This window comes from Diabrotica undecimpunctata, chromosome 9, assembly GCF_040954645.1.
Source record: "Diabrotica undecimpunctata isolate CICGRU chromosome 9, icDiaUnde3, whole genome shotgun sequence".
In the NCBI taxonomy this organism is placed as follows: Eukaryota; Metazoa; Arthropoda; class Insecta; order Coleoptera; family Chrysomelidae; genus Diabrotica; species Diabrotica undecimpunctata.
The window spans coordinates 53,386,587-53,452,488 of NC_092811.1; the positions used below are offsets into that span (position 1 = coordinate 53,386,587).

General features: G+C 33.6%; 6 protein-coding genes across 7 annotated transcripts; 1 reads left to right on the top strand and 5 right to left on the bottom strand.

The window, feature by feature from the left end:
* Positions 1-2,856: 2,856 nt before the first annotated feature.
* LOC140450755 (uncharacterized) lies at positions 2,857-3,546 on the bottom strand. The gene has a single exon (XM_072544425.1). The coding sequence runs from the start codon at positions 3,544-3,546 to the stop codon at positions 2,857-2,859; it is 690 nt and encodes a 229-aa protein (XP_072400526.1).
* A 28,490-nt stretch (positions 3,547-32,036) lies between these two features.
* LOC140450756 (uncharacterized) lies at positions 32,037-32,905 on the bottom strand. The gene is made up of 2 exons (XM_072544427.1): positions 32,512-32,905; positions 32,037-32,448 (listed from the first exon to the last, which is right to left on the bottom strand). The coding sequence occupies exons 1-2, from the start codon at positions 32,903-32,905 to the stop codon at positions 32,132-32,134; spliced, it is 711 nt and encodes a 236-aa protein (XP_072400528.1). The 3' UTR covers positions 32,037-32,131.
* A 9,521-nt stretch (positions 32,906-42,426) lies between these two features.
* LOC140449559 (uncharacterized) lies at positions 42,427-42,956 on the bottom strand. 2 transcript variants are annotated; one of them, XM_072542761.1, is made up of 3 exons: positions 42,920-42,956; positions 42,797-42,868; positions 42,427-42,739 (listed from the first exon to the last, which is right to left on the bottom strand). In XM_072542761.1, the coding sequence occupies exons 1-3, from the start codon at positions 42,930-42,932 to the stop codon at positions 42,489-42,491; spliced, it is 336 nt and encodes a 111-aa protein (XP_072398862.1). In that variant the 5' UTR covers positions 42,933-42,956; the 3' UTR covers positions 42,427-42,488. The 2 variants fall into 2 exon arrangements, with proteins under 2 accessions (XP_072398862.1, XP_072398861.1); XM_072542760.1 differs by having other exon boundaries at positions 42,797-42,949.
* A 3,121-nt stretch (positions 42,957-46,077) lies between these two features.
* LOC140450757 (uncharacterized) lies at positions 46,078-48,294 on the top strand. Its single transcript, XM_072544428.1, has 2 exons — positions 46,078-46,528; positions 46,730-48,294. Exons 1-2 carry the CDS (start codon positions 46,141-46,143, stop codon positions 48,292-48,294), a joined length of 1,953 nt encoding a protein of 650 aa, XP_072400529.1. The 5' UTR covers positions 46,078-46,140.
* A 503-nt stretch (positions 48,295-48,797) lies between these two features.
* On the bottom strand, positions 48,798-49,295 carry LOC140450758 (uncharacterized). The gene has a single exon (XM_072544429.1). It carries the CDS (start codon positions 49,293-49,295, stop codon positions 48,798-48,800), a length of 498 nt encoding a protein of 165 aa, XP_072400530.1.
* A 47-nt stretch (positions 49,296-49,342) lies between these two features.
* On the bottom strand, positions 49,343-49,882 carry LOC140450759 (uncharacterized). Its single transcript, XM_072544430.1, has one exon. It carries the CDS (start codon positions 49,880-49,882, stop codon positions 49,343-49,345), a length of 540 nt encoding a protein of 179 aa, XP_072400531.1.
* Positions 49,883-65,902: the final 16,020 nt, after the last annotated feature.

A 65,902-nucleotide genomic window follows, 5' to 3' on the forward strand; every position in this document is an offset into this window, starting at 1 on the left:
ATATATATATGTATATATATATATATATATATATATATATATATATATATATATATATATATTATAATACATACAATGTATTAATTACCATTTGAATGTTTATACTGTAATAACCTTTCCTATGAGATGGTACAGTAACTCGTTGTAGCTACAAAAAGTGTAGGTTTAAATATAAATATCTCGAAAACAAAAATCATGACCAATTTGGTACCCAACCAGAACATCAATATTGGTGGGAAAGAAATAGAACTCGTAGATAGATATAAATACCTGGGACATGAAATTATGATTGGCAGGGATAACCAGACTCATGAACTGAAGAGAAGAATCGGCCTTGGGTGGGCAGCATTTGGAAAACTGAGAGAAACTTTTAAAAGTGAGCTGCCCACATGCCTAAAGAGAAAGGTATTTGATCAGTGCGTCCTCCCAGTCTTGATGTACGGAGCAGAAACACTTACCTTAACAAAAGCAGCAGCTACCAAACTGAGAGTCACGCAGAGAAGAATGGAGCGGTCCATGTTAGGAATAACTCTGCGAGACAGAATAACCAACGAAGACATCAGGAGAAGAACCGGAGTGACTGACATAATCGAGAAGATAGCCAGACTAAAATGGAGATGGGCAGGACACATAGCCAGAATGACAGATAGGCGATGGACAAAGAGGTTATTGGAATGGAGGCCAAGGGAAGACAAGAGAAGCGTCGGTCTACCACCTACAAGATGGATTGACGATTTAAGAAGACTCAATAAAAACTGGATGAGAGCGGCGCAAGATAGACGGGGTTGGAAACATGAGGAAGAGGCCTATGTTCAGCAGTGGACTCTTGAGGCTGGATGATGAACCTTTCCTATTATAGTACGCCAGACCTGGTCTTACAGGATCATTTGTATTTGGTGCAACTATAGCAATATGGGTACAATCTATTGCACCAATGACTCCAGGAAAATTAAACTTTTCATAGAATCTAAAAAGTTAATTAAATATACTTATATGATGAAATACATGATTATATATATATATATATATATATATATATATATATATATATATATATATATATATATATACAAAAAGCAAGTTTCTTGGAGTTGCAGTCAGAAAGTTCGCCAGGATATCAAAGAAACACTCTTTTGACTTTGTCTAGCTTTTGGGATTGTTTAATCTCTTCGTCAAGACTCTGTAATGTAAACCACAATTTTAAATATTGCTAATTCTGTGTCTATTTTATATAATCTCACACGTTGTAAGTATATTGTATATTAATATAATGTAATTTTTGTAAAATATTTACAATTGTGTTTACATTACAGCATCTTGACAATGGGATTAAATAATCCCAAAAGCTAGGCAAAACAAACTCAAAAGAGCGTTTTGTTTATATCCTAGCAAACTTTCTGACTCCACCTCCAAGACGCTTGTTTTTTGTGAATATTGACAGTCACTAATATCCTGTATTTCTTATAATATATATATATATGTATATATATATATATATATATATGTATATATATATATATGTATATATATATATACATATATATATATATACATATATATATATATATATATATATATATATATATATATATATATATATATATATATATTACTTACATATGTTTTACCTTTCTTTTACTGCTTGGCATTCTGCAGGGGTGTCAGGGAATTTAACATATCTTGGCAACAGATGTTCTACCATCGCATCAGTTACTTCTGTTAATACTTTACTAAAAGTGGACCTTTCCATGGTAAAAAAACACTTTGTGCCACACTGCGCTGGTAGGACCCTGTTGCAAAAAATGCAAGAGCACTTAGCACCTACAAAATATAATATATTGGAATATATTCACTCAATTCTTAATATAAACAACATACCTTGGTTTCATGTGCTAAAGCATTTGATCTTTGCACTTGTCTTAGATGGGGCCGTAGACTTTCGACCAAATGCCAAGACAATTCCCTCGATAACCTAAACATCTTTTGAAATGCGGCTTCCACTAATTCAAAAGGATTTACCAAATCCCGCAAAACTCTTCTCTGAATGTTTTCTTCATCCCTACAAATAAAATAGTTTTGTTTACAAATAACATAACCTAAATAAATAATATACTATAACTAAAAATAACTTTAACAAACCTTCTAATAGCATCATCTAATTCTTCTAACAACTCATCGTTTAGAATCCGGCCAAAATTCTGGACTAAATTATTCATTTTATATTGTTATTAACTACACGTTATCCCTATCTACAAATAGCATGAGGTTAAATCGTCTCGTTAAATTGAACCTGTTATGTTAGCAAGATAACGTAAAACGTTACCAGATAACGTTTTTGAGAAACGTTAACTGTGATACATCACATCAATTTTTAGAATTTAACGTAAATGGAGGTTAACGTGCACGTTATTTATAACGTTTTTGATACATCACAGGGCCCATTATCTCAATATCCGGTTCGCCATTGTCAACCATCTAGAGTGAACTAGTTTACCAGGATTTTTTTTTCGCAAAGTTTTCATCACAATGTCCACTATTGATATACTGACATATTTGTAGTAGATACAGTTGATCGATGCTTAATTCTTGTGTCGATTTGGTAATATCGGGTAACGCACATTTAATTGCATCAAACTGAACAACTGTTAACACTTCACAGTTAGTAACTGCCTTGCCAATGGGACCTGTGATACCTTTTGGTCCACTTGTAGTGCCATCTAAATGTTGAAAAAGGTGACGCAATGGCAGTTCATTAGCGTGTAGTTGGCATACGAGCCATTGGAGGGGACGTTGAAACTTGATTTCCAATAAACGAATAACTCCACCTTTGATTCCTGTGTTCACGGCAGTCCCATCTCAACCAATAGCCATTATTTGATTTGCATCGATGGACTTGGAGGAAAGGAATGTCAGAATAGAGTTGCAAATAGTTTTGGCGTTACCAGTTTTAAAAGAAATATGGCCTAGGTATTCAGAGTCCGGTTCTTTCAATATGGTACTATGCTCCTCCTGAATCACTCTTCTACGACCATCTTCGTGTATTAACGTTTTATCACGATCTAAACTACCAATAATCATTTTACGGCCAGTTCGTTGGTCGATTAAGAAATTTCGTTCTGGTATTGGAATTTTTCGGTTTCTAGGACAGCTGCAATCTGTGAACTCTAAACATTTGCAAGTAGCAATATCAAACAATTTCTTGCTATCCTCACCAAACTTAAACAGCTTCTCTTTGTAACCAACTTCGTCCTTCCTGCCTTTATATGGTTTCAATAATGTTCTATACTTATCGTGGTAAGCTATAACTCTGGCTAATATTGTTTTGTGTTCTACGATGGGTATTGAAGCTCTGCGCCACATCTCCTCTACTCTTTCCGTCACAATTTCACTGGTTTTCAGCACACAGTTGTTATACTGTTTTTTATAGCTTTGAGATACGAATATAAACAGCTTCATCATATCTTTATACTTAGGTAACACATTTTTAGGAAGCTCACTACCAGAACCAAATATTGGACAAATTACATCACTCCGGAGTAATGCCATAGTTGTAATCTAATTATAGTAACTGAATTCACACAAAATTTGTCGCAACACTAAACTTTGACGATTGAGCTTGATGCTATAGAAAACGATACTAAACCAACCGATTATCGAAACAGTACTGAATAATGAATACAAAAGATGTACCTACTACCTACTTAGAATTGAAATAGAGTGGGAGAGTAAAGGTCGACTTCTGTGACAGGTAATAACTGGTTAGTGGACAAGATCGTGCGCTCGGCGGGCTCTGTCCACAACCTGCAATATCCGTATACCAGGTTGATCTTTGAGGGCCACTTTGCTTCAGTTCCCAGAGGTCATTTCTGCATCGGATTCACGTCTTTTGAGAACGTTAAAAACCATCAAAACTAAAATAAATAAATAAGTTCATATAAATAAAATAAATAAATACGGTATATGGATAAAATGTGTATAAATAAAAAAATTTAATAAATAAAAATAGTTCGGTAGAATTGGAGTAATTAACATAAATAAAATAAATTTTGTAGATATAAACTAACACCTAGGTGGGCTGTATATGGGCCCACCTTCGTTTTCCAAAAAGTCTATTTTATATTTTTTGGCGTGTTTTAGGAGTTCCCTTCTCTACCCCTGCCGTATACAAGGGCTCGGTAGGACGGACAAGCCATCCTGTCCATACTATGCCCTTCTTCTTGGCACACTGAGCAGTACGGTTTGCTGGTGCCGTTTGCCACTGTATGCCCCGTTTTTAAACAATTATAGCAGCACGCCGCCTTGCTCTCTTCTTTGCATTCGTATTTATTGTGTCCGAACTTTAGGCACTTATAGCATCTAACTGAGTTGTGTCTCTCCATTATTGGACACCCAACCCATCCTATTTTTATTGAGCTGTACCTTCTCAGCTCTTCTGCTCTGGAGGGGCGTACGGCTATCGTAGCCAGTTGTTCCCCATATCTGTTGGCTCTTAGGGCCTTAACTTCTATCTCTCCCTCAGCAACGCCTGTATAGCTTTATTGCTTTTTTTAAACTTTCTTCACCCACCCCAGGGTCCAAACTCGTGATCGTGAAGAAAGTCTCCTTTCATCGGATTGCCGTGTCCATCCCGTTCATTTTACTGTCCAGTTCAGCCCTCAACTTCGCCACAGCCCCTCTCCCATTTAACTTTACAAGTAGATCAAGATCAAGATTTTTCACAAATTCGACAACTTTTGCGATAACTTGAAATAACAAAATTAAATATTATATGGTATATAACCATTCTACAGAGCCAAAAAGTACAAAACTACCAAGAGTGCTTTTTTTACAATTTTTGGTACCAAATAAGCATTAATAATTTGAATAATACTTTTTTATTTTGTACATTGTTTGCTTTAGAACAGTTCATCGTACCATCATCATTATTGAAATATGCTGAGAAAAAATTGGTTTTAACAAAAAAAAAATATAATAATACATGGTTCGTAAACGAACCGCTAGGACCAAATGGGTTTTAAAGATGTAAATTGACAAATTCTTTATTCTCTGCAAGTTATATAAAAAATTTTTCACTACTGTCTTAAGACACAGATTTTATTTGTAGTACCTATTGTTCCCAGAAGTTTGATGGGTTTATGATATTTCCAAAATAACATAATCTTTCATATTCCTTCCAGTTTTCCCCGTAATGTTTTTTTAACAAATTATCGACATCCCTTTAATTTTAAAGGATTCGGTGCCACTAATCGAGGTTGAATTGTTAGATTAATATTAGCAGGTGTTACTCTTTTTTTTTAGAACTCCTTTGGGTGTACCGACTTCTGCTCTGTAAGCAAGTTCTTCTTGGACTAATATATTTCCTACTGAGATTTAGTAAATATGAAACGTTTTGCTGGATTAAATTGAAAATGCCGTGCACTAGGTGTTTGGTGTTTCCGTGACATTTTTCCAGTCGTACACAAGCACATCTTTTTCAACATCAATTGAGGCAGTCTACGTGAGAAGGGCACATAGGACAAAAGTGGATTTTGAGAAAAACCACTTTGAAATTTTAACTTGCTGCTATAGATACTAATTTGTTGTTTAAAAATTGAGAAGCTTACTGCGCAATAAAACTATTTATCTAGAAAGCCATATTTTAAGTATGACATCGATAAAAATAAAGCTTACGGTTAAAAATGAGGAAATACAAAAAGCTGTTATGTGCCCTTTTTAGATAGATCAGGGGATTTTTGATTAAAATTAATTTGCATATAAAGAAAAAGAAGCATTATAAAATTATATACTTTTTTTAATACATTACATATTACATTTTTAATACATTATTAAATTCAACATTTCATATTTAATGAAATTTACATCTTCTTCATTTAGGAATCTGAAAAGGCTTGTAACATCTTCAACTTTCTTCTGGTTCACCTCTGGTCTGGGACATTTAGTTGTATTGACAGTGTGAAACTGTTGTACTCCTTGTTTCCAAAATCTGTACAGTTCAAAATTTTTTTTATAACTTCGGGAAGTTGAAATGCCACCGCTACGATCATATTTTATAATAACGTACTTCATAATTTTGAAGGGAACTTTGTTTCTGGACACAGGTTTAGACAAGAAAAATGGTTTAAGGAAAGAGTCCCAATCTTGAAGAAGGTCACTGTTCATTTTTACTTCAAATGGCGCACGATTTTTCCTGCATGTCACCATAGCAGTAAGGTATGGCTTAGGACTTCCTATTACTTCAGCTTTGTTAATAGTCTTGTTGATCAAAACAAAAATTTCTGTCACATTGGGAAAAGCTGTGGCCTCTAACCGGAGTTGTATGGCAGTTAGATTAGATTATGTGAGGTCGTTAAGACCATGCGGCCTCACCGCACTTCGACCTATAGAGATCTTTTGTGCATACCTTAATCTAGTTAAACTCTAGAATGCCAATACTTCTGATGAAGTTGATTAGCTTCCTAGGTGACTTGTTTCCTATGTCAGAGGACGCCAGACTGACCTCTCCTAGGAATTTTAGTCTTTTGCAGAACAGTGCTACGCAGTTGCATAGTATATGTTCTGCCGTTTCTTTTTCATTGTGACAGAAACGACAGTTCTCACTATCTGATTTGCCCATCTTTTTGAGATGATATCTCAGAGGGCAGTGACCAGTGAGAAGGCCAGTGACTATTTTGATATCTTTTTTACTCATTTCGAGAAGGCGGTTTGTTGTAGTAGGCGACACTTTTATGAGCCTTTTTGCTTGCCTTTGTCCTGGTGTGTTAGACCAATATGATCTTAGTTGATTGAGTTCCCAGGTACGGAGTTCCTCTCTGATGTGGCTTTTCGATAGTCCACAGAAGGGTTCCGGACCCTGGAATGGGGTATTAGCTCCTTCTTTTGCGAAGCTGTCAGCTTCCTCATTTCCTGCAATTCCCTTGTGACCTGGTACCCACATCACAGTTACATTGTTGCGTTCCGCCAGCTTCTTGAGAGATTGTTTACAGTCCTAAACCAACTTCGACTCACATGTAAATGACTTTATTGCCTTTAAGGCAGCTTGGCTGTCTGATAAAATAAGGACTTTTGCCCTACGGGTGTCTCGGTTGAGACATTCTTGGGCACTTATGTCTATAGCATGTATTTCTGCCTGGAAGATAGTTGGGGCGTTTCCAAGAGATTTAGATAGCCTGAAATTGGGCCCAGTAACTCCCACTCCTGCCCTTTCATCTATCTTAGATCCATCCGTATACCATACGAGTGAACCTTCTTCCACTTTTGGTTCAATTTCTTCACCCATTTGGTGGTTTTTTATGACCACTTCAAAGGGTGTTTTAAAGTCGAATTTGAGTGGCATAGCATCTGTCGGCATGTCCTTAGAATCCAATGGAATTTCTTCTAAGATTTTCAGGTGGCCAACTAGATCTCCAGGTTTCATTATTTGTGTCTGTCGCAGTTTTAAGGCGGTAGTTACTGCCTCCCTCCTTATGCAGAACTGCAAGGGAAAGGTTCAGCATCGCCTCTAGAGCTGCAGTGGGACATGTTGACATTGCCCCTGTGATTCCCAGACAAGCTAGCCGCTGCAATTTTTGCAGCTTGGCATTAGCTGTTGTTTGTTGTGTTTTTGGCCACCATACGAATGATGCGTATGTGACCATGGGCCTAATTATTGTTTTACATGACCAGAGAGTCATTTTCGGTTGTAGGCCCCAAGTTTTTCCAAACGTCTTGCGGCAGGTCCAACTTGCCACCAAAGCTCTGGATAAAATTTTTTCAGTATGACTATTCCAGGTGAGTTTTTGATCTAGGGTTACCCCCAGATATTTTACTTCCTTGGAATAGTCGTGATGCCATTCATAGTTGAAAGGTATTAAAGTCGTTTTACTGGGGTTGACATTTAAGCCCTCTTTCGAGCACCAACTTTTAATTTCGTTAAAAGCAGTTTGCATAAGACTAGATATAGTCTGGTCATGCTTGCCTCTAATTGTAACTAGGTCATCTGCGTAACCTTGAGTTATAAAACCAGAATCATGCAACTTAGTGAGAAGGTCATCCACAACCAAAAACCACAGCAGAGGCGATAATACTTCCTCTTGAGGGCACCCCTTTACCGCTGTCACAGTCACAGATTCTCCTCCAATACTAGCAGTGATGATTCTCGTTTTTAGCATTGATTGAATCCATTGTATTAGTGAGACTTCAATGCTCCTCTTTACTAGTGCTCTTTTTATGGATTCAAAAGAGGTATTATCGAATGCTCCCTCTATGTCAATGAAAGCGCAAAGAGCTATTTCTTTTGCCACTATTGTCTTTTCAATTTTTTCGACTAGCGAATTCGGAGCATTTATAGTGGATTTGCCAGTCTGGTAGGCAAACTTATGTTTGTGAAGTGGTTTCCTCGCTAATGTTTCGCTTCTTATGTAGTAATCTACTAGTTTCTCCATTGTTTCTAGGGGAAAGGAGGTCAGGCATATAGGACGATAAGACTTCGCTTCGTCTGTAGGACGTTTATACCACCTTTGCGTCCCTCCAAGTTTTTGGAATGGGACCTAACACCAGGCTTGCTATGAAAAGCTGCTGTAGTTGCGGCTGTATTTGCATGAAGCCTTTTTGGAGTAAAGCAGGAAATATTCCCTCCTTACTAGGGGATTTAAAAGGTTTAAAGCTTTTAACGGCCCATTCGATTTTATTTTGTGTAAAGATTTTTTCCGCTAGTTGCCTGCTGGATCTGTTGAGGCCCCTTGGAGTTTCTGCCAGCTGCATACTTTGCGGTTCATCTTCTTGTATTTGTTGAGAGCCAGGAAAATGGGTCATTAACAGTTCTCTAATAGTTTCCGTTAGACTCTCAGTATAGTCACCATTTGGCTTTTTGATCAGTCCGATTTCATTTGTGTGGTCTTTTGAGAGAACCTTTTGGAGTCGTTGTGCAGGGGCTAATTCTGTTATCCCTTCGCACATTTTTCTCCACGAGTTTCTTTTTGCTTTTCTTAGTTCTTTGTTGTACTCAGTAAGGGCATTTCTGTAGGAGTCCCAACTACCTGTAGATTTTGCCCTATTGAAGAGTTGTCTGACCTTTTTTCTAAGTTTAGATAATTCTTTATTCCACCAGGGAACATCTCTAGTGGTTCTCTTGTGTTTTAGAGGACAGCTTGATTCATAGGCCTGTATTATGGCATTTTGAAGTTGCCATGAGGCTCTGTCTAGATTTTCTTCTGTGTCGAGCGACGTATCTTATAAGTGTCCCAATCGGTCTGTTTTGGGACTCGATATTCCTCAAGGCCCTTCTCAGATGCACCCAAGTCGACCAATAATTAATTGTCTGTTCTTGCTCTTGCACCATCCCATAAGTCTTTGAACTTCCTCTGGAGGTGGATGGTTTTCAGAGTCACCCGGAAAATAGGCCGAAGCAATAACGATTTGCCTCTTGTCTACTTCTGTTGGCATTTCCACTATTGCGGTTACCAAATCTGCCGTGATAAATTCTGAAACAGAAATATATTTAATATTATGTGAGAGCAGTAATGCTGCTCTTGGATTGTCAGTACTGATATTATAGAGTAACCTACTTGATTTCATGTTGAGTCCTTGTATTCGTCCTCCATTAATCCAAGGCTCCTGTATGAGGCCAATGGCTAGGCTGTCGTCAATGAACCTTTTTCTTAGCACACTGGTGGCTGCTTTTGAATGTTGAAGGTTTATCTGCAAACATTTAAGCCTTTGAATCATTTTTATAGGTTGGTTTGGGGATTTTTTAATTTTCCCTTGCCTTTATTGTCTGGTTTCCCAGATTTTTTTGGTCACTAGCTGATTCCTTGGAGTCAGGCCTTTGCTTGCCTGTCCTCCTGGATTCATCTTGAGCACTTTTTTGCTCATTCGAGGCCTTAGACAGCGTAGCAGGTTTTTGAGACCCGCTAGCTGATTCCTTGAAGTCAGGCTTTTGCTTTCCTGTCCTCCTGGATTCATCTTGAGCACTTTTTTGCTCATTCGGGACCTTAGACACCGTAGCGGGTTTTTGAGACCCGCTTGTTGTGGGTTGATATCTGCCACTCTTGTCTCTTAGGACAAGACCTACAGACCTACAGAAAGGTACATATTTATAAAAAGAATATTGGGATTTTACTATGAATATTTCAAGGAAGACATAAAGTTTAACTTATCTTGACGAATATATTATATCGACGGTCTCATTCTAATGCCCCGTAAGTGAGTTAAGCGTAAGTTCACAGGAAAAACATTCTTCTGTTCTACAAGTTAACACAGGTCCAAATTCAAAATAATTTTTAATTTTACTTATTTGGATTGTACTGAAAGTCAACCATCCTTTGTTTTTAATTTTTTATATATATTTATTATTATACAGCAGATACAAGCTATTCAAAGTGATTAGGTACAAAAAAATGAGATACGGGACTATTGCAGTGATCAATCGAAATTGGTTAAAAGGGTAGTATTATGAACTTACTTAAATGATAGATGTTTGATAATGGGGATGAAACTGATAAATAAACTAACAAATAAATAAAGAATGTTTTTAATTATTAATAAAAAATAATATAAAAATGCCACGGTGAAAGTATAATGAATAAAAGAAATTGCAACCAATTAAATAAAAAATTAATGTTTAATAATACTTATAAACTGAACTATTTCCCAATTTTTGGGGAGTGGGGTAAATTGTCATAAAATGCATGACAAACCTTTATTTCTTGCAAATATTGCCACTTTTTTTGTTTGATGCGAAGTCGATCTTTATGTAGTGAGTCATAGATAACACTTTTGGGATACTTTAGAGATCTGGCTGGTAGTGGTTGCAGTTCATGAATAAAATCAATCTTATATTGAATATTTTTTTCGCGGTGGTCATATTTCAAGTGTCTCAAATCCGGGACAGTGGGATCATTTGATTTCTCTCCTGGACGAAAGCTCTTGTAAATCCATGATTTTGAATTTGAGAAATCCTTGAAAAACTCCATCAGAATATAAAACTATCTTAATGTCGCACTTCTCTTGAATAAAGTTTAATATAAAAGTTGTAAAGCTGGAAGCAGATAAATCACCTTCTGACTCATCCCACCAGTAATTTGTACATTCGTGCGATGCCAAATTATAAATTGTAAAATTATGGACAGCGAGTTTTGTTTTGTAATAAAGCTTATTTGCGGTAATAACTGGACTTATTTTAACTGCATACATGTCCATGCAAAAATCGTTGATAGAACCTTGAATGACTAGCTGCTTGTCTGCGTCTTTTCAACAGATATCGCATCGATCTTTAAGTGAGATACCCATATCAGAAAAAATGTTATCAAATAATATATTGCTGATTATCAAATTAACTTTCATGTTATATTCGCAATATTTTCTATACTCTCGATATATATCCTGTTTGGTCTGGAAAAACTGTAACAATAGTGCGAAGACACCTTCGCTAAGTTGTTAAAAAATTCAATAATATTTTCTCGTTTTAATTTGTTACTACATATTTGAAATGCATCTTTGGTTAACGCCATACGAGAATGAATTAAGCCCGTGTTCCATTCCTTTTAACCAATCGTGTACCATATCTTCTTTGCGACCAAGTGTACTCAAATACATCTTTTTGCATACTCTTAATTTGACATTGTCGTTTATCCTTAAATAGTAGTAATAAGTGCCTTTTCTTCTAGATACTTCGCCAAATGAACTTCCTGTCTTCGGTAAATATGCAATATTCGAAGTAGCGTATATTTTATTTTCACTCCAATTTATATTTTTCCAAAAATTATTAAATATTAATTGACGTGCGTCTATTTTTTGCTTTCTTGCAGGCCTCTGATTCGCATGCTTGTGATAATTCTCTTTGCGGTCTTAAAATTCCTGCTTTTACTTCATCGGTACTTGATCTTTGATAGCCCATGTATTGTTCGCCGCACATTCTTCTATTTTTTGTCACACTTCTTTTCCAACTTCCGGGGTTGAACCCTTTTCTTTTTTTTTTTTTTTAATAATGGGATACTTGGTCAATGCATTTTCACTTTCTTCTAAGTCACGGTGTCCTTCAGTATCTTCTATTTCATCTGCAACAACAAAAGACAAAATAAGCTTACATTTTTACATAATAAAATTGTATGAATATGATAAAATAATACGAATAACAAGACACAAATCGCCAAATGAAAGAAGTTTATTGGGACGACCGAGGAAAAGATGGTCAGACAACGTCAATTGAGGCTAAAACCAAAGTAAAATAGGTATTGAGCCTATCTATAAAGTAAAAAGAAGAAGAAGAAGAAAATAGTATGCCTACCTTGATAGTTTTATTCACCTTGGCATTCCTGTGGTCGTGTATGGTGTACATATCCATATTAATTTCCAGTGAATAGTTTCCTTCTAGATTTTGGTCTTTTATAACTAAATATTCATCACTGTTGTTATTGGATTTTTCCAATATCTTCGTACTCGTATTATGCTTATTAGTTATTTCATCGATTTTATCTGGACTAAAATCATAACGTTGATCGATGATTTCAATTTGTATATTTTCCTGTGCTTGGTCAAGTAAGATATTTTGGTCATTGTAAAATACAGGATATACCACACTGTTTTTTCGCCCACATTATTCGTCGTAAGCTCCTGACAAAAATCATCTTGAACATGAAGAACAGAATAGGGGAGAGTTGTCCAAAATGGGGACGCTGGTGTATTTTTAGTGATTTACAAGAAGTGAATACTGTAATTAACATTGTTTAAAGTGCAATAGAGTTAGTGATTATTACTTTAACACTAAATAAGTTTTGGCAGACTTATTTTATTTATTACTTGGTCACAATCTAAAACTATGAAAAAATGTAAATGTCCCCGTTCTAGACCACCGTTCGGGTAAAATGGGTTAAAATTTAACCTCATTAAAAACAATGAATTTTTTTATTTTTATTTTTTTTATCTTTTTTAACATTTTAATTACAATAGCACACATTTTAAGATTATGACAAATACGTATTACACTTGTGACATGATAAAATATAGACACAAAACAATTTTAAAATAATTTTTTGTGAGTTTTTAAGTGTTACGTCTACAGAAATCGCACAGGAAATAGTCGTCTTCTTCATCTGCATTTGTACATGCCTCGTGGGCCCAACCAGAGCATCCTGAGCACTAAATCCACCCTTCTTTGTCCTTAGAAGCAGAGAAAATCTCACTGCAAAATATACAAGCCTCATCACTGCCCCTTCTTCAGATGAGGAAGACTCGTTCTGGTTTTTGAACTTCATTTTCTTTAATGTGGGAACAACATCAGTTCTTGGAAGGTTTTCTTTATCGCTACTGTTGCCAAATTTCTTCAGTTTTGTTTTATTCAGCATTTTAGACGTTTTAAACAGTTTCTTTTTAGGTTCTTTTTTCATTTTTCTTCCTCTTTCTTCATCTTCTAGTTCTCTCTTGTAAGGTGACGACGTCAAAACTGCGGTTTTGCCGCGTCTTCTGTTATGTACTGTATTTCTGATTCTTGTTCTTGGGGAGGTGGCATTAGACACCTTGGTGATATTATAGCAAAAGAAGTGGAAGGCTGCTCCATGGATGATCCAGATTTGGACCAATCAGGTTGGGTTGGGGATACAAATGTTTCAGCATTGGAAGTATTTGACACAGAATTTGGCAGAATGCAAGAAGAGGTATCTTTATCCAAAGTAGCAGATGCGAGGCACGAATAGGTATTTTTGTCCAGGGTAACTGATTTGAGGCACGAAGAGGTCTCATTACCCAAACAGGGTAATTTGAGACACGAGGTACTTCCTTGACCATCTTGTTCAGGCATGAACACTGACGTTTGAAGAGTAGGACAGTTGTTTAATGTCGAAACAAGGTTAGGTTGGTGATTTTGATCTAAGGGTCTCTCCGTTGTTCCAGCTGGTGCAAATAGGCTATCAGGAAACACGCCCCGTTTAAAATATATATACCAGTTTTCTCAAAGCACTTAACTGCTGTTTGAATTGAGGCTGTTTTTTTGAAAAGCAGCACCGTAAAGTTTTGCAACTTGTGCAATTGTAACCGCTCGTCCGGGATGGTTGATCAACCACTTTCTGAGTTCTTTTTCATAGTAGGTATTAAGGGGAGCCATAAAAGAAACGTCCAGTGGCTGGAGGCGATGAGTCGTATGAGGAGGAAAGCAGAGTATAATAACATTATTTTCTTTCGCAATATTAATCAATTCGATGCTTTTTGAGTGCGCTCTGTGTTCATCCAACAGAAGTAAGACTGGCTTGTCTGGTTTTGGGTTTGAAAACTCAACAAATTGCTTGAACCAAACTAAAAAGCTTTCTGTTGTAATCCACCCTGTTTCATGGAAAAAAGCAAAGGATCCTGCTGGAGCATCGTCCATTAATGCAGGATTTTCCCTTTTTCGTGGAAATATAAACATTGTGGGCATGCAGTTTCTAGCAGCACTCATACAGGTCTCGGCTGCCCCTAATGTTTCTTTTTCAGATGAAGCTAAAGCACCTACTTGTTTCTTCCCCTCGGCGCTACAATTTTTGATGCCTTATTAGGAACCGTCGTGATTCCTGTTTCGTCAACATTATAGATATCCTTAGGGGAAATGTTATATTTCTTTAATATATCTTCTAACAGGTCGAAAAATTTATTAACTGCATCTCGATTGAATCCCTTAGCTCGCGCCAAGGAAGTTTGCTCCGGAGAGCGCAGCGAAAGTCTTGGATTCCTTTTTAGAAATGCATACAGCCAATCTTTGCCAGCAGCTTTTTTGCTCCTGTTGAAGGTGTGATCAATTCCATTGACTTTGTAACGAGTCCGTTACTTAAATAATCGTTTACCTTTTTTTTGTGGCTGGAATCTTTTAATTAAATTCTAAATTAAATTCATATTGAAATATTCTTAAACTAAATATTTAAATAACTCCCAGTAAATCTTATTTTCTAAGGTTGGCATTAAACTGCGCCCCCAGTGGTAAAATTCTGAAAGTACATTCATTTTACGACGTGTAGGACCTTAACGGTTACTTGTCAACTGGATGTGATCGAAGAAACATCGATTCGATTAGAGTAGTTGCGGCTGGGAGTGCCATTTTTTCCCGAATTTAGTTTAAGTTTATTTTATTGTGAAGAGCTGTTTGTTTTAGAAGAAATTATTTGAGTTATTTTGTTGGTTGTACGAGGATATTTTCAGTTGGATCACCCTAGCCGGTAAGATAAAATTACAAATAAATTATAAGGAAAAATCCTTCATATCATCCGCCATTGTTAGTAAAATTCAGACCTATTTTAATTTCTTCTTTGATAGGTATTTCATATATTTTATACATGTCATATTTCACCTTATTTCATTAAGGAAAATGTTTTATACCTAAATAAATTATAAGTATTAGATTCTATATCTATCCCAAATTTTTATTTCCTTTCAAGAGTGAAAGAAACAATTATTTATTTCAAGTTCATACCGTTTAAACCGGCTAATATTTCTTTTTTTTTCCTATTCTATAATATATAAAGATCATGCTTTCCGTTAAAATTATCTATTTAATATATCCATACATTATAAAAACATTGTCACACCATTCGAAGGTCACTATTTACCGAAAACCATTAAGGTTTTTATTTCAATTTAAGGTCACTTGCTGACATTTCTTGTATCGCCTTTCAAGGTTGATAACCCTTGTGCTTTTCCTTACCTTTTGTATGTACAAAGAACATGAAGTAACACAATTGTTCCTTTTAGCCTACTCCCAGAATCCAGTTGCAAGTCAGGGGAAGAAATCTTTTTTTTAGTTCTTTGGGGTTATACTTACTTAGGACAAGGGGAAGAAGTTCCAAGTTCATTTTATTGGAAATTAAGAAGAATTTTTAGTTGGACTTATTTGTCTAAGAGTACCTGATACAGGGAATCCAGGTTTGGTGTACCTTTTACCACCTGAGTCTAGTTCTCCACCGGATCATCTTCAAGGGCAACCTACGGAAACCGGCAGGAAGAACTTACTTTTATTTTTGTTTTTCATTCAATTATTTTAAATAACTTTTGCTACGTCCTCTTCAAGGTTTTAACTTTTGGTTCCACTTTTAATTTAAAAATATATCCTTAATAATAAATATCTTCAATTTTTTTAAAACATTAATCATTGTAACTTAATTTAATTATTTATTGTCTACCAAGGGATGAGGTTATAACTCTCCCTTGAATTTCTCTTTGTTAGGTTATCGTGTGCACACATATCCGGAGAATTTTCACTTAAAAACCTAAACAATTCTTGAACGAAAACTAAACTATTAGTGAGTAGTATATAATTATATTTATTATTTATACATTATTATTGGGTATAACTTTGTCACGATTTGAAATTAAGGGGTATATCAGGGGTAAATTGTTTTATAATTATATTCAGGGATTTTACTGTAAATATAGCTAAGTTAATTGTACATAAGAGGTGGTGGTTTAGTATATAAGCATTTAAAATAGTTTGTACCTAAGTTTGGTAATTATTAAAGTTGTGGTTAAAATTTAATATTTCAATTAGTACCTATCTTTCATATTTCAGCAATACAAGATATCTCGGAAGAAAACATTTAACTTCCTGGCGCCCAAGCATTCATTAGAGCAACTTTTATGTTTCATATGTTTATTTCTTGGTGGTTTTCTTGTCATTAGTTCTTATATCTTACGGTCTCTGTAGGGCATGCAAATTGGCCGAATCCTTCTTTGAGTGTCAAGTGGTCATTCTCCTGCATAGTCGCTAGCCAACACTTAATTCTGTTATATTTTAAAATTCATATTTACCCTTTATTTATTTCTTTTACATAATTTATTTCTATCTAATCCCTTCCATCTTCCGTTATTAGTTCGTTGGTGTATCAAGGTGCATTTTAGAGTTCACCCTTTTGCTACACTGGATAGAGTCACCCAGACTCCTTAGCACAATTTTTGTTACAACTTCAGCTAATTCAAACGCTAAATGGCGTAGATCCATTAGTGTAAGGCCAAAAAGCCTCTCTTCCATATTGACAATATGTTGGGCTAATTCTTCTTTCTGTTCCTTGGAAAAAACACTTTTATAACATCCAAGCATTTTTCTAGACGATTTACTAGCTGACAACCCAAGTTCACGAGCCTTTTTTATGCGTCTCTCAAGTGTTGTCTGAGGAACGTGGAAATTAGCAGAAGCCTTTCGGTACCCCATTTGCCCATCTAAAACGGCTTGCACAGCAAATTTAATGCTCTCTTCATTCCAGCTCTGTCTATTCGTCGTCCTTTTGTACCGGCCCATTGTCAGATCTGAAAAAAACCACATAACTTAGGCTTTATCTTTAACACATACAATATAAATCAGTAAATATATAAAAATCATAATCATACATTAAACACAATTAAAATTCAACAAAAATAAAATTATTTGATATTAATGCCTATATAAAGTTGTATAGACATAGGATATCTTAGAATACTATTATACATTGATGTAAAACTATTTAATAATCAACACATTTTATAGTCTAGCGTCGGGTAAAATGGAGACGTCACCGTTTTGGACAACTTCAAATGTCCCCGTTTTGTCCGACAGTGCTACATTGTAAAAACATGGCGTTCACGGCACTCCTCGTTAGATTACCAAGCAACATAAATATGAAATTGAAAGCTTAAAATCTAATAAATTCAAAGTTCTTAGCGAGTTTACTTCTGCCTGTATTAACCGCCTACAGAACCCACAAAACACAAGAAAATAGTTAAATAAATTTAGAAAAACTTCCGTTTACTCGCTGAACCAAGCAGAGGTCACTAACTGTTCGAAAACCAACTTGTAATGGCAATATGAACTCCTGCTAGTAATACCAACTTTAGCCGCTCTTTGTATCGTCACTTGACAGAGGTGACCTGACCCCGTTTGATCCGACGTCCCCGTTTTGGACAACTCTCCCCTACTCCTATGACTATTATTATTACTATTTGTCGGATTATCTAACGATTTATTAGGGTATGTATGAAAAGATTTGTTTCTGTCTAGTTCACTATAATCTTGATTGCAGTTAATGTTGTAATTTGTAGATAAAATAAATTGTTCATTACTTTCTAAAATTTCAGTGTTTACTTCCTTGTTTATAATCTATATGTTAGGCTTACGACATTTTGTAATTATTATTATATCACAAAACATATAGGTATTTCGATTTTTTCGACTGTAATATTTTTTTTACTAGTTTTGAAGCATATTTTTTTATTATTTAATATCAACTTGAAATTTGTGTTTCAATGCTTTGACTAGAGTTTTATGATAGTACCTAATTTTAAATTGTGTTTCGCACTAAATGCCACGTTAATCATGAAATTACCGTTTTAGTACATTGTTATATTGTGGAAACATTTTTTATTAGTTGTTTGATATTTTTAGGATTTCAGACCGAACAGCTAAAATTATGGCTCTTACCGCAGCTATTAACTCAGATACAAAAAATAAAACCTCGGATGGTAATCAAGGGATTATTAAAAGTAGCGTTCTTCAACTACTTTGAGCCCTATATTAATAGATGAATCTATTGACCAGCATGTCATGTTGGATGAGATTCCAATAATATTTGAAGACATCAATCTTACAGTCAATAATTTAATAGAATACAGTGTGATATTAAATGAGATTACTCTAAATTTGGATGATCGAGAAACCAAGAAATGAAAAAATGAAATTATGGAGAAATTTGCGACGGCACAGGTAAATGACAATCATTATGAAAGTATTAATGGGAATAGAAGTAATACAACAGAAATGTTTGAATGTGATGATAAAGAGAAAATTGATAATGAAATCCCGATTATGTACCAGATGAAACAGACAATAGCAATACAGATGTACATAATAGCGAGGATGAAATTTTTGTAACAAAGAGATGTATCAAAAGAGAAAGAAAAAGAAAACAGAACACATTGACATGGAAGAGAGAAGTGAATAAGAAACTAAGAATGGAGGGAAGGAATATAAATCTACTATGAGAGATGAGCAAGGAAATGAAGTGAAGAGGACTGCTAGGAAATTAGGAGTTGTTTGTGAGTGCAAGTCGCTCGCGAGGTTTTGTAATAAAATAGATGAAGAAGTAAGGAGGGCAATATTTGACGAGTTTTGGAAATTGAACTAAGGAGAACAAAAAAAGTTATGTAAGGTCGCTTGTAAATTATGAAGAGAAGAAAAGATGCTATGTTCAGACTGACTCTAGAAGACAAGGAACCTTTTATTATCATCTCCAAGTGAGAAATGTAAAATTGAAAGTCTGCAAGAAAATATTTCTAAGTACTCTAGGAATGAAAGAAAGATCAGTTAGAGATTTTGTGATGAATGAAACTATCCATGGGATGCCAAAATGTAAAGAAATAAAAAAAAAGCAAACCAATGAACAGCAAAAGAATAACGAACGAAAAGACTTGATGATAGAATTTATAAACTCAATCCCAAAATTTATATCACATTACTGCAGAGCAAATACTAAAAAATTATACTTGCAGGAATCGTTCAAAAATAAAACGGAGGTCTACGATGTATATAAAAAACACTGTGAGGAACAACTAAGGTTACCACTGTCTATCTGTGCCTTCATGGCAACATTGACTGAAATGAATATTTCTATTCATCAACCAAAAAAGGATCAGTGCGATATTTGTTGTTCTTACAAAGTAGAGCAAATATCTGAAGAAGAGTACAGGCATTACATAAAAAGAAAAGAACTTGCCAGAAGTGAGAAGGGAAAGGATAAGGAAGCTGCATCACGAAAAGAATGTTATGTGTTCACGATGTATGTGCAGGTAGTTAAGCTGTGTCCAATGTTGTATGCCAGCAAACTTTATTTCAAAAGCAAATTGCAAGTGCACAATTTTTTTATTTATAATTTAAATGGTCATAATTGTGTAAATTACTGCTGGAACGAAGCAGAAGGCGAACTTGTATCATCGACATTCACTACCTGTATAATAAAGCACTTAGAGGAATTTTGCCTTGTCGAGAAAAAACCGGTGATAATTTATTTAGACGGATGTGGCTACCAAAATCGGAATGTTGTACTGGCAAACGCACTTCTTAATTTTGCAGTGGAACATGGTGTGACCATTTTCCAAACATTTTTGGAAAAAGGTCACACCCAAATGGAGGTTGATTCCGCTCACGGTTTGATCGAAAGGAAGTTAAAAGGACGAGAAATTCATCTTCCAAGTCAATACCACATTTTCATAAGAGAAGCTAGAAAAAATCCTTCCCCTTTTTTAGTTCACTATCTAACCCACGAGTTCTTTATCAACTTTGATATTAGAGATACTTTCAGATATCCACCTATTAGACCTGGCCGAAAAACCGGTGATCCTACTGTTAATGATCTGAAAGGTCTGCGATCTGGCCCAGATGGCATTATCTATTATAAAACGGACTACGAACAAGAAAATTATACACCACTTCCGCAAAGTCCAAATAATTGTTCAATTGGACCCTTCATCAAACAACAATTATATAAATGTAGGATTCCCATAACTAAGCAAAATATGATCATCTGCAAGAACTGACACAAATTTTACCATTGGAGGTAAAGAAGTTTTACGACGACCTTCCTTTCTGCACCCAAAAGAAAGATAAATAATTTTTATTTGTTTTAATATGAAAATAATGTTAATTTGTAATAGGTAGGATTATAATCTCTGTTTTCGTATATTTCAGAATAATGATATTCGATATAGGTCGTATACCACAATCAATTTGAGTGCCAAATGTCGTAACCTACTACGTTTTTGAAAACAAAAGTCAAAATTATACATGTTTACGAAAAATGTTAGAAAATGATTAAACTGAAACATAAAATCATCAAAATCAATTGCATATAAAGTTCTCATAAAACCAGAAAGTTTTTTGTTTGCCCTGAACAATTGTGGTTATTGAGGATACGACGTTTTGCACTTAAGCAATCGATATGTTTTTTTATCGTTTCCCATCTGTCTCGACTCATTATTTCACGAACTGTAGTAATATCAAATTGAGAACTCCAATATAATCGAGTTTTTGGTAGTTTGATCAAAGACATATAAAATATTGTACCCATAAATTGTTCTAGCTATTTTATTGTCAACCCCAGAGGTTTATTGGGATTTGTTTGAACAGCAAAAAAATTCGATTGGTAAGTAATTAAATTTAGAAAGTTATCGTCGAAAATTTTTCTAAAATAGTCTATGGGGTCTTTATCACTAAGGTCTTCCCCAATTTCAGAACCAGAGACCACTTACCTATTCATCACTATCATTTTCAGAATCAGAAACACTTACATCACTACGACGTCGAAGTTTGACAGGTTTCATTGACTCATTCGACAAAACTTGGTAGAATATGACGCACTGAGGTCTTTCTTCACCGTTTAAATTGATACATGTAAACCCGAAAGCTAAGTAATCGTCATAAAACTTACGACGTTTAACCTTTGAAGTCAATGGTCTTTCATTTGCTTCGGAATTGTTTGGCTTTAACCAGCGTTTCATTGTCATAATTACACTGAAAACGTAATACTTATCTATAAAGTTATCCACACTTCAACGAAACAATTCAAAATAATGCGTGTAAACAAAACACACGACTAATAAAATGAATATAAACAATAATTTCAATCCTTAAACTAAACACAACAGATTAGAGGATCATTGACTCATTGACTGGACAATTCGAATGTACAGTAGAGTCGCGATTATCTGTAATAATTGGGACCGTAACTACCTCGGATACCGAAAAAACTCAGTTAACACTGAGATTGGTTGTACTGTAACGAAATATTTTGCCTACCACATGGGGTATTATTATAAGGGGTAGAAAATTTGGGGCGGAGATAGGGCAAACAAAATAATCGAAACATATGCGAACGGCACTCAGGTTTTGGTAGGAGAGCTGGGGTCGTGGATAAGTAAAAGACAAGGGGGTTGGATTAGGGCAACTACAAAAAAATGAAACAAAGGGGTATTAACGTGAATCTCTTGGGACAAACAAAACAAAAGGAAACAGGAAATACCTCTAGCAATTTAAAAAGGACGCCGCTTAAAGATGCCAAATTATAACCATTACAACAGCTAGTTGTAACTATTGAAATAGTTATTAAGCATAAAAAATATATCTTTTCAAATGAAACTCAAAAAAGGGGTTAGAGAGGGAAATAAACAATTGTTTGTGGAATTAAACATTTATTGTGTCTCACCACAAACAGTTACAAGAATAAATGGCACAACTTACTATATAGTTAATAGTTACAGAGTACAAGAATAACAAAAGAAACTTACATATGTCCTAGCCGTTTATAAACTCTAGAAGTTGGAGATACTACAAAAGCTTACAAAGAAATTGTTACTGCAATTACACTTTAAAAATTACTGTTAAAAAAAAACACTTTAAAATTACTAAATACGTTAAAAGTTAAAAACAAAATGAAGGACGACATGTTAAAACAGTCGTCGCTGCAGGCTTTATTTCAGTCACATCTCACGAGCAGAAAGAGAACGTGGGTGGACAATTATTGTTTAAATAGTTAGGAGAAAATACAAAAAACAACTTTGAAATTAATGTCTCACAAAATACTGTTTATGAATTTTGAGTACTACCAACTGTATTACCAACTTAAAAATAAGCGGGAAGTTAAAAATGTTATTTATGACATAAGCAATCGAAAGAAAATAGTATTTAGTAAATAGGTTTAGAAAAAATAATAACTCAAACAAAACAAAACTAAATTAGTAACTGAAGTTTGATCACAAGTATTCAATTAATACTGAAATTTTTAACAAAAGAAAAGAACAAAGAAAACTCTGAGATGCAAAATAGCTCAGTCAAAAGTCAATATAAAATTGTAAATTTTGCTAAGATTCTGGATCTCAGATCTCTTATTAAGATTGTTATTATCACTCTTGCTGATATGTACCATCTCTAAGAAAGTTCTCTTAAATTTATTTTTCTCTTGTTGTTTCTATTGTTTCTCTAAAAATACACACTTGTTGACACTTTATGCCCTTCCATATATTCCAAAACTAACCGTTGAACTCACTAAGATTTTTAAAGACTTTAAGAATATCAAAATAGCTAACAAGAACATCAAAACCATACGTCAGCTGTACAGCAAAATAAAACAACCCCTAACCACTCTAGAGACTACAGATGTTGTTTATTGCATTCAATGTACTGAATGTCCATCCACGTACATTGGTGAAACTGGAAGGAATCTGTCCAGCCGTATTATTTCTCATAAGAGTGATTGTAGATTAAACAAACCTACTTGTGCTTTGGCAGAGCATACTATCGATCTAGACCATAAGATAGATTTCAACAATGTAAAAATATTAGCCAGAGAGAAAAATAAATTTAAGAGAACTTTCTTAGAGATGGTACATATCAGCAAGAGTGATAATAACAATCTTAATAAGAGATCTGAGATCCAGAATCTTAGCAAAATTTACAATTTTATATTGACTTTTGACTGAGCTATTTTGCATCTCAGAGTTTTCTTTGTTCTTTTCTTTTGTTAAAAATTTCAGTATTAATTGAATACTTGTAATCAAACTTCAGTTACTAATTTAGTTTTGTTTTGTTTGAGTTATTATTTTTTCTAAACCTATTTACTAAATACTATTTTCTTTCGATTGCTTATGTCATAAATAACATTTTTAACTTCCCGCTTATTTTTAAGTTGGTAATACAGTTGGTAGTACTCAAAATTCATAAACAGTATTTTGTGAGACATTAATTTCAAAGTTGTTTTTTGTATTTTCTCCTAACTATTTAAACAATAATTGTCCACCCACGTTCTCTTTCTGCTCGTGAGATGTGACTGAAATCAAGCCTGCAGCGACGACTGTTTTAACATGTCGTCCTTCATTTTGTTTTTAACTTTTAACGTATTTAGTAATTTTAAAGTGTTTTTTTAACAGTAATTTTTAAAGTGTAATTGCAACTTTAGTATATCATGTTATTTAACGTTGTTGTTTCTGCCACGAATCTTACATTCGGGTAAGTTTTTTATAGCCTTTTTTTGGCACCATTCAAACTGTTACAACATAGTAATTTTCTTTGTAGACCTTGATAAAGGTGGCAAAAAACCACCGAAAGCTTGGATTCAGAATAAATAGTACGCCTTAGCAAAGCTCTGTTTTTATTGACTACCACACCCAAAAAGAAAAAAGTATTTACATATATATATATATATATATATATATATATATATATATATATATATATATATATATATATATATATATATAAAATGAACACTTAATCACTATGTTTGTCCTGGGAGGGGACACAGTTTTGTGAATAGGCCGTTTTTAGTGAAGAACTAACAAACTGAAGCACAACTTGACATTGACGGGTACTAACTGATTTTTCATACCATCTTTCTATCAGTTAGCCCTAGACTCCAGCACAGATCAGTGGTAATGTAAGTCGATAAAACCTCACTAGCTCCAGGGGGTCATGTAAGATGCCCCCATTTTCAGTTTTTATTAATTAACAAAGTTAACAGTCTATTGCATTTAGCTTTGTAAATACCATGAGGATTGTTTTTCAATACTGATGTCCTTCCAATGTTTTTCTGTGGCCATACAATGTTTTTAACAACTTTTTATGTAAGTAGTAAAAACCAACGTGTTCTTTTTATATATTTAAATTTTAACTTACTTGTTTTTTAACCCTTTAATTGGCAAGGGTATAAATACTTACTGAAAAATTAAAATTTGTTCAAATATATAGCATAAAACAAGCATCTTGAAATAATTTCTAGTTTTTTTTTATTTTCCATTTCATACTTTTTTTACAGATTGTATCCTATAGGATACATTGCCAAAAAGTCAAGATATAACGTTTAGTTAATTTTGAATGTTTAAAATACTTTGCTTGAATTATATAACATCAATAGGGTTAAAAAATAAAAGATTACTACTAATAAATGCTTTATTGAAAATAATTACAATTTAGTTTTATGGTAAATCATAAAACAGTTCCTTTCAGAGACAATACACAGTCGTGTATTACATTTCTGACACATGAAGGTAGTTTGTCCTTTAGGACACAAATGACACCGACCTTCAGTTGTTGTTAAGGGAAAATGATCAATGTTATCTAGCCTAGTATCATCGGCCGGCCTAGTAACTACCGGACTTCGGATTTGTTTGTTAGGAAATGACCAAGCAGCTGGGCGACCTATTTTTGCTTTATTTGATTTTAGTAGACTTTGAATAATGTCGTTGCGGACCGTTTTCAATGGAATGATTTTTTTAACGTTCAGTGCATTGCAGTGTCTTCTATAAAGCAGCCATCCATTATTTACACTTAAATCTCGCATTTGGGCTAGCAACTTCAGGTACCATCGATGTGACTTTAGGCCAGTTCTATACAAAGACACAAGCATGTCAGCAAGGTCTACGCCTCCCATATGCTTATTGTATTCTAAAACTACCTGGGGACATAATACGTTAATTTTTTTCTTTTGTTCCTTACAGTATCTTTGAACATGACATATTGATGTAGTATCAGAAAATGATGAAACTAAATTGACACATCTATTATCTGCCCATTTGGTAATACTAATTTTCATTTCGTTGTCGCTAACACTTTCTACCTCGTCCTCTTTTAAGTAACACCTTGTCAGAAACCATAGAATATTTTTGAACTGTCCCTAGACTGAATAACTCACTTCTTAGATATGTAACTAATTCAAGTGAAGTAAACCACTTATCAAAATAAACAATTTTACATGGTTTTTCATGAATACTTCTACATAAGGCTACTACCACTTTCCGCGGTATTCCAAAGTATTTGTCCTCGTAATTTGTAAAAATGTGATTCAAAAAGGTATTTTCACCAGCATAAGGAAAAAAATCATATACGATACCGCTCACTCCACATCTAACAAATAATTTAAACCCCCATTTTTTCGGCTTGTTTTTTATATATTGTCGTCTAGTTTCTGCTCGTGTTCCCTTATATGGGACCATCATTTCATCTATCAAAAAACGCTGTTCTTCTGGAATCGCTAAGCAGTTTTGGCGTACATGTTCCAACAATGGACGGACTTTAAAGTACCTGTCGGTGCCATTATCATCTTGATTGTTTGCGAAATTAATGTTTCTTCTGAGACTCTGATAACGTTTTAGAGGCATCACGTCAGCTACTTGATCATAACGGAATAATTGAGACGAAAAATCGCAATAGGAAGGCATGCTGACTATACCCATCAACAGCTCAATGCCAACGAAAGATTTTATTTCCTTAATATCAGTGACTACGGATTTACCTGTCCTCTGGGTTGAATACAGATTTGTATTTTCTGCAATTATCGAAAACAGATCGTCCTTGAAAAAGATTTGGAAATAAGTCAATGGTGATGAAATATCAGTTACATTACTGCAAATAGGTTCTGGCATTTCAACTGGATAACAAAACTCTGGAGAGTTGAAATTAAAATCCATTTTCTGCCGTTTAATGTTAACTTTCTTAGGTACAGGTGGTAAAGAATCCGGTATATTTGGTTCTAATGGAGCCAAAGAATTGTTTAAAGCTCTTTCTGATCTTCGAACAGATTCTGTGGCAACATCATTTTCACTCTGAATTGGCTCTAAATACATATTATCATCAAATATCATTTCAATGTCCATATTATTTTGGTCATCATTTGGTCATCCAAAACATCCTCTGTATCTGAAACATCGGAATCGTCAGAGGCTATTGGCAGTAACACTGCGACTATATTCATTGTCCGTTTGGAATAAACTCCAAATTCGCGACTTGCCATCTGAAAACAAAAAATAACAAGTTAATGTATCTAATTATTCATATCACATTGTTAGGCAATGTATCTTTTAAGATACCACTAAAATCCGTTGGTTATTACTGAGAACCCGGCAATGTTTCTGTAAAGATCCATAGTTTTAAATGAGACTTTATACAAAAATTATAGAGTAATATGGAACAAACAACTTAATATTATATCTCAGTAGACTTACCTTTACCAATATATACAGTTATCAGCATAAAATCTCTAAAAACTTTTCATCAATAAACACTGTTTACATGTGATCAGTTAGTTCACTAACCTAAAAATTGCAACATGGTAGATTTACGTCACCTGTAGAACGTTTGTAATAGATCCTATAGATGGCGACTAGCAACTAGTTATAAAAGAAAGGGTGTATTTAAAGATATATTACCAAAGACTGGCATAATTTTGAAGAAAATACGTTGATACAAATTTTTCCTTGATATGTATCTTTAACCCTTTGTGGTCGACTAAATATTGTGGCTGACTGTCCCAACGGTCGTAGGCATGTATATCATGCAACGACGTTGCAGTCGCCACGTGTTTCCGGCTCCGAGTGCGCCACAGTCGTCATGATTTTTAGCGCCTTTCAATATGAAAGAAATGATCTCTTTGAAAATTCATATTTCTATATCTATTGATTATGAGTAATTGAAATTTTCACATAGTACTCTTGAAACTAAAGGAAATTCAATAATGACAGTCTGAAATAAATATTTCTTCTATTTTGTTATTAAATTTTTATTCAAAAAGTAGTCAGTTTTTTAACAAAATAATGTTGATTTTTTAAAATCTTTGAAAACAGAAATTAATCTTAAAACAAAAATGTATTCTCGCTAAATGTTTTTAACATTATATATTTATCGCTATGTTGACCTAAAAAAACTCATCATTATTTCAAATTTTGTATAGTGTGAAATTTTTCAAAGCAAGTTCCGGGATGCAGGCCAGGGCCACTTGGACACGTTTTACAGTAGTATGTTGTTGTTCTACGTCCTCCGGGTTTGGTTCTGTCACTGCAAACTTTGCAATCCGAATTACTTGTCCTTGAATATATTGCATGAAATAAACCATTTAAGCGGATTGCATCTTCCGGGGTTTTCCCAAATCGTTGTCGAGCAGGATTTTTGAAAGTGGCTGTCAATTGTGCAACCAACGCTTTTCTAAAATTTTTTGAACGATAAGTTCGAGGTACGTTATTATGCATCTTGTATAGAAGAAAGGCATTATTAAGTATTACTTCTAGCATCCAGAAGAATAATTTTCGCCACCATTTGCTTGATTTTCTCATAAAAGCATAAGAAGTAGCATAATGATCTGCTACGTCGACACCACCCATATATTTATTGTATTCACTGACAACTTTTAGTTTACTTCCTGTTACCTCGACCCACCCCCCATCATTAAGTTTTCTGCGTTTCTTAACCTCCTCAGTTGAATTATCATATAACGTAGACAGCATTACAACCACTCGTTTATCTTTCCAGGCTACTGCGGATAATTTATTAGTACGTCGACTAACTACGTCTCCTGGTTTCAATGTTTTGGTGAAAGCAGGTTTTATTTCCATTGGCAGCCCTATTCTATCAGTCATCACAGTTCCTGTCAGGTGAACTCTCATTTTATATAGCTCCTTAGCTAATAGTGGGCTTGTGTAATATCTGTCTGTAAATACATGATATCCTGCGGTGCCATTTCCTGCGTCTATCAGCTTGGTCATTAAATGTACCACAATACGTGCTGTTATAGGAAGATCAGGACGTATTAATGATTGTGTTGTTTGAGTGCCAAAGTAGGGTTCTATGCCACAAACATATCCATTACTCGAATCAGCTAGAGCAAAAACCTTTATTCCCCACTTTGTTGGTTTATCTTTGTTGTACACTTTAAATGACACTCTTCCTTTGAATCCCACGGTACTTTCATCCAGTGATACATATTTGTTTGGTGTATACAACTTTCTAAATTTCGAATCTAGATATTTGAGAATCAATTTCACTTTAGAACTTCGAGATCTTGTACCATTTGCGGGATCATTTTCTTCGGGAGGAGAAACATGTAAATTCCAAAAAATTTGGAAAAATCGTCTTTTTGATATTACATCTTTGAAAAATGGTTGGTAATCTATCCACGCACTGAAAAAATAATCCGACAGTTCAGGCTTAGGGTTTAATGCCATATTAATTATGACAGAAAGAAAACATTTAAATTCCTCTAACGTTACAGGCTTCCAAGTACTCCAAATTGATCTTTTTGTAAACGGCGTATTCATCATTTTTTTTTCAGTAGCATATCTAAAATAATAAAAGTAATCAGTATCTCGAATAACAATTAAAAATTCTAAAATATACCTGTTTGTATCAGTTACAATGGCCGTTAACAGATCATCTGTAAAAAACAATTGAAAAAAATCCAACTCTTTAGTGCCTTCAAAGTTTCGCGGACAATGAAATCCAATGTCCTGCGAAAAAGAAAATTCTTTGAATTTTGTATTGACTGATTCCCATGTTTGCCATATTTCTTCATCTTCTTCAATACTTTCATCACTCTCCTCCGGTTCCTCATTTTCGAACATTAAATTGTCTTTAATTTCCGATATGTCGGATTCTGAAGTACTTTCCCAACCCCGGTTATCGATTTCAACATTATTATCCTCATCACTGTTATGTAAATAGTACTCTAGTTCGTCATTACTTAAAAATCCTCCTCTAGACATATTTTCAAATTCAAAATAACAGAAATATTAAAAAACGTAAACAGAACGACTTCAGCAACAACGTGTAGTACAGCACTGTATTCAACCACAAATAACAACGTACTGAATAAAAGTAAACAACCGTTTTACTTCTAAATGGCGCGATTTTAGCATAAAGAACAAGAATCGATTACTATTTTTATCGATATATCGATATTCCAGTAATTGAACACAGAAAAACTTTTTTCATGCTGGAGATGCCTACGACTGAATCTAAGGCCCATATTTATAGTCGATGCTCAAGTATCGGTCGATGCTTGAGGTCGACCTTGAATGAAATTTGTGTTCTATAAACCGTTCTCAAGTACGAAGTCGAGCTTGAGTACGCAGAAATGACAGCTCGTACTCAAGCATCGGATCGACCTGCCTTGAGCACGGGATCCTAACTTTTGTTGTTTATATTTGTTAAATTTGTTTTCCGATTCGCTTCCAATATATTTTTTTTGTTTTTCTCATTACAATAAAAAATGTATGACGAAGTTGAAGAATTTTTAGAGTTTATTGATCATATTGAAGAAGGAAATCAGCCGGAACGTATACCAAAACGATATATTCGTGATATGGAAAATCCCATGGAGTTTTACCGCGATGTTGAATTTCGTCAACGGTATCGTTTCAACAAAGATACCGTTGCAGATACCATTCTGCCTCTGGTATTCGAAGGTCTACGAAAAGCAGACAATCGTGGTTTACCAATACCTCCAATATTACAATTGTTAATTTGTTTGTTTAAGATTTTATGCTACATGCTACATCTAATTTTCAGGTTGTATCTGGTGATTTGCGGGGTATTAGTCAATCGACAATAAGCAACACCATTAAAAAGGTATCAATATTAATAGCTCAACGTTTATTGATTGCACCCACATCAAGATATCTAATCCAGGTGGTAATAATGGGGAAGTATTTCGTAATAGAAAAGGCTTTTTTTCATTAAATGTGCAGGTATAGATTGATCTTTCTTATCCAGGCCCTCATTATATAAATAAATTGCAGGTTGTTTCAGGTCCTAGAAGAGAGATTATGGATATTGTTGTTCGACATCCCGGATCAAGTCATGACGATTGATATTAGATCGAAGTGCATTACGAGTTAGAATGGAAAGAGGTGAAATTCCAGGATTATTAATAGGTGACAGTGGATATGCATGCAGACACTATCTACTTACTCCAGTATTACAGCCAGGTATTTATTGATAATTGGCTAAAAAATAGGTTATTTGATGGATATCTCTTTTTAGGTAATGATCAAGAAAATAGGTATAATAGTGCACATATAAGAACAAGAAATGTTGTTGAAAGGCTATTTGGAACCTGGAAAAGACGGTTTCCTTGTCTTCAACGAGGTCTACAAACTAAATTAAATACATCTCTTGCAATAATATGTGCTACAGCAGTACTTTATAATATAGGTTTACAACAAAATAATAATGATGATGATGATTTTGTAGAAAATATTGATGTGCCAGTAAATAGAAATGTTAATGATGTGGAAAGAGGTTTAAATTTTAGGAGACATTTTATTCACCAATATTTTGCATAAGAATTAAAATACATTATTGAATACTTATCATATTATAGGTAGATATATGTTAGCATCATCATTAGCTTGATAACACTTTTTATTCATGATTTGTTCTTTTAATTTTTAAAATTTCAATATTTAATTGTATTCCTTATATCTAACCTTTGTTCAATTGGCATTTGTTTGTTTAGTTTGAGAATACATTATTGAATACTTGCTTTATGTTAGCTGTAGTATGTTTTATCTTATTTCTCAAAATATCAGCATCATTATAATCAGGGATGGGCGGTGTCGATAATGTCATGTCGACAATTCGAATGTCGACATGTCGACAATCATGTCGATGTCGAGTGATTTAAAGTTGTTGCCAATGTCGACAATGTCGAGTATGTCGACAATTAGCAAACGATCAGAATGACGTTCCGTGCGCACTAATTTGAAATTTTAGGTTAATCTGGCTGCGCTGACTTATTGAAAAAGTATGCATTAATGTTTCAACAAGTTGCAAAGAGACCAAATAATCTCAAACTTTTGAAACTTTTAACCTCACTATTAACTTGCGATTGTCAAATTCATAGGATATTCCATAATTGTTTGATTGCAGGTTTTTCAAGTGTAAATGAATTTTAAATAGAATCATATAGAGACAATTTATTATGTGCAAACCTCATGATAGAGTAATGCAATGTAATGAATCTAAAATATTACCATATAGATGCAAAACCAGAAAAAACCAGCAAAACAAATTTTCATAGATTTTTAATTTTCTATCGTTACTCGTAAACTCGTAACATTTACAGAAAGGTTTAAAAAAATTAAAAAGAAACGTAAACCTAAACGTCAGTAAACGAGGTAAGATTCAAAACCACAATCAAACATATCTCAGTACATTAAAACCTTACCTTGTTTCCTAACATTTCGTTTACTTTTTTTTAAATTTTACTAACTCTTTATTATAATATTTATAGTATAATAATTACTGAAACAGTGTTGAATCTCTTCGTGCTTTGGCAGAGACTGCATAATAAAAACATTACAACATTTTGCGGTTTTGCTAATTTTTAACCAAAGAAAACATTTAACCAATAATACATCAAATAGTTGTACTTTCCCCGTCCATATCTACAATTTCTTCCTCGTCCAGGTCATAACTATTTTTATCAGGATACTCTCCCTTTAATGAAACATAAATATGTACCAATTTCTTGGAATTAGTGAACGTTAATCTATTTCTTATCAGACTGTGAATGTGTCCCCAATTTGAAAAGAGTCTCTCGATTTGAGCTGAGGAGGCTGGCATTTTTAGAAGTCTGAGAGCCATTTTAGCAAGAATTGGGCATTCCAGTTTGACCACTCGCCAAAATACTAGAGGCTTTTCAACTCCTTTTTCCCAAAGTGTTGAGAATATTCCTGAAATTGTAAACCTAATATATTAAAAATCAAAAGAGCGATAATTTTGTCTGAAAGACTTACCCGATTTAGTGTTAAATTTGTCCCATTCTTCTATGCCCTGATTGCACAACTTTCTGAGTAAGAACTGAGTTATTATACCAGTGTGCTCTGACGTAAGCTTGGAATTTTCATATTTCGGATGCAGATAGTACGCAGTTAATGCGTACACGTTTAACGCCATTTGTTGTCTGTGTTTCAATTTTTCTTTAAGGTTATCTGGCAGATTCAAATTGAGCCACAGATGAACGGCATCTGCTACAGATGTGTCAGATTTCTGACAAACATTGATCAGATTACAAATGGGTTCATAAATTTCTATGTTCTGTTGAATCTCATCCACAAATTCATCGTTGAAGATTAATTCCTTGACTTTCGGCTTAATCTTTTTTTTCGTTACAGCGGCTACTTGTTTCATATATACCAGATTTTCTAGGGACTTTTGAAAGAATCTCGGTAAGAGCACCATCTTGTTTCGGCCGGCAATTTGATTCTGCGCCCTCCCTTATCAACTATCATTTTTTCTAAATCTGGTTGCTTAAATTCTTTGAGGACAATGACCACATTGTCGACTAACTTTTTATCCAGCACGTCTTTGGCTAAAAGGTTGCCGGTGTGGCTACTGCACGTAGAGTGCCACATGTTGTGCTTGAGGAGGGATCCCATTTTAATCATTGCACTAGCATTATCCGAAACTATACCGTACGCATCTACATCGTATTTTTCTTTTGCAATTTTTTTAGATTCTGTTATTATTTCGGCAAGTTTTTCTCCAGTCTCAGACTCCGTGGTTAAATCCCAAGCATCAAGAAAGACATTTTTTCCGTCTGCACTATGCAACATTGTCACAACCGTTTTAGAATTAGTAGATGAGTTTTTCCAACCGTCACACAAAATGACTGACTCGGTTTCCACTTTTTTACGTGAAATCTCAATACAGTCTTCATAGCACTTATTTAAAAGCGATGTACAAAGTTTTTTCCGGCCAGGAATTTTGTCTAAATAAGCAGGACGGATCGTTTTTATAAAATTTTTAAAGAGAGGTGATTCTACCACAGTAAATGGTAAGTTACAGCCGAATATAAATTTGGCTAGTGTAGTGCTTATCTTCTCCTCTTCATACTCTTGTAATATGTCCATATAGTCGGTGATTTTCTTTGATATTTTGGCTGGTCTAGCTTGAGATGTAGCGAATAAATTTCTTTTATTCGTGCTTGTGTAGCTTGTGCTGGAGGAAGTTGGAGTACTTAAGTTAGTCAAATTACTACTCTCAGTATCAGTAGTTGATAACATCATATTTTCAACAATACTATGAGTGCCTTGAATTGCTACACCATTGTTTTCTTCCAATTCCAATAAGGCGGCATCGGTATCTAATGAATTTTCTATAATTCCATCTAGCATGGTTTCAGGTGAAGTTCCAGTCACAATAGCTAGCGAACCATCTTCCATAACTTCGTAACTACCGTTCGTTGTATTCTAAAATTCAAAATAAAAAGAAACTCTAAGGTGACTAAATATGAAGGGCGGATCTACGGACACCCTGTATACAGAAGTTGGCATAGATACAGCGTTTTGTACTTAATTCAATAGGCCAATCCGTTTTTTGTCGTAAAATACTAAACTTGGTGTTTTTTAAATGGGACACCCTGTATATACAGATGCAACAACGTGAAAACAACGTGAAAACCTCAGAATACAAATTCTGGGGTGAAAACTGATGCAATTTATGTCCCCTTCCGAATTCGAATTAAATAGTAATCAAGAAATCTACAATAATATATAGTGCGTTATTTTCACTTCTTGCCGTTAGATGGCTATACGGTTTTTGACGCCATGTTTTCTCCAATATACTACTACCGAAATTGTGATCCATGCGTTGTTGAGTTATGCGGCTCCGAACACATTTTACGATTCATTTTTATATTATACATAAATGTAATTTCAAAAAGTTCCCCCCAAAATTTTTTCTAGATCCGCCCCTGCTAAATATGTAGTAGAACATACGTCCTATATAATCACTTGTGGATTAACTGTAGGTGTAAAACCTGTGTCTGAGCCAGTATTTTCGTATATCGAAACATGCGACATTTCATTATTGGATTGATTACCATTGCCACGATCTAACTTGCAGACGTTTCTTAAAATGAAAGTACGGGACGGGGTTAGTTATCAGCCGATACAAATATCAATTTCAGAGAATAAATCTCTATAGCTATCCAGCTAAAATTAATTAAAATATTTCTTCTTACCTGTGACTTTGCAATCTTGCTGCAGCTGTATTTTTTATCACATTTCCACATACACAACATTTAGCCGCGTGCTTTCCTTCTATCTTTAATACTTTGAATGATAATATATCATAGTTTTTATTCAGTTTTCTGCCACTCATTTTGATTCTGATCAGATCAGATCACATTCAAAGTTTATAACTGAATAATTTCATAACATAACCTCACTTTTTTTTATTATGGACACGTTGCTGACATTGTCGACATTGTTGACACGTTCTCGACATTGTCGACACGTCTGTGTCGACAATTAAAGTCGACGTGTCGATGCCCATCTCTGATTATAATTAGCTTGATTACACTTTTTGTTCATGATTTGTTCTTCCAATTTTTTATTTTTAAAATTTCAATAGTTTATTTCATTGCTTCCTTATACACAAGCTTTTTTCAATTGGCATTTGTTTGTTTAGTTTGATAATACATTATTGAATACTTGTATTATGTTAGATGTAGTATGTTTTATCTTATTTCTCAAAATGTCAGAATGATTATCATTTAAAATTTCAATATTTTATTTTATTTCTTTCTTATATCTAATCTTTGTTCAGTTCAATTCAAAGTTGTTTATTTTGAGAATACATTATTGAATACTTATATTATGTTAAATATAGTATGTTTTTGTCTTATTTATAAAAATGTATTTTTTTATGTTTTAATTTAAAATAAATGAGGGTTTTTCACTCACTATGCTCAGACAACTTAAGCAAGTATGTCTTTACTGAGTACAAGGAGTTTCCCTCCTTTTAATTAAGTGTTTATTCCTTTCATAAAACCTTTCCTTACCAAATAAAAATTATACAAATTTAGAATATTTAAACTTTATTTAAAAAATTATACAGTTATAATTAAATACAATATAAAATAGATTATTTTATTTTATTTTATAGCTTCATCAGGAGTAAACTGTAAAACAATTAGAACATTACAAAAAAATGATGTAATTATATATATATATATATATATATATATATATATATATATATATATATATATATATATTGTTATGATATGTAAAATCGAGAAACATATTGGTTTGTTTAAAAATATTTCAAAATTCAATAACATTAAAATAATTCAGATAAGTAGGATAATATCCAACAAACATTTCGAAGAAGGAGAGTTATTAATTTCTTGAATTACCTGTACCAAACAAAAAGTAAGCTTTGCATAAATTATTTCTTTGTTATACTTGAGTGACCCGCATAATTTTAAGTGAAAACAAAAAGACAATTGAACGGGGTTTTCCAAAATACATTAATGCAGTGATTAGGGACAAATAGAAGAGATTTTAGATAGAGGTTTTTGTTAGTTTTTAAGAATTATAGAAAATATTATTTGTAAATAAGTTTTAGGAAATTTTATAATTATAGGTAAAAATTTGTTTGTTATCGAAATGAAAAAATGGGGGAATTGTGACGAGTTTTGATTGGCGGAGATTGAAAAAGGTGGGATAAGTATGTAGGAAAAAGTTTAGCGAGATTGAGGAGGAGAGAGAAAAAGATCAGTTGGTTTCCAAGTCTGTGAGAGGAACGGTGATTGTTCTCTGGCGGTTCCTGAAATGTAGCAAGCAGTAGTGGAATGTTAGTGAGTTTTTGTGGAGTTAGTGTATCTGACAGAGGCTGAAGCAGCAAAATATTGTAAGTCATATTTCTCTACTTATATTCCAAGAGTCACTGTTCAGGCCAACGAGAGATTCAGTTTATCGTAAAGAGAAGATATTCCAAGAGTCATTTTTCACTCGGGCCAACGAGAGATTCAGTTTATCGAGAGGAGAAAGGCTATCATAATTTGAATGATTTGTGCTTTTGAAGGAGATCATTAAGGACGATATACTTGCAACAATCTGTGTAAGATTGCTGTTTACATAGGGAGCGGTTGAGAGGAGATAATATAATCTACAAGGAACAAGGATTTGGACCACTCATCATCAGAGAGAGATATTTTTGTTTCTGCAGTTTTTTTCTTTTATTGATAACAAAATTTTTACACGTAATTGAGAAAGGATATAAATATTTTGATTAGGAGAGTTAGAATAGTTTGGAATTTTGAGATTTCAATTAATATTGTTTGTACCATTAATTTTGATTGTTCACGTACGGAGAACAAAATTTTGAGAATCCTTATATGAGATTTGTTTATTGAAAACCTTTGAGTGTGAATTATTTCATTATTTTTATTTCAATATATAGTGTTAGATCATATGTGTTTTTTATTATTCCGGTATTCTCTGGACCTTACCTTTCACATGTAATAGCCTAGATATTGAAGCACGAATTTAACCCTGAGATAAAAGAATTAAAAATTGTGATAGAGTCATAATCATATCATTTAAATAATTTTAATTAATCAAAAAAATTAATTAGCTAATTATTGCTTGGCGCACCAAGACTATAAATATCACAATAACTGGCTTCCAAAACGTGGGGCTTGAAAATATCGCAGCTTTACATTTGAAGGAAGGGAAAGAGATCTGGAATAAGTACAGGTGATCCAGAGATAAAAACATTTAACATTGAGGGAATTTGAATTTGAAAGTATTTTGACAATTTTTCCAGGGAATATAAATTTGATTTATTGATTGATCGTAGTTAGTGGATATTTACTGCTATTGAATTATTTGATTTTATTTTCTTTACCAATCGTACATTTGATATTTATTTTGAATTATTTGAATTTTACTGATTGCATATTTGATATTTGTCGTGAAAATTTAATACATTTGGGGAGAAATATTGTCGTGTTCTGAAACATATAGAGTGTTGTAAAATTTCACATTTGGCGGGGACAAAAACAGTAACGAAAAGAAACAACATGTCGACCACAAGGAGTCAAAGTAAAACGCAAGAAAGGAAAGAGGATAAGATAGAAGAGGAAACAATTATTGATGAAGGATCGGATAATGAAGGAAATGCCACAATAATGGAGGAAAGAAAAGAAACAGGGATGCTGGAAAAATTATTAGCAATGATGCAAATACAGACACAAACAATAGAGAAAAACCAAATTGAAACATCAAAGAAAATTGATAGAAACCAACAAGAAACATCACTAAAAATGGATAGAAATCAACAAGAAACAAAACAAACAATAGAACTAAATAACAGAAATATAGAGCAGCGTTTGGAAAACTATGAACAAAAATTAGAAGAAAATGATAGAAAAATGGAAAAGCGTTTGGACAAATATGAAAATGAAGTAAAAGTCTGTTTAGAAAAAGTCAGAGAAGAAACAGAGAGGAAACTAGAGATGCAGAGAGAAGAAATAGAAACTAAAATGAAAGATATTAAGACTGTACAGAAAAAGGAATTAGAACAGTTAGAAACAAAATTTGAAATGGCTTTACAAGAAGACAAGAAAGAAATAGAAAAACAAATTGAGGATATCAGAAAACAACGAGATATGGGAGACAGGAGAGAAGTACTCATCCAAAGTCCGGGTGACATAAAAATACAGTTTGGCGGGGATATTCGGAAAACACACCCAGTACCGTTTGTTAAAAATTTGAAAACCAAATTACAACATATTAGATATTTTGACGATTGCAAAGAAACAATTAGAAACCATTTGAAAGAAGGAGCAGCGTTATGGTATGAAAGCAAGGAAGATGAGTTTGAAAATTGGACAGATTTTGAAAATAAATTTCTCAACTATTTCTGGGGGAAAAATAAACAGAGAGAAATCAACCAAGAGCTACAGAATGGAAAATATCACGAAAAAATGGGAATATCTGAAGAAAGATATGCTTTGCAGATATATAACAATTCAAAATATCTAGAATACAAATATTCTACCGAACAGCTGGTAGAAATGATCAGCAGACATTTTGAGGAAACGCTGGAAGATCACGTGATTTTGAGAAACTATCAAGATATTGATAGTTTGTGCCAATTCCTTCAATTAAAAGAAGCGAAAAGAAAAGAAATGAAAATAGAAGACAACATGACCAATATAATGGAGCGGAAAGAAGGTATTCATCAAATTATGACCAGAGAAACCGACATCCCAGATCAACAAACGAATATAGGCCGAGAAATTACAATAACTACAATAGACAACAAAATTACGATAACAGGAATGACACAACAGAGAACATATGAAAATCACAACAGGAATAGAGATGCACAAAATCCTCCGAATAGGAATACTAACGAACAAAGGGACGATAGAAATAACCAGAGCTTCCAACAACAAAATAGAAGGGAGATGAATCATGTAGCAATAGGAAACGACAGACAAATTTCTAATTCTAATCTAATATTTTTAGATGCATTTATAAAACATAAAGCGATTAAAATTGTGATTGATTCTGGATCGGAGATATCGCTAATCAATAAAAAACTAGTAAAAGAATTAAATTTGGACAGATTTGTGTATAAGATTCCTAGGGTTGATTTAGTGGGTGCAAACAATAAAAATTTGACGACAGTAAACGAAGGCTTGGGAGTACAGATAAGAGTGGGAAACAAATTCCATATTATGAAATGTGTGGTGATTGAAGATTTAAATCATGATATGATAGCGGGAATTGATGAATTGAGGAAAAAAGATATCACCATAAATTTTTCGGAAAATAAACTGGAAATCAGAGCAGAACCAGACAACACAGGAGAAGAAAAGCAAACAGATAGGAAAACAAATTCTGGAAGGATCAATGCACAGGAAAAACGCAAAGAAATCGATATGACTGTAGAGGATAAACCGAAAGTACAAGAACAAGATCTAACAGAAAAGAAAAAGAGAAGGAAGAAAAAGAAGAAGAGTTCGAAAAGAAAGCAGGAAAATAAGATGGAGACCAGAGAAAAACAGGAAATAGAAGGTACAGAAGAATTGTTGGCAACCGACAATAAAACAGAATGGAAGCAGGAAGAAAAAGAAGGTATCATCAGAGAAGTGAAAGGAATAGAAACATGGTGCTTGGAATACCAAAGGGAATTAGAGGATAAAAAGAAAACAGAAGAAAAAATGGCACTGATGGACGAGAATCCAGAATTTTGTGAAGAAGTATTATGGACAGTGAACACATGTGAACAAAAGGTGGATGAAAGAAAAATAAATTGTGAAAAAAACATGGAGAAGGAAATAGAGAAGATTTTAGGAAACCATGGAGATTTTGTTAATAAAGTAAATCAAGTGGTTAAAAATTATGAACTTTCTTTTAAGGGAAAATACTTGGAAAAATTTAAAACGAAAATATATCCAATCCCGTATAAAGACAGGCAATATACGGGGTATTTTAACATTCACGACATTTGTCAGTATCATAAGTAGATTTTAATAACATAGTGAAATAATTTGATCCTAGAAAACTTTTGTCATTTTTAAAATTTAACAAAGAGTTTTCGGCAGATCAAATGGCGGGGATTTGTTATGATATGTAAAATCGAGAAAAATATTGGTTTGTTTAAAAATATTTCAAAATTCAATAACATTAAAATAATTCAGATAAGTAGGATAATATCCAACAAACATTTCGAAGAAGGAGAGTTATTAATTTCTTGAATTACCTGTACCAAACAAAAAGTAAGCTTTGCATAAATTATTTCTTTGTTATACTTGAGTGACCCGCATAATTTTAAGTGAAAACAAAAAGACAATTGAACGGGGTTTTCCAAAATACATTAATGCAGTGATTAGGGACAAATAGAAGAGATTTTAGATAGAGGTTTTTGTTAGTTTTTAAGAATTATAGAAAATATTATTTGTAAATAAGTTTTAGGAAATTTTATAATTATAGGTAAAAATTTGTTTGTTATCGAAATGAAAAAATGGGGGAATTGTGACGAGTTTTGATTGGCGGAGATTGAAAAAGGTGGGATAAGTATGTAGGAAAAAGTTTAGCGAGATTGAGGAGGAGAGAGAAAAAGATCAGTTGGTTTCCAAGTCTGTGAGAGGAACGGTGATTGTTCTCTGGCGGTTCCTGAAATGTAGCAAGCAGTAGTGGAATGTTAGTGAGTTTTTGTGGAGTTAGTGTATCTGACAGAAGCTGAAGCAGCAAAATATTGTAAGTCATATTTCTCTACTTATATTCCAAGAGTCACTGTTCAGGCCAACGAGAGATTCAGTTTATCGTAAAGAGAAGATATTCCAAGAGTCATTTTTCACTCGGGCCAACGAGAGATTCAGTTTATCGAGAGGAGAAAGGCTATCATAATTTGAATGATTTGTGCTTTTGAAGGAGATCATTAAGGACGATATACTTGCAACAATCTGTGTAAGATTGCTGTTTACATAGGGAGCGGTTGAGAGGAGATAATGTAATCTACAAGGAACAAGGATTTGGACCACTCATCATCAGAGAGAGATATTTTTGTTTCTGCAGTTTTTTTCTTTTATTGATAACAAAATTTTTACACGTAATTGAGAAAGGATATAAATATTTTGATTAGGAGAGTTAGAATAGTTTGGAATTTTGAGATTTCAATTAATATTGTTTGTACCATTAATTTTGATTGTTCACGTACGGAGAACAAAATTTTGAGAATCCTTATATGAGATTTGTTTATTGAAAACCTTTGAGTGTGAATTATTTCATTATTTTTATTTCAATATATAGTGTTAGATCATATGTGTTTTTTATTATTCCGGTATTCTCTGGACCTTACCTTTCACATGTAATAGCCTAGATATTGAAGCACGAATTTAACCCTGAGATAAAAGAATTAAAAATTGTGATAGAGTCATAATCATATCATTTAAATAATTTTAATTAATCAAAAAAATTAATTAGCTAATTATTGCTTGGCGCACCAAGACTATAAATATCACAATAATATATATATATATATATATATATATATATATATATATATATATATATATATATATATGTATATATACATGTATATATTGCAGTGGCAGCAATTTACTAAAAATTATGCAAACTCAGTATTTTAATAAGTTTCAGTAAACAACATAAAAATATGATCTATGTAGCAATCAATACTTAAAAAAACTGAAAGAGAAACATACATAATCTAAAAACAAAAGACTATACAACAAATAAAAAGGTAAAACCATATCTTACCAGCTGAAATTAAAATATTAAGAACCTTAAATCTACATTAAATACTATCTAGAAATAAAATAAACAGGAAGGAGAATAGAAAGAAAATAACCATGATTTTACAACACAAAGTAAATTTTTTTTCGTCTTTATAGAGGGGGGGTCTGAAATCTTCAAAAGACATCTCAGTCCAGGACGCCACCTGACTGACCTTAGTGCAGGATTCATTCTTCGTAGTCCCGGCGATAGTTCCCGAGGTACTTTAAAACGCCCTCTCGTCGCTGATTCTACGTCAAATGCCTACCTGATAAAACAGACCCTCCTCTGACATTCAGTACTCCGAAAGTGAAAAGGCCACTGTAAGACTGAGTTAACACTATCTTCAGTTGGGAATAAGCCACAATGTTTATTTATATGTTATAGTTACTGATGTTTTGATGTCTATGACCAGATATTGTTACCAAAAATACAAAATTGTGATTTATTTTCTGAAAATAAATCACAATTTTGTATCTATGATAACAGCCCTCTGGTCATATAGATTGAAAAAAATCAGTAAATAAAATATGTAAATAAATATATTGTGGCTTATTCCTAACATTCTCTCTAAAAATGCAGAGTACCTAACAAAAAGATCTAGCGCCTGAAAATATACAATTAATTATAGCCAAATTCTAGTAACAAGTCAAACATGATAAAATCTATAATTACCCTTTTTTATAGTCTATTAACTTCAATGAAGCTAATTCAGCTTCATCAGTAGCTCTCTGCCTCTCCTTCTCAGCTGCTTCTCTTAAGGCTTTTGCCCTCAGCATATCTTCTTCCAAAATCTTCATTTTCATCCTGTGAATCTCGTCTTGCTGTCTGATGGTATCCCTCATTTTCTTGGACCGTTGTTTATTTTCAGACAATATTTGTGGTATAGCACCCAGTGCCCTACTAGAAGTAGGAGTGTTTGCTAAAATTGATATTATTGTTAAGTACATATGGCTTTAACTACATTTAAAACACTTACCACTTTGAAGCACATCATCATCATCCTCTTCTGTATGAACAGCAGGTGTCACACTACAAGTATTACCTGAAACTATTATTAAGTGTACAGGAAGACTGCTCAAAATTATTACATCATACTTACATAACAAGTCCATTTCTTTGAACTCTGTAGTGGGAAAGAAGTGACAAATTTAGTACATTTACCTTTTTCAAAGACTGCTGTGCTATCAAAAGAACAGTCGATGCTGACGTCTATATTGGGAACAGCCTCTTCAACTAACTCCAGCACTGCATCACACTCTGGCTTTATCGGGGGACCACCACCTGTAGCTAACATGCTGTGACGCAGTGCTGTTGTTTCTTTGCGTTTCCTATGATAAAAAAAATTATTGGTCAATACTTCAGCATTTGCTTAAACTAATAAAAGTATTCTACCTTTGTTTTAGGTTGTTCCACAATTTTCTAAGCTGGTCGCTGGTCCTGATGTTGTTGACCTCAGGCTGGCAGTTATAATTTCTTATTATTAACTCCCAAGCCATCTTTTTCTCCATTGTCGAAGCACCGTCTGTCCTTTTATTCTCTACCACACCGTTTTCAGTTACCAGCTGGATTAGGAGAACTTTTTCCTTTGTTGAGTAAGGTGCATATTTACTGCCATTTCCACTCATCTAAAATTTAGATAACCAATTTATTTAGCGTACGGCTTATACAGACAATATAATTATAATGATTGTAACGCATTACACACATATAAATATATCCAAAAACAAATATACATGTAAGCATATATTGAACATCTAAAATTATGCCTCAGACACAGTAACAAAATGGAAATTAATTCTTTAGAATAAATATTTTTTATAATATATTACATACCTTAAAATAGTTAATCCAATATTAATTTCAAACACAAAATATTAATACCAAATACAAAATTTCAGTAAGTATACTATACTATAAACCAACTTTGCGCGGGCTAAAGCATAAACTAAATTTGGCGCTAAAAGTTTAGTCACAATTATGATAAAATTGACAGAATCTTCTTTTTATTCGATATTTATTCGAAATTTACTTTTACTGTACTAATTTTTCGTGCTTGAGATCAACCTTGTACGAGAATACCCGAAGTATCGTTTATAGAACACAACAAATACTTGAGCATGACTTTGACGTAAGTTCGACTTGGCGGAGTACATGCTCAAGCACGGGCTTGAGTACCGACTATAAATACGGGGCTAAAAATTTAGCGTGGCATGTCTTACATGCCAGACGACCTATAGGACTAGATTATGGCAAAATTAAGCGACCATGGTGAATGATCAGGTCTGGCATTATATACATGCCTACGACCTCAAAGGGTTAAAGATACATTATCAATTAAAGGGTTAATATTGGTATTTTTAATCTTTCTTTTAGTAAACTGATGATGGAATGATTCAATTCCGAAAAGATCTTAAAAAATAAAAATTTTAAGCTTTTAATAAGCATTTTTTATACCTTAATACACACGAACACCACGTGCTTTGTATTCAACAGGTATACTAGCCACTCCTGGATATCTCCACTTCATGGTTTTGTTCCAGTTTTACTTTTAAGTGGTATCTCTTTAAGACTTGGATCAGGAGCTGCAGTGAGTTTGCGTCCAATAAGAAAATGGGAAGGTGTTAATACCTCAAGGTCGTCAGGACTAGAGGAAAGAGGGACCAAAGGACGGGAGTTTAGAACCGCTTCAACCTGTACAAGAAGAGTAATAAATTCCTCGTATGCAAGAGGAGAGTTAACCAAAATTCTCCTTAAATGATGTTTACATGATTTCACGGCCGCTTCCCATAAACCCCCAAAAATTTGGAGCACGTGCCGAAATAAATTGCCATTGAATCCCTAACGTGTTACAAATTGTTTGTGATTCTTGTTCCAAAAATTTTTGTAATTCTGTTAATTCAGTATTAGCCCCAATATAATTTGACCCATTATCTGAATAAATTTTAAGTAGTTTGCCCCGTCGTGCGACAAACCTTCGAAAACATGCTATCCAGGCTTCGCTGGTTAAGTCTGATACCACCTCTAAATGAAGTGCTTTAGTTGAAAAACACACAAAAAGACGAATATAACATTTAATTATTTGTGAACCACGACCACGTTTTGTTTTCATTGGAAAAGGACCTGCATAATCCGTTTCCGTTACATAAAATGGAGGATTTATTTCTACTCTGTCTTTTGGTAAAACTCCCATAATTTGCTCCAAAGGAATAGGTTTGCATCGGAAACATCTCACACAATTGCGATACACGTTCCGTGCTAAGTTTCGTCTTCCCAATACCCAAAAATTTTGTCTGATAGTACTTAACAATTGCTGTGGGCCACAATGCAGCAACCTATTATGTTCCATTTCAAATAACAATACGGTAAACCTGTGTTTAGCACTTAAAAATCGCGGGTTTTTTTTGTGAATAAGATAGATTTGCCAAGTTTAATCTACCCCCACCCTGAGACATCCTGCTTTATCTACGAAAGGATTCAAATTAAGAAGACTTCTTCCAGGGTTTTCCATTTTCCAGTGCCATCATATCTGCTCCAAAAATTTCTTTTTGTGATACCAATACCAACGCATCCATAGTGTGCTCCAATTCCAAAGGAGATAGTGAACTGGTTACATCAAAATTTCTTGATCTGATCTTTTTAACATATCTAAAACTATATGCCACAGCTCTCCTTAACCTATTTAAGCAACTGAATTTTTCAAAATGAAATAGTTTTGGGTTTTCTTCAGTAGCTATGTGCGAAACTACTGCATACCTCAAGTCTGGTAATTTCAATTGAAGGGGTGGCTGCAATAACCAGGCAGCTCCACTTTTTTACGAAAATGAGATTTTCAGTGACTTACTCTTAACAAAAATCGGCCGATCGTTCCCTGCAACAAACGGGTATCTCTTAATAACGGCACATAACTGGCAACGATATTTGGAGCTACCTTGCTTTCGGTTTGTAGCAAGAACCGGGCAGCTCCTGGAGCTGCCTGGTTCTTGCACTTAACTGTTGACAAAATAATATAATAGAAAAGATATAAAAATATGCATGGAATATAAAAAATAAGTTTGATTCCTTCATGTATTTGTTTAGTTTCTATTGAATTTTATGTAATAATACAATAATTTTAATATTATTCTATTTCTAAACAGTTTGTAATACGGTCCTGTTCATTTTCCCATGCGCCGCCGTGAACTAGTTACTTACTCGTTTAGTCGGGCAAGCGCAGGTGCTCGTTGTGTTTTAGTTTAGTTCATATCGACGTGTTGTTATACATAGATACACACTTTTCTTACGATTCGTAGTGAATAAAATTTAGTATTATTTATATTTGAAATGGCAAGTGAACTCAGTTCAAGTGAAAGTGAACCGTTTCAAGATTCGTCATCGGATTTCATTCCTGATTCCGAATCAAGTGAGGAGAATGCTGTAAACGAAGTTGCTGCAAGCAATGTTGCCACTACGTCTGGACTGGTTGAAAATAAAAAATCGAAAAAGAGGAGCAGGGAGCCGAATATGTGGAAGCGAAACCAGAGAAAATTAAGAAGATCTAAAGGTGAAGAGTACATTAATGTTAAAGGAAACATAGTGGAAAGACGAAGTAGAGGAGGTCCATGCCAGTGCCGGTTCAAATGTTTTGAAGGCATAAGCGAAGAAACTCTTGATAAAATTTTCACGTCTTTTTATGAAATAGGTGATAAAGAGCAACAAGATATCTATTTAGGTAAGGATAAAATTATTGGCGCCTGAAAGCACGTATTAGTTATATATCGTTTCATAGGTTCTTGGGTATGCAGATTTCGGTTCCGAGGTCTATTTGATATTTAAACAAATAAATGACGATTCCAATAGCCTTCCATACCTGTTGGTACGGACGGCAAATAATGATTTTTACGAAATATTGATTTTCTGTTCTTTTTTTCAGGTGGTTTAATACAGACGAGAAACGTTGACAGAAGGCGACCGAAAGGAGGTGGTGGAGTTCCAAGAGGCCAAACGTTTTTATATAAAATAAAGAGAGGCATATTTGAGAAAAAAGTGTGTAAAACGGCATTTATGAACATTCACGCAATAACGAAAAGCAGGGTGGAGAGAATAGCGACTCATATGGCTTCACAGATAGTAGGTCCGAAAGACATGCGAGGGCGCCATGAAACTAGACCAAATAAAATCCCAGATCAAATTATCAAGTCCATTGAGGATCATATAAATAGCTTTCCAAGAAGAAAAAGCCATTATAGCAGAAATGATAACCTAAACAGAAGATATCTTTCATCCGAACTGAATTTAAGGCTTATGCACAGATTGTATTTAAAAAAATATGAACCAGAACAGCATAATCTATTAGACACACCAGAGTTTAAGCCAAAAGTTTCATACACATATTATCGGCGTGTATTTGTGGAAAATTTTAATTTAACCTTTGGCCACCCTAGAACAGATACTTGCAAAACTTGCGACATCCTTGACAATAAAATAAAATGTGCCAAAGATGATGAAACTCAAAACACATTGAAGGTGGAAAAAAAAGTGCACCTGACTAAAGCTGATACTTTCTATAAAGATTTAACAGAGAAAACTGCTTTGGCTAAGGAAGATCCCAGAGTTGAAGTCATGTCATTTGATTTTGAACAAAACATGCCCCTGCCACATGTTCCTTCTGGTGACGTGTTCTACAAGCGCCAGTTGTGGTTTTATCCATTTTGTATCCATAAGGGCAGCGTTTCGAAGAGTTACTTTTATGTTTTCGATGAAATAACGGGTCGGAAATCTCCAAATGAAGTGATAAGTTGCTTACACGATTTTATTAATAACTACATTGATCCTCAGGTAACAACCCTTTACGTTTATAGTGACAACTGCGCTGCGCAGAACAAGAACTCCGTTCTTGTTCACTTTTGGCAATCTCTTCTATTGCATGGAAGATTCAAGAGAATAAGACATCGTTATCCCGAACCTGGGCATAGTTTTTTGCCCTGCGACAGGTCGTTTGCTCTGGTGGAAAAAGAAAAAAGAAAGAAAGAAAGAGTTTATCTGCCAGAGGAATGGAGTCGCATGATAGCAAATACCAGTAAGAAGTTTATTGTGAAAACTGTTAAACAAGATATGATTCTAAACTATAAAGAAGTTCTTGAGCCATTTTTTAAGAAAAGCAATATTAAAAATAGTTTTGGTGCAAAATTTACCATATCGAAATATAAAGTTATCGAATTTAGTGATACACATAGAGAGACTGTTACGTGCTCAGAGTCAGCGAATGGTTTTGTGACTGAGGATTTCGTTCTTTTAAAGAAATCTTGTGTACCGATTTTTCCACAAGTACACAATAAGGTTTATAATGCACCGTTGCCTTTGAAAAGGGATAAGCTATTAAATGTCATGGAATTGGCCAGACAGTATGTTGGCGAGGCTGAAATGTGGTACTACCAACAACTTGTTCCTGTAAAGCCAGAAGAATGCCAAACTTCCGAAACTGAAGATGAACACTAGTAACCTAATATTACCTGTTTTTTATGTTTTCATATTCCACTGATTAGTTTGTATTTTGATATTAATGTAATAAGGACATTTTATTTAGTTTCTTTACTTTTTGTATCCAAATAACATATAAATACCTAAAACTATTTTTTTTGTATATTTTTGGCAAAGCAGCTCCAATTTTTTTTTATTTTATTAAAATATGATATTTACAATATTTACAAAAACTACGTAAAAACTTTTTCTTTACATGCTTTCACCACAGGAAAAAAAATAATAAAAAATAAACTAATTTTGAATTTTTGGGAGGTTTTTTTCTATTTCCCACAAATTTTAAAATACGGAGCTACCTGGTCATTGCAGCCACCCCTTCAATTGTGCCTCATGATCCAAATTTGGCCACTCTGACTCTTCCAATTTCAACCATTCAGGCCCAATTGACCAAAATTGTAAACCAATAATTTTCGACGGTAACACGCCCCTAGATAAAAGATCTGCTGGATTGTGCTCTGATCTCACATGTCTAAATTCACCACATTTAGCAATGGCCTTAATTTGACTAACCCTGTTTGTGACAAAACTTGTAATTTACAAACATCAGTTTTAAGCCATCCCAATACCACTGTAGAATCTGTCCAATAAAAAATATTATTAATTTTCACTGTAAGAGATGCTTGAACTACTGCAACTAATTTAACCAATACCAATATAGCACAGAGTTCAAGTCTCGGAATTGTTTGTGCCTTCAATGGAGCTACACTCACTTTAGGACACAACAAATTTAGTGTTACCAATCTCTCATGGTCTATACTTCTAAGGTAAACACAAGCTCCATATGCCAATTTTGAAGCGTCTGCAAACCCATGAATATCCACTGTTATAGCATTCTTGCAAACCACATGTCTTTTAATTCGTAGACTATTTAAATTTAAGAACTCTGCCCTCAATTTTCTCCATTCTGTTTCCAAATGGTAAGGCAATGACTCATCCCAGTGAAGTTTTTGCTGCCACATTTTTTGTAACAACTGTTTTGCCAAAAGTACTGAGGGTCCCACCAACCCTAAGGGATCAAAATCCTTGAAACTTCTGATAATATGGATCGTTTGGTATGCCTATTGTCTTGAGCTGAAAAATCTATTGCAAACATCAATGTGTCTTCTTTAAATGCCCAAATCAACCCCAGTGTCTTGTTTTTATCCTTTTCTCCAATCTGAACAGAACCAGAAACATCTTCTGATTTTGCCAATGCGAGCTGCACCTCTTTACTGTTTGTTATCCATTTTCTCAACTCCATACCTCCACCTTGTAAAACTTGATCTACTTCCTTGCACAAACTTATTGCTTCCTCTGCTGATTCAGCACCAGTAAGTAGGTCATCTACGTAGAAATCTTTTAAAATTATTTGAGAAGCTTCAGGTCTGTTCTCTGCACACTGAACTCCTAACTCCTTCAAACATCTCATTGCCAAGTAAGGTGATGACTTTGTTCCATATGTCACTGTGTTGAGTGTATACTCCTTTAAGTCTGCATCAGGTGATGCTCTCCAAATTATTTTTTGTAAGGGCCGTTGCCCAGGAACAACCCAAATCATCCTGTACATCTTAGCGACATCTCCACCAACTACACAATAACATTAACAATATAGAAACCAAATCTTCTTGTACTTTTGGTCCATTATATTGCAAATCATTGAAAGATACACCTGTATCAGTAGTGGCTGAACCATTAAATACCTCTCTTAGCCGTGTAGTCTCAGTATTTTCATTAATCACCCCATGATGTGGAAAGTAATATGAAATAGTATCCAACGAACTATCTGATAATGACATATGACCCGTCAATATAGTCTTGCATGAACTTGATATACAATTCTTTGTAACTTTTCATTCTTTTGTAATTTTTGTTCCAATTTATAAAATCTATTTAATGCTGATTGCCTAGATTGGCCCAGTGCTGTTACTGATTTTTTCAGTGGAATATGAACTACAAATTTTCCATCAGGAGCCCTCTTTGTCGTTTGTTGAAAGATTTGCTCGCATTCTATATCTTTCTTTGAGAGCACCTCTTGTCCACCTGGTACCTCTTCTATTTGCCAAAACTTTTCCAACTGCTCACTGATGTCTAATACACCAAGATTACAATTAGTAATATTAGATGTGTTTCCAATAAAACTCATTTTGCCATTGACCAACCAGCCCAACTTTGTCTTCTGAAGCAATGGAAGATTTGGACCCGACCGAATTTGTCCAACACAATAATTCATAAAATATATCCACTCCTAAGAGAAGATCAATCGTTAAAGGTTTATGGTTTATGGTTTAATAAGGTTTAATCCTGGATCTGCCAATCGAAGGTGTTTCGGAATATTCAACCTTGTTCTTTACTACTAGGTATATTCTGACTAGGGATTACTCCAGTAATTTGTGGAACTATTAAAAAGGGTACAGTTTTTCTAAAGCCCACCCCAATTGATTCAACTGTACCATTGCATCTATATTTGACTTGTGCGACCTTGCTTCCAACTCCTGCTAAAGTAAGATCTGACTTCCTAGGCAAGTTTAACCGCTTTACTACTTCTTCACTTATTAAATTGGGTTGGGACCCAGAATCTAACAGTGCTCTGCATGTGCAAGCTTTTCCATTCCCATCAATTATTTGAACTAATGCAGTTGATAACAATACCTCTAAAGGAACCGCCGCTTCATCTTCCAACCAGACAGAATTGACACTAAATGACATACCATTTGATGGTCCAGCTACTGATTGATTGCCATTATTAACAGAGGCAGTGGCACCTTCTTCGCAGACCTATATCGCAGAAAGCTGACCAATATCTTCCTGATAACCTACTCCAGTGACATCCTGATCTGCCCCTCCACTAGCGTAATGCAGCAGTGTGTTATGTTTCCGCCCGCATTTCCTGCAGCTTCCAGATTGACAATTTTTACTAACATGATTAGTTTTTTGCAAACAATTTAAACATAAACCCAATTTTTGTGCTTGTTTATATCTACCATACGTGTTTAATTTTAAAAAACTAGGACAGTTATAAATAAAATGTTTTTCTTTACAATAGAAACAAAAAGCAGTTGTTTCTACTGCTTCTAATGTTTTATTTGATTTACTTTTCCAATTGGGTTGAAAATGTTTCCCTTTACTATCAACTGTGTTCTTTTCTTTCCTCATCCTCTCAATATTTTTTAAGCTATCTATTCTATTTCTTAAAAAATCTTTAAACGGATCTAGAGTTGCTAACTCTTTTTAGGTCTAATTTCTTTCCATTTACTGAATGAAAATTGATCTAACTTTTTGGACATTAAATGTACCAAGAACGGATCCCATGAATTTCCCCATTCAATTATTGTATCTAACATATCCCGTAAATCTGTCGCAGATTCTTTTGATTATGACCGAAATACTAATAATGGATCTATATGAAACCCAACTAACAAAGGTTTATCATCATAACGATCACATAACAGTTGCCAAACAACGTCATAATTTTCCGCGGTCATTTTACGCATTTTTACCATTTTTTCAGGATCCCCCTGTAATGCTCGTTTTAAAAAATGAAACTTTGCAATACTTGAGATTGCATCATTATTATGTACCAATGATTCATACGTTTCTTTAAACTCGATTCACATATCTATTATACGTGGGGATAGGGATAGCCGGCAGCCTTGGTTTTGCTTGAAGCGCTAATCCCCCATGATTGCTATGATTACTAGAACTAGAGGCAACCTGAGATCCTCCCATGTCTACCAAATGACTTTGACTTTCTTGTAACATATTTTTTGCTAATGAAATCACTCTATAAAAAGAATTTTCGAACTTGTCTCTTTCAACAGAAGCATTCCTTATAAATTCCTCATCTGAGGCCATATTATCTATCTCATTTTGAACTTCTTCAAATTTATCTAATAATCCTACTGCCCGATCTAACCAACTTTCCAATTCAATTAAAAGATTATTATCCAGTCTACATTTATTTAAAAAAGTCTCAAAGTTTGTTAATTGTAAATAACTTGAAATCTTTGTATATTTGCCAATAACTAACCAATATCAATATTTAACCCAATAATTATATTAAATACTGCCAATAAAATGAAATTGTGTACGCAAATGACAATTAAACCAATAAATACAAAGTAAATAACTTGAAATGTTTGTATATTTGCCAATAACTAACCAATATCAATATTTAACCCAATAATTATATTAAATACTGCCAATAAAATGAAATTGTGTACGCAAATGACAATTAAACCAATAAATACAAAGTAAATAACTAAAAATCTTTGTATATTTGCCAATAACTAACCAATATCAATATTTAACCCAATAATTATATTAAATACTGCCAATAAAATGAAAATTACGAATGACAGCCCTGCCAATAATCATGAAACAAATACATACAAACTAAATATTGTTTATTTCAAGTACTCTTCATAACACAGATTAAAGAAATTCTAGATAGTAGATAGGAATGTGTTTAAAAAGGAGCAGACTTACCAGAATAATCAATTTTCTAACGTTTTAAACCAAGATGCCCATAAACAGCTACCACCATGCCGGTTCGATCATTTTATCGATAAATGTATTGTATTTATTTGCACTCATCCGGCTCGAAGGACCACATGAATCCGCTAAGAATTCTAACTTTTTTTTTATGGGTTTTTTCTTCGCCAAAATTAATACCACCAACTGATATTTCCAACTTTTATTAAACTAACAAATTTACAACGTTATGTCTGTTCCGCCCTTCTTAAATCTCTCCTTACTACTACCTTACTCCCCTTGTACATTGCCCACACGGGCGAGTCCATTAGTTGTACAGTGTGCAACTACACACTGTTGCCAGACAGACCTAAAAACCCTTGCGGATACAAATTAAAAGTCCTAAACAATAATAAATATCGAATTACTCAGACGTGCGGAATCAGTTCTTCACTCAGATTCCCTCTGCGAGAGTATCTCCAGGTTGAGGTGCCAAGGTAGACGAATCGTGCAAACCAATTAGTTGTTTCGGAGAAGTTGTTCGGAGAAGACGCTTTTCGCACATATACATATACGAGAACAAACTAAATGGCATAAACAAATATCAAGCTGGAAAAAGAAAGAGACATGTTGAATGCACAAATAAAATGATATCGAAAAAATAACAATGTGATATCCACGATAACGCAAGTTACGGTAAATCGGGGACTCAGCAGCTGCGGAACATTTTCCTCTGTTTCTTCTGGGTTGTTTATCACTGGAACATTGTTTGTTCTCACAAGTCATAATTTTGCTCACAAGTCTTTTAAAATTGGTCCATTTTATTGTCTTGATGGTACTTTCTTCCTACCATGTTCCTAGTTCCAGTAGTATGGGGTTGTGACCCGTTGCTCTTGGCGTCTTCGTTGTTTTATATGTACTGGTTTAACAGTCTTCTGTTTCTGTTCGTAGCTCTATCTCTAAAGTTCCTTTATTGCGGCAATGAAATGTGTAAACGCAGAAAGCGTCGTCTGTACTGTTTTGCGTTGAAAACGAGCGACCATGGACGACCTCAATGTAGCTCTTTTAGTAGTGCTAGATGTTCGAAAATAACTATGTAGCTAGTTTTAATTTTCTTGTACTATTTCACAGCCATTTAAAGTTACAAGCCATGAAGTAGAAATTTGGCAACATCTAAGGGCTGTTTGAATGTAAACAGCTGATTACAATGAATGGATAACTATTTATTTTCTATATTCTATTTTTTTTAATTAAAATTAAGTGATTTTATGTGTCTAGTCAGTTATTTACGTTAGTTGTTTATTCGACTAATTATTGATATTGTACTACAGGTTGAAATAAACTCAAATGTAAGTATAAACATTGTTAGGTTAGGGGTGGAATTTCATTATTCTCCAGTATTTATTAGGTAATTTTTAGTTATTTTGTTATATTAACCCTTTGGGCAATGAAATCACAGTTTTTGCGACAACTGTGGGTTTATTCTCCGGTTAATATCGTAATAGTTGAAATGCCACAAATGCTTAAATATGTTGTTCTTTTCATTTACAGATGCCAAGACATTGTTATGTATCTCGATACAAAAGTAATTACACAAGCATTCTGAAGTTGGAAGAGCCTGTAAGCACATTTTCTTTCCCAATAGATAAACAATTATGTAATAAGTGATTAAAAGCTATCAAACAAGACAATTATACCCCAATAAAACCTTCAGTTCTGTGTGCTAAGCATTTTCATTCTGAAGATATGGTACTTCATCATACATGGAAAGACAAAGAGTGTTGTGTCTGAAAAACTTACATATCCAAAATTGGAATTAAATACTATTCCTAGGATTTCCCCAATCTTCCGGCATATATGTCTATTCCTAAACCTTCTCAAACAATATTTAATAGACTCGTTTAATAATTTTATTAACAGCATGAAGATTACTTTAAATGAGTGGAATCAAAAAGTGACGAAGTGTATATATTTATTTTTTAAACATTCAAGAATGTAGTGACTCATTACATTTACAAAAATTACTCATACAAAAATTTAAAAGTTACTGTATATACCTATTGGTGAAAATTTATTTATATAGGTTTGGTCTGACTCCAACTCTTACCTTACTTTAACGTAAATAAGATAGTAGGTAAGGAGCCACACTTTATTTCTGTAATATTTACTAGGTATTCTTAGCGATAGTAATTGAAGGTCTTGGAAGGTGAAGGTGTTATGTTACATTTGCTTGAAAATTGGGATATCTATGTGGATGAAGGCGTTATGTGCTATTATTTCTCATAGCACTAGTGAAGGGGTTATACACTAATATGCAAAATTTTTGGAGGGAGAAGGTGCCATGTGCCTTCAGCATGCACATAACACCTTCATCCACTTAGTCACTGTGCTTTGTTGACGTTGTAAAATAAAGTGCAAGATGAGAAGAAGTAAACAAATATTAGAATTGGCTCTTAAATAGGCAAAAGAAGACAGTTATGAAGGTAAGCTTGATGAAATAACTAATATTTTATGAGATAACAAAATAAACGCAATGTTATAATTATAATCTTATAGAACAATGATATAGACTACTATATTTGTTTGGTTTAAGGTGAAAAATGAAGATGTCAGTTGCATTTTCGACGATCCATCAAGTGATAAATATGCACCGGACTCAGATATCGTTAGTGATAGTGAGAATAATAGTGATGATGATTATACAAGATGTGCTTGCATTTCCTCTTCTAGAAGGTTTCTTTCTTGTCAAGATAAAACTAATTTTCTAGAATCCCCTTCAGCAAGTACAAATTCTACAGCAAAAATACATCCACAGTCTGATGCGGAAAGTGATGTGGTAAACCTACAAATTCCCATTTCAATTACAAACAGCAGGTGTGTTGAGGATAGAGTGGTGAGTAGCCCTATTAATAGTGACCAGGCTCATTTAGATGTAGAACCACAAGTAAAAGAACAAAAATTGTCCAGGAAACGACAGAAAAACAAACAACCATGGAAAAGAAATGTGGCTGCTAAAGCAAGAGAATGTGGAGAAAGTTACTTATCTCGTAAAGGTGTAGTGATTCCTGCCAAACGCATTAATGAGGATAATATTATTTGTAATGAGAAGTGTCGATTAAAATAATGTTCAACTAGGATTAACCAGGATACAAGAGTATCAATTTTTAATGACTTCTACAAACATGATATTAACGGGAAAAATGTAATTATTTTTAAATCAATTTCCATAAGTGAACCTCAGCGAAAACATAATTGTGCAAACAGACATAAAACTGCATCTTTTAAGCACAGTATTACAGTAAATGGAACTCATGTGCCAATTTGTAAATCAGCCCTAATGTCATTGTACCAAATAGGCAGAAAGAAAGTATTTCTTATCCAAAACCAGATAAAAAAGGTTTGTCAGCGCCGGAGTTAGACAAACGGGGCAAGCATAACAACAGGCCTACTAAACTTGATCCAGATGTAAAAAAAATATGTTATGGAACATATTGCTTCGTTTCCTGCTGAGTTGTCTCATTATTCTAGAGCCAACAATCCAAACAAAAAATACTTATCACCGTTGTTGTTCGCACCTAAAATGTACAAACTTTACATTGAACAATGCAGACTAGACCAAGTTTCAGACGAATTCTTAGTAAAAGAGTCCATGTACAGATTTATTTATGATTACGAGTTCAATTTATCCATTTGGACAATGTCACTATGGATCTGCAACAGACTATGCCATTGCCTCGTTTATGTACATCAAAAGCTTTTTATAAAAGACAGATGTAGTTTTACAATCTCGGCCTGCATATAATTTTAAAAAATGTAGACAGGGGCCTATTTTTTACCTGTACAGAAGACGAAGCAAATCGTGACAGTACAGAAGTTGCAAGTTCACGGTTGAGTACTGTTGAAAGTGATAGAACACTTCGAGAAAAAAAAATCATCTGCAAGTGTGGTCCGGCTCTTGTGCCAGACAAAATAAGAATTTCCAGATTATTTGTCTGTACTAGTACATGATTTTGAAAGGGTACTTCAAAACTATAGACCATAAATTTCCAGAGGTGGAACTCTCTCCAGATTTCCACTCTTACCTAGACTCAGATCGTGACTTTGGTCGCATCGAAAAGAATCTACGGAAACAGCCTAATTTATTCTTACCAGATAAGTATCGTCAGATAATACTGCAAACAACCAAAGGAAACCAGGTTATAAATATGGACCCCCATTTTAGGAACATTGAGGAATGAGCTACATCTCTAAAACTCGTAAACCGGAAAAAGGATCTTCTTGGAGAGACTGTTCAATTTAGAGATGGCATCAAATGGATAAGGGTAGATGAATTTGGTAGTTATCTGTTTAAATATAGCTATGACCCCAATATGCCGTTCAAGAAAGTGGATATTCGACGTTATAGGTCTACCAATAAGACAAATAAAACTATGTGTGTTATATCCCCAAACTTTGTAGTTCCAAGAATAAACAAGAAGATTGGCAGTTTGTCTGCAGAGAAAAATGAAGACATCAAGCAGTTATTGCCATATGTACCCCTTGAACACAGATGGTATTACAAAGCAATTTTGCAGGGCAATTAAAAAGGGTAGCGTCCTACATGTTTGTATACCATTTTTGCATTGACTAACAGAATGTTATTTTGATTTATTTTAAATAAAATATAGCTCTAATGTGCGACTTTGGCTTGTCTTCTGATCTACACATAGCACCATGTACTTGTTTTCATATACCCTACATCCTAATAGGTTGGTAGACAAAGGTGCTATGTACATATTTGAATTTTTTTAAAGGGTAAAATGTATATTTTTCAAAAAAAATTGCTCGCAAGAACTTTTGTTATCCAAAAGATTCTAGATTCAAAATTTGAGTTTTTTTAACAGGTACTTGTAAAAATACAACCAAAAAAACTTTAACCTGGATTATCTCATTTTCAGTTATTTGTAACATAGCACTTTGACTTTCCAAACCCTTCAATTGTAAATGGTCCTGGCATACTAATTCATGAAGTAAGAAACTAGCCTCAGCTTGCCTTGCAATAAGATCTGTGTCAATCATCTGCAAAAATGGCATATTCCTCATTATTCGAGTCTCATCTTTGATATAAGCTTCCTTTTTAGGGTTTTAGTAAAGCAGCCAAATTTGATACTATTTTTAAATTACAAAAAAGAGCAATTCGTTATCTATTTGGTCTCAAAAACATATGTCATTGATATTTTAAAAAATCACGGAGATGTGATGCTTCCCTCTTTATATATTTTAGAAACTGTTTGTTTGATTCACAACCATCTAAAATTTTTTCCTGAAATACCTGATCATGGCTACTCCATTAGACGTTCTGGTTATGATGTTTATTTACCGATCTTGTCCTCTGAGTAAGTAAAGAATTCTATTCTATATAGTGCAAAAAACTATATAATCACTTACTGGGACAAATTAAATCCACAACATCTTTCACAAAGTTCTGTAAAATGACAAAAACCTAACTCTCTAAAAGACCATATTATTCAGTCCATCAGTTTCTTAATGAATAACAAAGAAACAAAATTATTAGTATTCTGTACATTTAAATTTGAGTGTCTGACGCAGTAGCTACAATTTGTTTTGTATTTTATGGTTGCCTGTACAAATTATGTAAGGCTAATAATTTTACTATTTTAAGATTGTTTTGTTTTGTTATTTTATATTATTTGACTTTTTTGTTAGCTTTGTCCCTAAAATTGTACAATTTTCAGTGACAGTGATTACAGTGTTAATGTAACCTCTCAGTTTGTTACTGTAATATCAATAAAATTAATGAGACATAAAAAGTTGTGCACTGAGATAGAAAAGTATCTAATTAAAAGTGTTTTTTTATACTTTACAAGAATTTTGTAATTCATAAAGATTGATTTACGACTCTCCTTTATGCGTTTTTTATGGCTTGTATACTGAGTACATATCCGTATTTTCTGTTAATCTCTTAGATAATACCTACAATTAATTAGAACTCTAGATTTTAAAAATCATAAGTGTTTACTATTCCTATACATTTCTACCCTTTGTATGGAAAATAAATATTATTATTAACAGGTTTAACTTATTTATTTCATATTTTCCTTTTATTAAATTTAATTAAAATTTCTCTTATTTGTGCAATCTTAAAAAGAGATCCATGAATTAGTATTTAACATATTTCGGGTTATGAAACGGACCACCATTTCTCCTTCATAGGACTATTTTAGTCATATGTTGTAGATATCTGTAGTTCACCATCGAAATAGTTCAAATGAACAATTCTTTCAACTGAACTAATTGAACTAGTTCATTAATTTTCATAGAACTAGTTCACTGCGAACGATTTGCATTATAAATTATGTCCCAAGTCCCAACTTCTAAAGAAGAAAATAATGAATGAATGAGATCATATATTTATTATTTTGTGAGTGGGATGGACTGACTAGTTTAAAAAAAGAAATGCCGATTAGCCTCAGATAACAGATAATAATTCTTATGAATGTGAGAATAACATAAACAGTCTTATCCTAATGTCATAATGGTTCGGATCTTATGCCCATGTATTGGCTTGGACATTGCCATGCTGTGTTGTTTCTTGTATTGTAATTTTGAAATAAAAATTTTTGATTGGGGTTAAAATGATTGATGCATTTACGTAAAATATAATTTTATGTAAAAGTGAGAATGAAAATGTGTTATTTAATGTTCCTAGAAAATTCACTGATTTTTTTGTAAAGGTTCTTTTAGAAATAACCTAATTATAGATACCTATGAGTTTAAATATACGTGAAAATAATAATAAATCATACGTGAACCATATTTATATTTAAAACGGTTAATAAAAAACAAATCTTAATAATTTTTTAAAAAACTTAAAAAAACTACAGATTTTCGTTTAAAAGCATAATTTTTCGTATTCTATCGGCTTCTAATCTACTTCTTTTATCCTTCCACCAACTTAACTGATCTTCATTCCTGGCTAAAAGCGGTTCATTCATATAGTTGTCCAGTTCAATTATTCCGTCTGCAAGCAGATTATCAGAAACACTTACGCTTTTTACTTCCCGATCAAAGTCATCCCAAAGGTCTGTCTTAATTTTCTTGTTTTTGGGTTCATCCTGAGGGAGGGGTGTATCTTCTTAACTATTATCTGAGTTAAGTTTAATGGCACCGACTTCACTTGTTAATTGTTCATAGGCTATTTTAAATTTATTTTCATCGAAAAAACCATACTTTTTGTATCGAGGATCTAAAATGGTACATTGATATGTTAAATCATTGGCTTCATAAATTTGAAATTTTTGTTCAATTTGCCCGATTAATTTTTGCACCATTTTATTGACTTGCTCAGGTGCATTTTCTTCAACTAAACTATCACGGGACAAATAAATCTTTTTCATATTGTTCTGAAGCTATTTTCTTGTGGAATTTTAAAGTAATTACTATTTAAATGGGAATAAGCCACAATTAAAGGTTAAAGTACATTTATTGACGTTTCAATTTCCACTTCGGAAATAGTTCTCAAAATACAAAGTAAAATTTGTAAATAAAAAGTGGAAGTGGAGATTAAAACGTCAATAAACGTACTTTAACCTTTAATTGTGGCTTATTCCCATTTAAATAGTAATTAAATCTTTTTCCTTATGATTTTAACCAAAGGAATGATTTTTGATAATGTAACGGTCTTTTCCGCACAAATTTCATTAGTGACATCTAGAAACAATTTCAATTTTCGACCAGCATACTGAATAATTCTCCAGTCATGAGTTGCTAAAGACGCATCCAAATCATTTCCTAAAATGGCTAATGTAGAAATTATGGCTTCTTTTATTTTCAAAAAACGTGACAGCATTTCATATGTGGAATTCCACCGAGTAACAACATTTTCTTTTAATTTTAACGCTGGCAAATTTATGTGCTCTTGGGTCTCCCCAATTTCTCTTATACCTTCTTATACCTAACAGCTAAATGCAGGGTATGTACAAAACACGATAAATGGCTCCACTGGCAACGCCGCACTGCTGCTACAATGTTAGCCGCATTGTCGGTTGTACAAGCCGTAATTTTATTTTCTATACCAAATTTTTTCACTACATCCAATAAAAATTTCGATAAATTTTCAGCATGTCGTTCAGCGTAATTTACACAATCTAATAAACCCGAAGACAATTGATAATTCTCACTGAAAAAATGAATCGTAACAGCAATAAAACTCTCGTTATTAACAGAGGTCTATAAGTCTGTTGTTAAATTCATAGCACTTACTTACTTTTTAAACGGTTTTTTAACTTTTCTAGTTCTAAAAGATATAGATTTGGTATAAGACTTTCTGCTATGCTTTTCCTTGTGCACAAAGAATATCCAGGATTTAGCATTTTGACAAACTTTTTAAATTCGATATCATCCACTATAGAGATAGACTGAAGATAGTATAAAGATACTCTTTAACAATCATCCTAACTAACTGTAAATCAAAATTTCTAGCTTTTTCACTGGGAACGGGTCGAATTACATAGTTCCTGATAGAAACAATGGGAGTAGGAGCAGGCTTTTTCTTAAGAATTATAACTGCTTTCTCTTCATCTTCCCCTGCTTGTCCTACTAGCGAAACTAATTTTGACGTTGAAGGTTGAGGTTCTTGAAATGTATTTTCTGATTTTTCGGATCCTTTTTTTATGTATCTTTCAACATTGAGATATTTGAGATTGATAGCAGGTTGTTTTATTCTTAAATGTCTTGATAAATTGCCCAGTAACCCACTTGCAATAATAATATCACATGAACAGTAATTACATTTTACAGATTTTTGGTTTTTATCGTTTTTCTCGAAATGATCCCATAAAAAACTTCTATTTCTTCTGTTACTCATCTTTTGGGATTAATTACGAAAATAAATTATTATAAAGAAAAACTAACTAATCATATAATAATTTAAAACATTTAAACCTAAATATACGATCGAAAGAAATTGTTCCGAACCCGAACTGCTTGTACGGTATTGAAAGACTGACGGCCGGCGCTGGATACCGAAGAAAACGGGCGGCCGGCGCCGAGATTGTCTGACGATTGACACCAGACATCTGGCAACCAGTTATGTTAGGGTTGGATTTCGATTTCGGTCCTGCAAATAGTTCTTTCGCGAACTAGTTCAGTGAACTAGTTCATTTTTGTGAAATAGTTCTCTTGAACTAGTTCGTCTAAAAGAACTAATAAGCACACCTCTAATATCGACTTTGCCTTTCTTACTTCACGACCTTAGGTGGCTGTGACTATTTGCATGTAACACTTCATCTCCTGAATTAAATCAATACAACAAAAATTTATATTATTGCTTACAAATACAAGAAAAAAGAATTTTATATCATATTTTGTGGGTTGCGCCTTTTGGCTGGCCTGTTTAAATATTTAGGTATAACTACTGATGAGGGTTACGCCGTAAATGCCAGAAGCCTCCTATGTTTGTTGGTAGTATTTATTACTATAATGTGATCTTTTTGTAAAATGATCTGATAGAGGTACAATAATAAATAAGATAGTAATCCTAAATAGTGCCATATTACATATATTAATATTAACCCGTAACTGCTACCGACAAAAATTTATCTCGCAGCTGCTATTGACTGGTCACTGTGACCCAGTTTTAAAATTCTGAAATAAAGAAAAAACATTAGCTAATACATTTATTTTAATTCATAAACACTTTTTTATATAACGGTAAACTAATTTAATGTAAAATAAATATCTATTTACAATTTGGGCATATTTTTAGAGCACATTGTAAACATATAGGTAATTTGCACACAAAACAGTATGTATTTGTTTTCCGGTCTTTTTTTCCGGGACAAATTGCGCATCTCTTCCTTTTAGATATATTCTGTATTGGCAATGGTGCAGGTGTGTCATCTATATCTACTCCAAGGATATTCGCTGCGAGACATCGAAGTTTCCTGGGTACATTTACGTTGTAAAGTCTTTTCTTCATATGTGGCGTGTACAGTGCAACGCCTAGTTCTTTTAAAAAATTGTAACGGGATATTTCTTTTCCTCGGGAAAACTGATATATTATTCGGCTGTTTACATCAGACACATTTAAAATAGAGTGAAAAATTGCCATAGGCTATCGACGGGTCCTTCGAGAAGTGGAATATGTTGCACATTTTTCGTCCAAAGCATCTACACCTGCTTTGGTTTGGTTATAATTAATAATTTGGTTTGGTTATATTTATTTCGGGTTTCCCAGTGCTCTGATCAACAGTACTGTCGTGATGCATTGATGATATTAAAACAACAGATTTTCCCTTTTTTGGGACATATGATACCAGAGTATTGTCTGATGTAAATCCGAACTCTGAAGAACTAGCAGGTCTCTTTCTGTCGGGCATAAATTCTGGAGGAATCATTCTTTTATTTTCCTTCACTGTACCTACATATGCAATTCCTCGTTTTCTTAACTCGTTGGTTAATTCCATTGATGTGTACCAGTTATCTCCAGTGACATTACGGTTGGAATAGGTTGGATATAGCTGCCAATTTATTAGTTTTCACTCTTTCAGACCTTGTAAGATGATTGTCGAATCTTAAACAGCTTAGCAAAAATAAGAATCGTGCAAGTGACATCGAACATCTAAACAAATCTCTCCCTGTACCATCTGTTGCCCATAATGATTTTAAATCTTCATGGTTAGACTTAAATATACCTTGCATAAATAAAAGTCCAATAAAAGCTTCTATCTCAATTTTATCTGTTCTTTCAATGAAAGTTGGGGCAAATTTTGAGAGAGAGTTTTTACGTCGTTTGAATGTAGCGTAATTTGAGGATACTAAGTCAATTCTTGTGTTGGTATGTTCAACAATAATTTCCAACATGTCATCAGTTATTAATAATTTCCAAGCTTCTTTAGGACACAGTGGTGGATTCTGACGGGTAGAACCTTTCAGTCCTGGTAAAACTTTTATAATGTTATGAGATTTTACTTTGGACCTTTTTGGCGATTGTTTTGCCCATTTTGTAGAATCTTTTCCATACCAAGCTAATTTTGAAATGTTCAAAGTAGCTGTTTTGTTACTTGAAGCGTTATTCGTGGCATCATCTCTGTCTAAGGTGTTTTCATGCAATAGTTCAACCTCAAATTCACTATCAGAGTCGTGTTCACTGTAAATTTCATTGTCTATTTCATCGCTGTCACTTTCACCTGAATAGTTAAATAATTTGTGTGCAGCTTGCTCCTTATTTTCTACTTCTTGGAGAGTATCTGTCGTTTCATCGGCATCTTCCAAATCTTTCCAAAACTCTTCGCTGTTTAGAATGTCTTCCATCTCAGACAAAGTTAAATGCTTACTTGAAGAAGACATTTTATCTAAAACAAAAAATGTGTATTAAGCAAATGATATAAATATTTAAATTATTCAAGCCGTTAACATAATAAAAAATATATATATATATATATATATATATATATATATATATATATATATATATATATATATATATATATATATATATATATAATCATAAAAATAGGTACATACCTTTATAACCAAAAAATATTATGTTACTTAAATACTATAGACGGGTCACCGTGACCCAACTACGTAATTATTTCGAATTTGACACGATCAACAAAACTGCTCACTTGCCTTTTTATAAAATACTAACTGGCCAGAGAATAGGTGGACAGACAGCTCCCCCACTATCAAACTTAAATGGGTAGGGCGGTTTAAAACTATTGATGGGTCACGCTGACCCTGTCGGTAGCAGTTACGGGTTAAAGAAATAATTCTTAAATATTGAACAAAATATACAAAACCTAATCCTTCTCATCAGTTTCAGCAAGTTCATCAGGCTCCGAAGTGTCTGATATTAAAGTATATGATAAAATCTCATTTTGATGTACTCATCGTGTTACCGATTTAGAATAACATTATTTTTAATTAAATTCATTAGATCCTCGTATTTTTTAGAAGCCAATTTTAAGTTGTTTCTGTTTCGTCAGATGTTTCCAGAAACCATAAAATACCAGCTAAAATTTGATGATTCTTATTATGACCTGGAAAGAAGTCGCAGAATAATTTAACCTCCTTAACATTACCCCTTTCATCCACAATTTTCAGATATTTGAGTAATGTAGAACAAATTTCATTTACTCCTCTTTTACGCCCCCATAAAAAACAATAGCCTTGCCTTGTTCCACTTTCGTAAAATGTTTCATTATACATGGAATACTTACGAGAATAGTAAAGGAGACTGTTTCCATGAGGAGTATTAAGGACTTTCGGCAAGGCAAAACTTGCGCAAATGAATGATTCACATGACTTAGCATTTTCCTGAGCAGTGAGGTAAATACTTTTTAAAAACTATACTTCCATTTCATGCTTCTTGAATTGAACAGCTTCTTGCAAAATAGTGGTAAGCCACAAAATAATAAAATCGAGATATTGATGTTTAAAGTTTTAAAAAGATCTAGAAAATATTGCTTTAAATGTAAAAACCTTAACGCTCGTTATTTAATTATGTTATTTATTAAATTCCATGTGCATTTATTATTTCACATAAAAAAACACATATTTACATAAAAAAGATGTTTATTAGAAAAAGATGTGGCTTAACATGTTCTTAAATTAAAAAAATCGTAACACAAAAAAATAAACTAAGTTATGTTTCTACAATTTACACTTCTTCATTCACATAGTCAGAAGCTTCGTTTAACTGATTATAAAAAGTATGGTAGACTGGCGGAATATAAGGTAACAAGCTTTTTATATTTTCCAGTTTATTTTTCGCAATTTTCAGAGGCTCGTTATATTTCTCGAGAATGTTTGACAACTCTATTGTTACAGGTCTGCCTTTCCTTAAGATATTAACTTCTTGATAGTCTCCATTAACAGTATATTTGACAAAATTGACCCCACTTTTTCTGATTTAAATTGAAAGCTGCATATTTTTGCAAAATTTAAGCTCTGCTTGTCCGGAAAATTGCTGCAAAACTGCATTTTTATTATTAATATTGAGAAGAGGTTCAAAACTGTAAAAATCATTTTGGGTCATCTGGGTAACAACAAAAGGATTCTTTTTATTTGCTTTCGTAATAATATCTAACTAACCTTCTGGCGAATAAATAAT

What these genes read in the sequence shown, in the direction of transcription:
- LOC140450755 (XM_072544425.1), bottom strand. Translation starts at nt 3,546, where the DNA reads ATGGCATTACTCCGGAGTGATGTAATTTGTCCAATATTTGGTTCTGGT.
- LOC140450756 (XM_072544427.1), bottom strand. Translation starts at nt 32,905, where the DNA reads ATGAAACAAGTAGCCGCTGTAACGAAAAAAAAGATTAAGCCGAAAGTC. An exon ending in CAAATTTAACACTAAATCGG is followed by an intron (nt 32,449 to 32,511) that starts GTAAGTCTTTCA and finishes TTACAATTTCAG; the next exon opens with GAATATTCTCAACACTTTGG.
- LOC140449559 (XM_072542760.1), bottom strand. Translation starts at nt 42,932, where the DNA reads ATGGACTTGTTATGTAAGTATGATGTAATAATTTTGAGCAGTCTTCCT. An exon ending in TGATGATGTGCTTCAAAGTG is followed by an intron (nt 42,740 to 42,796) that starts GTAAGTGTTTTA and finishes TATCAATTTTAG; the next exon opens with CAAACACTCCTACTTCTAGT.
- LOC140450757 (XM_072544428.1), top strand. Translation starts at nt 46,141, where the DNA reads ATGGCAAGTGAACTCAGTTCAAGTGAAAGTGAACCGTTTCAAGATTCG. An exon ending in GCAACAAGATATCTATTTAG is followed by an intron (nt 46,529 to 46,729) that starts GTAAGGATAAAA and finishes TCTTTTTTTCAG; the next exon opens with GTGGTTTAATACAGACGAGA.
- LOC140450758 (XM_072544429.1), bottom strand. Translation starts at nt 49,295, where the DNA reads ATGTGGCAGCAAAAACTTCACTGGGATGAGTCATTGCCTTACCATTTG.
- LOC140450759 (XM_072544430.1), bottom strand. Translation starts at nt 49,882, where the DNA reads ATGTACAGGATGATTTGGGTTGTTCCTGGGCAACGGCCCTTACAAAAA.